The following is a 65962-nucleotide window of genomic DNA, read 5'->3' as shown; positions in this document are numbered from 1 at the left end:
GAGGAAGTTACAGTGATAGGGAGGTGTGTAGGAACTGGAGGAGGTTACAGAGATAGGGAGGGTGTAGGGTATTGAGGAGGTTACAAAGATAGGGAGGGGTGTAGGGGCTGGAGGAGGTTACAGAGATGGGGAGGGGTGTAGGGGCTGGAGGAGGTTACAGAGATAGGGAGGGGCGTAGGGGCTGGAGGAGGTTACAGAGATAGGGAGGGGTGTAGAGGCTGGAGGAGGTTACAGAGATAGGGAGGGGTGCAGGGGCTGGAGGAGGTTACAGGGATAGGGAGGGGTGTAGGGGCTGGAGGAGGTTACAGAGATAGGGAAGGGGGCAATTAGGAACAAGAACCCTGGCTAATTCTCATCACCTTTGCCCAAGGTTGCTGTGGCCAATTGTCTTGCCCTAGCTGTGACCACAGTCTGAAAATGAATGCTGGCTTCCTTTAACTGAGCAATACACAGGCTATATATAACCTGCACCTTTAGAGCTATCAGTGAGGCAGCCATTTTAATTAGAAAAGAACGCCACAAGTGCTAAATAAAGCCACATAGATTAATCTAACCTAAATTCTTGGCCCTCCCTTCCTCCAGATACCCCATTTTGCACTCTCTTCCTCCAAGGGGTTAAATATTAGCATGCACAGAGGATTGGCTGGCTGGCAGACAATGGAGAGTATAAATGGGCCTTTTTCTGATTGGCAGGGTGTGACACGTAGAGTCAACATTTTACAAGTTACATCAATGACTTAAATGAGGGGAGCAAAGGCAGGATAACGAAATCTGCAGATGACACAAAGGTCGGAAAGTATGTTGTGAAGTGGACATAAGGGGTTTGTGGATGGATATAGATGAGTCGAGTGACTGGGCGGATGGGGTATAATGTGGGAAAATGTGAAGTTGTTCACTTTGGCAGGAAGAATAAAAAAAGCATAGTGTTACTTAAATGGAGAAGGACTGCAGAATTCCCTGGTGCAGAGGGACCTGGGTGTTCGAGTGCACGAGTCACAGAAAGTTAGTGCACAGGTACTACAAGTAATTAAGGCGGCTAATGGAATGTTATCCTTTATTACGAGAGGAATTGAACATTAAAGTAAGGATGTTATGCTTCAGTTATACAGGGCACTGATGAGATCACATCTCAAATACTGTGTGCAGTTTTGGTCTCCTTATTTAAGGAAGGATGTAAATGCGTTGGAGGTGGTTTAGAAGAGGTTTACTAGATTGATACCTGGAATGAACAGGCTGTCTTATGAGGAAAGGTTGGACAGACTGGGCTTGTTTCCACTGGAGTTTAGAAGAGTGAGGGTGACTTGATTGAAGTATATAAGATCCTGAATGGTCTTGACAAGGTGAACGTGGAAAGGATGTTTCCTCTTGTTGGGGAGTCCAGTACTAGGGGCCACCGTTTTAAAATTAGGGGTCTCTCTTTTAGGACAGAGGTGAGGAGAATTTTTTTCTCTCTTTGGAACTCTCTGCCTCAGGTGGGGTTATTGAATATTTTTAAGGTAAGTAAATTCTTGTTAGACAAGGGAATCAAACGCTATTGGGCGTAGATGAGAATGAGGAATTTGAAACACAAACAGATGAGCCATGATCTTATTGAATGGCTGAGCATGCTCGAGATGTTGAAAGGCCGACTTCTGCACCTATTTCTTATTTTCGGATGTAGAAACCCCATCTTGTTCCCTCTTCCTCCAGATACCCCATCTTCCACTCTCTTCCTCCAGACACCCCATCTTCCACTCTCTTCCTCCAGACACCCCATCTTGTTCTCTCTTCCTCCAGACACCCCATCTTGTTCTCTCTGCCTCCAGACACCCCATCTTGCTCTCTCTTCCTCAGATATCCCATCTTTCACTCTCTTCCTCCAGACACCCCATCTTCCACTCTCTTCCTCCAGACAGCCCATCTTCCACTCTCTTCCTCCAGACACCCCATCTTCCACTCTCTTCCTCCAGACACCCCATCTTCCACTCTCTTCCTCCAGACACCCCATCTTGCTCTCTCTTCCTCCAGACACCCCATCTTCCTGTCTTTTCCTCCAGACACCCCATCTTCCACTCTCTTCCTCCAGACAGCCCATCTTCCACTCTCTTCCTCCAGACACCCCATCTTCCACTCTCTTCCTCCAGACACCCCATCTTCCACTCTCTTCCTCCAGACACCCCATCTTGCTCTCTCTTCCTCCAGACACCCCATCTTCCTGTCTTTTCCTCCAGACACCCCATCTTCCACTCTCTTCCTCAGATACCCCATCTTCCTGTCTCTTCCTCCAGACACCCCATCTTCCACTCTCTTCCTCCAGATACCCCATCTTCCACTCTCTTCCTGCAGACACCCCATCTTCCACTCTCTTCCTCCAGACACCCCATCTTCCACTCTCTTCCTCCAGACACCCCATCTTCCACTCTCTTCCTCCAGATACCACATCTTCCACTCTCTTCCTCCAGACACCCCATCTTCCACTCTCTTCCTCCAGATACCACATCTTCCACTCTCTTCCTCCAGATACCCCATCTTCCACTCTCTTCCTCAGATACCCCATCTTCCACTCTCTTCCTCCAGACACCCCATCTTGTTCTCTATTCCTCAAGATACCCCAACTTCCACTCTCTTCCTCCAGACACCCCATCTTCCACTCTCTTCCTCCAGATACCCCATCTTCCACTCTCTTCCTCCAGACACCCCATCTTCCACTCTCTTCCTCCAGATACCCCATCTTCCACTCTCTTCCTCCAGATACCCCATCTTCCACTCTCTTCCTCCAGACACCCCATCTTGTTCTCTCTTCCTCCAGATACCCCATCTTCCACTCTCTTCCTCCAGATACCCCATCTTCCACTCTCTTCCTCCAGACACCCCATCTTCCTGTCTATTCCTCCAGACACCCCATCTTCCACTCTCTTCCTCCAGACACCCCATCTTCCTGTCTCTTCCTCCAGACACCCCATCTTCCACTCGCTTCCTCCAGATACCCCATCTTCCTGTCTCTTCCTCCAGACACCCCATCTTGTTCTCTCTTCCTCCAGACACCCCATCTTGTTCTCTCTTCCTCCAGATACCCCATCTTCCACTCTCTTCCTCCAGACACCCCATCTTGTTCTCTCTTCCTCCAGACACCCCATCTTCCACTCTCTTCCTCCAGACACCCCATCTTCCACTCTCTTCCTCCATTACCCCATCTTCCACTCTCTTCCTCCAGACACCCCATCTTCCACTCTCTTCCTCCAGATACCCCATCTTCCACTCTCTTCCTCCAGACACCCCTTCTTCCACTCTCTTCCTCCAGACACCCCATCTTCCACTCTCTTCCTCTAACACCCCATCTTCCTGTCTCTTCCTCCAGACACCCCATCTTCCACTCGCTTCCTCCAAATACCCCATCTTCCTGTCTCTTCCTCCAGACACCCCATCTTCCTATCTCTTCCTCCAGACACCCCATCTTGTTCTCTCTTCCTCCAGATACCCCATCTTCCACTCTCTTCCTCCAGACACCCCATCTTCCACTCTCTTCCTCCAGATACCCCATCTTCCTGTCTCTTCCTCCAGACATCCCATCTTCCACTCGCTTCCTCCAGATACCCCATCTTCCTGTCTCTTCCTCCAGACACCCCATCTCACTGTCTCTTCCTCCAGACACCCCATCTTGTTCTCTCTTCCTCCAGACACCCCATCTTCCACTCTCTTCCTCCAGACACCCCATTTTCCACTCTCTTCCTCCATATACCCCATCTTCCACTCTCTTCCTCCAGATACCCCATCTTCCACTCTCTTCCTCCAGACACCCCATCTTCCACTCTCTTCCTCCAGATACCCCATCTTCCACTCTCTTCCTCCAGACACCCCATCTTCCACTCTCTTCCTCCAGACACCCCATCTTCCACTCTCTTCCTCCAGACACGCCATCTTCCACTCTCTTCCTCCAGATAACCCATCTTCCACTCTCTTCCTCCAGACACCTCATCTTCCACTCTCTTCCTCCAGATACCCCATCTTCCACTCTCTTCCTCCAGACACCCCATCTTCCACTCTCTTCTTCCAGATACCCCATCTTCCACTCTCTTCCTCCAGACACCCCATCTTTCACTCTCTTCGTCAGATACCCCATCTTCCACTCTCTTCCTCCAGATACCCCATCTTGTTCTCTCTTCCTCCAGATACCCCATCTTCCACTCTCTTCCTCAGACACCCCATCTTTCACTCTCTTCCTCAGATACCCCATCTTCCACTCTCTTCCTCCAGATACCCCATCTTGTTCTCTCTTCCTCCAGATACCCCATCTTCCACTCTCTTCCTCCAGACACCCCATCTTCCACTCTCTTCCTCCAGACACCCCATCTTCCACTCTCTTCCTCCAGATACCCCATCTTCCACTCTCTTCCTCCAGACACCCCATCTTCCACTCTCTTCCTCCAGACACCCCATCTTCCACTCTCTTCCTCCAGATACCCCATCTTCCACTCTCTTCCTCCAGACACCCCATCTTTCACTCTCTTCCTCAGATACCCCATCTTCCACTCTCTTCCTCCGGATACCCCATCTTGTTCTCTCTTCCTCTCGACACCCCACCTTCCTCTCTCTTCCTCCAGATACCCCATCTTCGTCTCTCTTCTTCCAGGTACCCCAGCTTGCTCTCTCATCCACCAGACACCCCATCTTCCTGTCTCTTCCTCCATTACCCCATCTTCCACTCTCATCCTCCAGACATCCCATCTTCCTGTCTCTTCCTCCATTACCCCATCTTCAACTCTCTTCCTCCAGACACCCCATCTTCCTGTCTCTTCCTCCAGACACCCCATCTTCCTGTCTCTTCCTCCATTACCCCATCTTCCACTCTCTTCCTCCAGACACCCCATCTTCCTGTCTCTTCCTCCATTACCCCATCTTCCACTCTCTTCCTCCAGACACCCCATCTTCCTGTCTCTTCCTCCAGACACCCCATCTTCCTGTCACTTCCTCCATTACCCCATCTTCCACTCTCTTCCTCCAGACACCCTATCTTCCTGTCTCTTCCTCCAGACACCCCATCTTCCTGTCTCTTCCTCCATTACCCCATCTTCCACTCTCTTCCTCCAGACACCCCATCTTCCTGTCTCTTCCTCCATTACCCCATCTTCCACTCTCATCCTCCAGACACCCCATCTTGCTCTCTCTTCCTCCATTACCCCATCTTACACTCTCGTCCATATACCCCATGTTACACTCCATCCTCCTGCCTGCATCCTCGCTACATTGAAGCCAAGGCTCCTTGCATCATCTGAAATAGGGCTTATCTTCTCCACAAATACAGATTTGCATTTCTTTCGCACCATTCACAATCTCACGAGAACCCGAAGCCCTTTACAGCCAGTGAAGTACATTTTAAAGTATGCTCACTTTTATAATGTAGGAAGCGCAACAGCCAATTGATGCACAGCAAAATCCCACAAAGAGCAACCTGATAATGAGCAGGTCACATTTTTAATAATGTTGGTTGAGGGATAACTATTTGGCCCAGAACACTGGAGAGAACTCCTCCCATGCTCTTCTTCCAAGAGTGTTATCTTTTACATCCACCTAAGAAGGCAGACAGGGCCTCAGATAAACATCTCATCTGGAAGATGGCAGCTCTGACAGTGCGGCACTCCTTCAGTACTGACCCTCCAACAGTGCGGCGCTCCCTCACTACTGACCCTCCAACAGTGCGGCACTCCCTCAGTACTGACCCTCCGACAGTGCGGCACTCCCTCAGTACTGACCCTCCGATAGTGCGGCGCTCCCTTAGTACTGACCCTCCAACAGTGTGGTGCTCCCCCAGTACTGACCCTCCGACAGTGCGGCGCTCCCTCAGTACTGACCCTCCAACGGTGTGGCGCTCCCTCAGTACTGACCCTCCGACAGTGCAGCGCTCCCTCAGAATTGACCCTCCGACAGTGCGGCACATCCTCAGTACTGACCCTCCGACAATGCGGCACTCCCTCAGTACCGACCCTCCGACAATGCGGCACTCCCTCAGTACCGACCCTCCGACAGTGCAGCATTCCCTCAGTACTGTCCCTCTGACAGTGCGGCACTCCCTCAGTACTGACCCTCCAACAGTGCAGCACTCCCTCAGTACTGACCCTCTGACAGTGCGGCACTCCCTCAGTACTGACCCTCCGACAGTGCGGCGCTCCCTCAGTACTGACCCTCCGACAGTGCGGCACTCCCTCAGTACTGACCCTCCGACAGTGCGGCGCTCCCTCAGTACTGACCCTCCGACAGTGCGGCACTCCCTCAGTACTGACCCTCCGACAGTGCGGCGCTCCCTCAGTACTGACCCTCCGACAGTGCGGCACTCCCTCAGTACTGACCCTCCGACAGTGCGGCCCTCCCTCAGTACTGACCCTCCGACAGTGCGGCACTCCCTCAGTACTGACCCTCCGACAGTGCGGCACTCCCTCAGTACCGGCACTGTGAGCGTCAGCCTGGATTTTGTGCTCCAGTCTCTGGAGTGGGAGCTTGAACCCATGACCCTCTGAATCGGGTGAGCGACAGAGCCAATCGACTGAGCCACAGCCGACATCTTATCAGACTCTGCGGGGGTCCCCTCTCAGTCACCTCCTTTCAAGGTCCAAAAGTCTAAGGCTGGCAACGTTCAGCCACAGAACGTGACTTTCCACCCATTTGCTTTAACCAAGGGCTGAGATTCCCCAATCCTCCGGCATAGCTCGATCCTCTGAGCCCTCCTGGCCTGAATTATTAAAAAAAAATACACACTGAATCACCGAGAATGGTCAGTGAACATCAGGTCCAACCTGTGCAGCTGCAAATTCCAGCATGGGGCTGATTCCAGACACTGGGAAGACCCTTCACTCTTTCATGCATAAGTAGCATTGCCATGGCAACGGCCCTTCTGCCTCAAAGAATTTGTGCTCTCAGAGCACGCACATTTCATAAAATTCAAACACGAACGTACAGTGAAGGACAGAGATGAGATTGCTTACCTCGCCTGCCTGCTGGATCTTGCCGCTTTCGCCTCCCCGCTGACAACCTGGGCTGCCATCTGATGCCCGCCTGCTCCACAGCGTCTGGAGTTCCTGCTTTCTTCCCCCCTCCCTCTGCCTGCTGAGGGGATGTCACCTCGAACACCAAACCCACCCACCATCGCCTCCCCCCACCCACCCCCCATCACCCTCTCCACACAGCCCCTGTCTGTCAAAAATTGACGCCCACAGGCCTCAGGCCTGACTGCAAGGCTTCAATCTACTCCAGGCTCGGACGCTGTACCTGGGAGGATCCGCAGGTCCTTTTACCGCCTGTCACCGGTTTCGAAGATTGCTTTTTTTTTAGATTCACGGGCATCCCTCTCGGCCCTCGAGGAAGGCGGTCGCCATCGAGGCTGCCCTCGACGGTGCTGTTGACAGAACCGCCTGCCTTTCGGCGCCATTTTAAAGGGCCGGTTAGGAGCCAGCCTGGGACTGGAATCTACCCACAGGGCGCCCGGGGGTGGGGCAGGCCTCTCAATGCTGAAGAGCGGTTGCTTTCTCCCCGCAGTCGCACGCAGCGATTCGAGCAAAGCGCCACCCCTCACCCCGCCCACCCGCCTTCTCAAGGGGGCGGGCGACAAATGCTGGGCCCAGCCAGCGGCGCCCACGCCCCCGGGAATGCGTTAAAACAAAGATCAACCCTCGACGAGAAGGTTCAAGAGCAAAATATGTACCAGGAAATAAATTTCTGGATGGTGGGTCTGCAAGTAGGGAGAGTGTGGGCGGTTTGGTTTTTGTTTAAAAAGGGAAGAGAAGGTCTTTCCTGACGTAGAAGGAATTAAAGAATTAACAAACTTATCTTCGTCGAAGATTTAGGTAAAATGGTCAGAGAGTCTAACAAAGTGTAGAGTCTTAGGAACAGCGATTCGAAGATTTATAGAATCCGGCAGCACAGGAAGGAGGATATTTGGCCTATTGTGCCTGTACCGCCTCATGGTAAGAGCTATCCAGTGAGTCCCACTCTCCCTGCTCTTTCCCCTACAGCCCTTCAAATCTTGGCCAGCATCGAGCGGTCCGATTCTCACAGGGGAGACTGCACAGCCTGGGGCACCAGGCCTCTGATTCACATCTGGAGCAGGCAAGCTAAGAGCAGTAGGAAACCAGGGTGGGGGGGGGAAAGAATACTGGATCCATAGCCATTTTACACAGCTCACCTGGGCCCCGCCCCCGGCTTTCATCCACAAACCACACTGTAGAATTCACCATCCGATGGGGAGGGAGATGTTCTGACAGCAGAAAGGCCAGCAAGCAAGGTACGAGTCCAAAGAGAACCGGTCTCTGCATCATAAAGAGGATTAGAGATTTACTTTCACACGGCTGTGACCTGCTCGAGGAGAATTAGTGCTGGGACCATGAGGCTCCCTGGTAATATAGTTCACGGTGCTGGGAAGATCTCTGCCAATGCCGGGGTTGCTCTCAGTCTCTGCACAACGGCGTGTCGGCTCAGATTCAGCAGGTAACGCTCTCACTTCAGAGTCCGACGGTCACAGGTTCGAGACTCACTCCGGAGACTCATCCTAGCGCTGAGGGAGGACTACACTACCAGAGGCACTGTCATTAAAAGGAGACATCAAACCAAAGCCTCTTGTGCCCTTGCCCTTACATACAGACTCGTACTAGCTGGGGGGGTGGGGGTTACAGCCCCACAGGTGACTGGCTGCATTCCGTGGTCATTCTTCCCTTCGAAGCTCACAGAGCATTGGCAGGCTGTTTGACTGTGAGAGGCATCACACGCCTGCGCACACTCGGGATTGGATCCAGGAGCCCTGCCTCCTCTTTTGAAACTCTTGATAACCCAGCGATGCTGAGGCTAACTGTAGGAACAACAACAACAATGCGCATCTACACAGCAACCCCCCCCACCCCCCCAAGTCTTACATCCCAAGGTGCTTCACAGGAACATTATCACACAGAATCTGACCCCGAGCCACATAAGGAGATATTAGGGACAGGCAGCCAAAAGCTCGGTCAAAGAGGTTGGTTTTGAGGAACGTCTTAAAGGAGGAGAGGGAGTTTGGGGGGGTGGTTGGGGGGGGGGGGAATTTCAAAGATTAGGCCCTGGCAGTTGAAGGCACGGGAATGGGAATATTTTACAACTGGTTGTCCAATACAGTTGGAGTGATTCTAGGATTACCACCATTAAAGATGGGCACAGCTCTCTGGAGTGGGCCAGTTCTTTGGAACATGGGCACCACTGCACAACGTATCAGTAAAAGACTCCATAGGCCTCCCCCAGGCTCTGCCCGGTTGAGCCTCTTTGCCTCTGTTTCCAAGGTGCTGGCGGAAGGGGGAGGCTGAGTGAACGTCCGACGATACCAGACACCGGTGCTCTTTCTCAAGAGGGTTAAGATGCCAGTGTATAAATGGATTCAGCTGTCCCTGCTCTGTCACATCAACATTAAGCTGCTCATTGACCCACAAAGTGCTGAGCAAAAGGAACCAGCAACCAGGCATGCCATTGCTAATGTGCAATATTAATACACCATTAATTTTAGGAATCATTGGTAACCAGCTATCAATGTAGACGATGTGTTGTGCAAAGTGTCTGGCTTCCGATTATGCTTTATTGCATATCGTCTGCCTTCTTTCTCCTTCCTTATCTCTTCCCTTGCTCCCGTTTCCTTCTCCCTGTTTCTCTCACTGGGATTCCTTCTCCTGTTTGCTGGTCGGCCTGTCTCTCTCTCTCCTCCTCTCTCCCGCAGAGTGTCATGTTATACTGAAGGGCAGCAGGCGTTCCAGCTGTTCTGCCGCCGAGGCCCGGTTAGTTCTCGGGAGTGGAAGGGGTGGGGCGGGGGAGCAGGAGCTGCCTCCAATTCGACCTCCTCCCCCGCCCCCAGCCGGACATTCCCAACCGAGGGTCCCAGAGGTGTTAATGAGACAGCTCGATCCCGGATGAGCCTGAAGTTGGGGCCTGAACACCAAGGGGCTTACAGCTGGTGGATCGTTCACACTTTGCAGGTCTGGGCAGAGTTCCTGCGGACGCTGGACCCAAGGGAAGCCATTTGGTTGTTACTGTGACGGTTTTTCCCACCCAGGACAGAGAGCTAAGGAGGGGCAGTCTCGCGACATCACCAGGTAGGCAGCCAGCGTTACCTACGGGAGCTAACATACACTTCTCCCCAACATCCAGGGGGAATTCAGCAGCTTACACTCCTCCTCTCCAGATAATGGAATTGGAAGAGAGCTGACGGAGACCATTCAGCCCCTTGTACCTGTGCCAGCTCTTTGAAACAGCTATCCGATTAGTCTCATTCCTGCCCATACACTGTCCCCCCAACAGCCCTGCCAATTCCTCCTAACAAAATGTCTATCCAGCGCATGGCTTGTTGCCAATGTTTAGGCCTGGGTCACAATCGTCTCAGTAACCTGGAGGGGCTGCTGTGGGTTTAATAGAGGGGTTGGGGCGTGAAGGGGGATGGGATGGCAAACTGTGAGAGATTGGATTGAACATGGGATGTGGGAGGAGATTAAATGGGCGGGTAGAGTCCGTATAGGGGAGCGTGTACATGGGCCGTGGAAGGAGATTAAAGGAGTGGGTAGAGGCCGTTTGGCCCAGTGGGTGGCATCCCTACCTCCAGGTCTGAGTCCCACTCCAGCATTTGATGGCCAAGGATGCGTTTGTAATGCAGCCAACCAGGTCGAATATCAACCTGTAGAACCTTCCAATGTGCCTATGGCGTGCGGTAAGAGCAGGAGAGTGTCTCGGTCAGCCATGACTTGATGTGGAGTTATAGCCCTGTTGACAGGCTGCTGATCTTTTCTCAGTAAAACGAGCCATGGAAACAGACATGAGCCTGTAGTTTGTCTGCCTCGTGTGCCACTAGAGGCCTGGGAAGGTTCTGAGTCTAAGAGGCTGCGTTTGGGTAGATGGCACCTGGTTTGTGGGAGGAATGGGGTTAATGTGAGAAATGACCCTTACGCCACCCTGTGCTTTCTTATGCTCAGATGGGAGAGATATCACCCAGTGGAAATGCCCAGCTGTGCGTCAAAGGTCTGACCTGCATGTGGCCAAGTCTTGCACTGATCCTCCTGGTATTCCTGGGTGCTTGTGCACAGCAATGTCCCTCACCCTGTGACTGTCGGATGTTAAATGGAACTGTTGTCTGCCGTGGGAGGGAGCTCACTGCCGTACCTGAAGGAGTTCCCTTGGAGACCAAGGGGCTGGACCTCAGCAGGAACCTCCTGGCCTCTGTCAGGCTGGGCCAATTCCGTGAACTCTCAGAGCTGGAGAGCCTGGACCTCAGCAGCAACCTCATCGCCAACATTGAACCCGGGGCTCTGGGTGGCTTGCCGCGCTTGCGCACGCTGCGGCTGAGGGACAACCGCCTGAAGACCGTCTGGCCGGGTGCGTTTGGAGCGATGGCCAACCTCACCACGCTGGACATCCGCGGGAATCCTTTGGTCATCCTGCTGGACGAGACCTTCGGAGCGCTGCCCAGCCTCCGCCAGCTGGAGCTGGCGGGGGAGCTGGTTTATGTGGCGCCCCGGGCCTTTGCTGGTTTGAGCAGCCTGCAGCGCCTCACCCTGGGGATGACCAATTCCAGCGGCGTCCCCACTGCCGCACTGTCTCACCTCAGCAACCTGACAGTGCTGAGATTCCATGGGTTAAACATTGCCACGCTCCAGGACAATTCCTTCCAGCGCTTATACAACCTCCGGGTCCTGGAGATCGAGCGATGGCCGAGGCTCAGCACTCTGAACCCGGACTCCTTCCACGGCCTCAACCTAACTTCACTCTCCATCACCAGGTGCAACCTCACCTCAGTCCCCTACGACTCTGTCAGGCACATGGTGTATCTCCAGGCTTTAGATCTGTCCTACAACCCCATCGCAGCGATCCAAGGGAACTTACTGGGGGAGTTAGTCCGCCTCCGGGAGCTGCGTCTGGTCGGTGGGGAGCTCTCTGTGATTGAACCTTCCGCCTTTCGGGGTCTGAGCCGCCTCCAGACGCTCAATGTCTCTGGCAACCGGCTGGAGACCTTGCAGGAGTCGGCCTTCCACTCCGTCGGGAGCTTGGCTACCCTCCGGCTGGATGCCAACCCGCTGGCCTGCGACTGCAGGCTCCTGTGGATCATTGCAAGGAGGGCACGGCTGAACTTCGAGGGCCAGGAGCCTGTTTGCGCAGGCCCCGATCCAGCCCAGGGCAAGGCCTTCAAGGACTTTGGGGCCATCGTCCTGCCCGGCTACTTCACCTGCAGCAGAGCCAGGATCCTGAGCAAGATGGCACAGCTGGCCACGGTGGGCGAAGGGGAGACAGCGAGCTTCCAGTGCCAAGCTGAAGGGGACCCGACCCCCGCCATCCAGTGGTCCACCCCTCGGCGACGGGTCCTGAGCAGCGGGCAACGCGGCAGGCTCAGGGTGCGCAGCAACGGCTGCCTGGAGATCTGGTATGCACAGACGCAGGATAGTGGCACTTACCAGTGCACTGCCAGTAATGCAGCGGGCAGCGACACCACCAGCGCTGTCCTCCAGGTCCGAAGCGTCATGCCAAACGTGACCCTTGACCTTCCCACTCGGCAGCCGGAGGTCGACGCCAGTCACGGCTCTGTCCTGGATGAAAAGACCCTGTCGATTGTCATCACCATCGGTTCAGTGTCCTTCCTAAGCGTGGTTGCCCTTTGCTTCATGCTGCTCCTCTTCTGGAGCAAGGTGAGGGGGCCCATCAAACGCACCAGCGAGGTCGAGGTGCCGTTTCAATCGAGTGGCACAGATGCGCAGTCAGAAGCCATCAAGTACACCACAAAAATGTTCTGAGGAAGGGGGAAGTATTGCTGCAGGACTAGGCCCCCCAACAGTGGGTTGAGGGGCTTTTGCACGGCTTAAGTTGTTAAGGAAGGAGCTGGAGGTCTTAGGCTCTGTATCCCTGCCTGTGCTGGATTGGCTGATCTTACCCGGGGACACGCTAAGGTGGCATGACCATTGGCCTTTGGGGTTGTGTGAGCAGTGCCCAGGGGTTGGGAAAGCAGCCAGGGTTCCCACTCCTGCTTGCCATCCGATGCTAGCAGATGTGTCCTCTCATCACTGGCTCTTTGGCTGCGGTGCCCTGCATGTCGAATGACCTGGCCGCTCTACTGTCCGGACTCACAGGCAAAGCTTGGCAATTTGAGAAGTACATGAGCGGCAAAAAAGCGGCCGTGGAATCTGAACTCCCCTTCGCACCCTGCTCCCCACACCCCCACCCCACTTCCCCACCCCCACTCCCAATGTAAGTCCGGAAGAGGAATACTTCAAAAGCTCAGTACAAGCCTGCCAACCATTGCCCGTTTTGAAGGCGCAACTGGCTGTTCGTTTGCCAGCAATTGGGACTTTGGCCAACAGCAAACACCAGCACCATGAGATTGGTGTGACCTTGCCCTGTAATAGTCATTCAAACAGGAACATGCTGACTGTCAGGAACAGCACTGTCATAGGGCGAGATGAAGAGAGGTGGGAGGAGGCTCATGTGGAGTTGGCACCAGTTCCACCCTGTTTCTGTGCTCCAGACTCGCTACATAGTGGGTTCGACATGGAATCAAAGACCTTGGGACATATCTCTCAATGGGTTGCCTGCTGAGTGTCTAATTGGCTGCTTTGGTTTGAAGTGTTTCTATGTTAGGTGACAGCCCGTGTACTGAGAGACCAGAATGTCTTGTGGTTCAAACAAGGCCGAGCCAGGCACTGTCCTTCAACTTGTTTTACATATAGGTTAAGGGGAATGGGTTGGCCATCTAGCTGTTGCATAATAGAGAAGGTCACGCCCTGATATAAGAATCACATCATTAAATTCGCCTCATAAAGAGAGAGTCTCTCCTCATAAAGAGGACATCATTCCATCAAAGGCCCTTTTAAAAGAGGGGATCTGACTCTCAGTCATCCCTCTCAAACAGGATCTAACAATTTGACCCCCTTTTTAAAGGGCCAGGCTCACTATTACGATCTCCTTTAAAGGTGACCCACTGTCAAGGACCCTTTTTAACACAAGGGATTCAAAATCTTGGACTCCCTTCGGGGACTCACGATCAGCAACTCACTGAGGCTCCTTCGACAGCACCTTCCAAACCCACAATCTCTACCACCTAGGAGGACAAGGGCAGCAGACACATGGGGAACACCACCACCTGCAAGTTCCCCTCCAAGCCCCTCACCATCCAGACTTGGAAATATATCGTTGTCCTTTCACTGTGGCTGGGTCAAAATCCTGGAACTCCCTCCCTAACAGCACGGTGGGTGTACCTACACCACAGGGACTGCAGCGGCTCAAGAAGGCAGCTCACCCACCACCACCTTCTCAAGGGGCAGTTAGGGAAGGGCAATAAATGCTGGGCCCAGCCAGCGACACCCACATCCCATGAATGAATTTTTAAAAAGACCCATTGTGGAGAGGGTATCTTACTGTCAGGAGCCATTTTAAATCCCAAGCAACTTTGAACCTTGATCATTTATCGTCTCTGTCTTCAGTATTTTTATTTTGAGAAGGTAGATTATGTGAAGGGACAGGTGGGATAGCACGAGGTCAGGGGCTGTTTTGAGCTGTGGGTTTAAAGTCAAAACAAAAACAGAAACAGAAATACCTGGAAAAACTCAGCAGGTCTGGCAGCATCGGCGGAGGAGGGCACAGTTGACGTTTCAAGTCCTCATGACCCTTCAACAGAACGCCCTGACAGGCTGAGTAAGCCATCGCCTTGCAGTTCCTCTCACAATGCCATGGTGATGTAAAGAAAGATAATGCTATCAGTCAGAGAGAGGGAGCTCCCTCTCTTGGTTCGCAGGGTAACTGGATCTCCCACAGTAGCACTGAGCATAGTGCCCGGGAGCTTCCCCCATGCCGTTCCCATCACTTTGCTGTTCTCCACCGACGCTGTCCTCAATGTGCTTTGCAAAAAACCAGTAGAGTAAAGGGCAGCCCAGCAAATGGTGAGGCAGATCACAGCCTAACAGCTCCATCCACCCTTCACTCCTTTCTCAGGATCGAATTCTTCATGATATAGTTCGGAGATGGGGGTGGGGGTAGGGGGGGGTTATCTCCATGCCCCTGCCTGTTCCACATTGATTATGTTAAGGAGAAGAGTGACCTTTCGTTAGATCGGCCCTGTCTCTGAATTCCTGTCCCTGGCACGCCCCCCCACCATGTTTTGTACCCAGGCCCTTGCTCAACACTTCCTCTCAGCATTAAGACCTTGACAGTTGGTGGGGGTTTGGAGGGGGGTGGGGAGGGGGGGGGGGGGGGGGGGGGGGGGGTTCGGGGTGGGGGAGGCAGAATTCAGGAACCTCAACAACCCCACACCCACCCCCAACTCTGGCACATCGCTCACTGGTGGCCTGCCCCTTACCCGTCCCCATGATAAAGGGTAGCAGAGAACCATGTCCAACTGGCACAACCTTTGCACGTGGACACGCTGATACTGATGTGATGGTAGTTTCACACATCCTGGGGTCAGTGATCGTAGCCCTGGTGGGCAGGGTGAGAAAGGAGGTCCAGAGACACTCCTCCAGGGTCTCTGTCAGGATGGGAGCTATTTTTAATGGTGCCCTGGGCAATACTCCTAACTTCCCTTCCCTCACATGCCTGCCCTCCTTGGAGTGGGTGAGGGGGTGCCCTGTCCTTCAGGCCTCCAGGACAGAGTCTAACATGGATTAGGCCATAGTCAACACCTGCAGACACACCGGGGAAGATGGTAATCAGACAGAAACAATTATAGACACTGGCTTTAAACCCACACCAAATTACAACCCAAGCAGAGGACAAAAATCACTCTATCAGTGGTGAGCAGTGGGGGTGAGGTAGTGGAGAAGACCCATAGAGCTGTCCCTGGCATGATAGCTGTGCTTTTGCACACACACACATATGGGGGGTCTACAATCCCCAGGGAGTCCCAGGAACGAGCTTCTGCCTTCCATCCACTGTCGGGTGTATACGCCTGGGTTCAAATGGTGCGTTACCTTGGCTAGGAAGATTTTTACCAGCAGTGTTCCACTCAGAATTTTATGGGATTAGCTATTAAGCAAATGAATTTTTATTCTCAATATAAAGTACTTTGCACAGTTTCATAGAGAGCAGTGTTTTCCTGCGGAACAACATTCAGCTAACGGCTCTGTGGATATATGCACAGCCCCTTCCCAGTCAGGGCTGAGGTGGCTGATCTCAGTGAGCCCGGGCAGTGAGGTACTCGACTATTCGCATGTGGAAGGCATCATGGCTGAGCCTCACATGCATCAGGGCTAGGAGGAGGAGCAGGGGGCAAGGCTGACTTTGCTTCTGCTTTCTAAGCCACGACTGCTGCTCCAGCAGAGGTCAGTGAATCATGGTACAGACCAGTGATTGGACCTGGGTCCTTCTCGTGCCTATGGCTCTGAGCCACGCTGGGTAGTTGCATTGACTCACCAGGGCGCTTATCAGGCAGAGGCAATTGTCTCCTGTTACGAAATCCAAATACCTCAGAACTGAAGGTTAATGGGGCACAGGCCAACCCCTGGTTGTGAGTCTCAGGCCATGGCAGGAGGGCAGGACTGGGAGGTCCTCTTCAGCTGATGGCCCTGCTGACACACGCACAGCATGAGCTCCTGGGTGACTTCAGTGCATATATATAATCTGTGAATCCATAATCTGTGGCCATCTCCAGCAGATGAAGAGATGTTGAGAGGGGGCGGAAATTGGAGAGGGATCAACATGTCTGCTTGCCAAGAGTGTTCTTGATGCTGATCGGCAGCATGCTGTGCAACCTGTTCATGAACATTCATCCGGAAGAATAATCCCATTCCAACAAACTAATGCTTATAGATACTGTGCGAGCAGGAGATGGTGTTGCCAAACTGGGGGCACAGGGTCAATCAATCGAGGGGAGAGTGAATTAGAACACAGGAGCCTGTGTTTATATTACACTATTTAGAAATTTCACACGGGGCCACACTTCTGTTAATGAGGCCATGTTGTTGAAACAGTGTAGAGGGAGCTTTACTCTGTATCTAACCCCGTGCTGTACCTGTCCTGGGAGTGTTTGATGGGGACAGTGTAGAGCGAGCTTTACTCTGTATCTAACCCCGTGCTGTACCTGTCCTGGGAGTGTTTGATGGGGACAGTGTAGAGGGAGATTTACTCTGTATCTAACCCCGTGCTGTACCTGTCCTGGGAGTGTTTGATGGGGACAGTGTAGAGGGAGCTTTACTCTGTATCTACCCCCGTGCTGTACCTGTCCTGGGAGTGTTTGATGGGGACAGTGTAGAGGGAGCTTTACACTGTATCTAACCCCACAACCTTCCTGTCAAATCTTAATGTTCGGAACATTTAAAAATCTCAGCGACCCACACAAAGGGATACATACCCTTTGTCAAAGACCGAATGGAGAGGTGGGAGTCATGTGACATGAACCTCCCCCTGGTGGAACCAGTTATATTGCCTTACTGTACTGAAAACTCAGTCTGCCATCTTACCATCAACAAGTAGCAGCATAGAAGAGGGGCTCTGCACAGATTGAATACCAGACCCCCTCTACACTGTTTCTACTGGAACTTCTATACCATCGCCTACAAGACTGATTCATCTCTGTATGCCTATCTCCTCATGTGAAGTCAACTCTACTGGAAAAGTGAATTATACAGCATCAGTTTTCAACCTGCAGACCTCCATGAAGGATACCTCATTGGACTTTGATTCTGGACTCTGGACTCACGTGAAACAATAATTCTTTTCCCTGTGGTCTTTGCCTGTTAAATCTTTCTTTTCTCTATCCCTCTTTTACTGTATGAGTGAAAAGGAGGCAGTATTGCTACCCTCCTCCTGCGCGTGAGTGTGTGCAAATAAACTAACCCTTTGAATTCATACCACCTTGAGTTTGCTGCGGGGTTATTAATAAAAATTGGATCACACCAAAATTGAGGGGCTGGGAAATACGCCACTGCTTACAAAGAGGGAAATAAAAATCAAAACACCTTTCTGTTTGGGCACGGGTAGGCAGAGGAGAAATCAGGGCTGTTTAAATTAACCCCCCTCCAGAATGTAACATTACAGCACTTCAGACAGTCCTTCATCAGCTGCAAAGTGCTTCAGGACATTCTGAGGTTGTGAATGTAGAAGAGCAAGTTTTGTTTCTCTAGGTGGGGTGGGCTGAAGTGGCCTTGTGGGGGGCACAGGAGTAGGTGAGAAGTGGTCTCTGCCAACAGATTGACTGACCCAATTCACTGATCCATCCAGTGACGTGTAGCTCACCCCGCATCCCTCAGAAACCCGAACCAGCGTTTGGGGAGGGGGGGGAAAAGCGGGGTCCGACCAATGTAGTAACCCCTGTTTCGAATTGAGTGGACGCGTTTAGCTGCCATCAGAGAGTGAAGGACACGTGAAAATTCACAGTGCCCGGGCTGCCACCTGTAACGAGGAGGGGTGGGGGCAACATGCCACTCGCAAGCGACCGGTCTTCACGTCCGGTCAAGTGAGTGACTGTGGGCTATCCCACCATGACAGGCATCCCACCTGTCCCTGTCCTGACCTCAGCGGACAATAATGGGGAGCGGAAACCCTGACGCAGGGAAGCCAGGGTCAACTGTTGGTTCTCCTGCACCCACCCACCCACCCAACCCCCAATACAACGACTGACCACCTTGCAGCCCTTCAAGAGGGCATTTCTGAAAACCCACAAAATGGTGGAAAGTGGGTTCTGGGCTGACCGCCAAGTAACCCAGCCCTCAACGGCCGGCCCTGACAGAGGCTCCTGCATGGGGTACCCATCTCGCCTCTGCCAGAGGAGCTAGGTGGGCGCAAGGAGTGGGTGACGAGGGTAAAGCCAATGAGGCAAGTGCCTAAAAAAAGGGCCTTAGCTGGTCATGAGTAAGTACATCGCGTAACTTAAAAAAAGCTCAGAACATAATGTCAACATAAAACGCAACATTCTCCAATCAGCCAGGGGCTAGAGGGCTGGAAGTGGAAAGGGCAGTTTCCCAGGCGTTTGAGTTATTGATAAGGGAAGAGCATTGGGCAGCTTTCTCTCTCTCTCTCTCTCTTTCTCTCTGGGGCAGGTTTCTCTCTCTCTCTCTCTCTACCTCTCTCTCTCTCTCTGGGGCAGGTTTCTCTCTCTCTCTACCTCTCCCCTGCCCCACCCCAGGCAAGAGAGAGAGAGAGAGAAAGAGAGGAGCAAATGTGGCAACAGCCCAGCCTCTTGAGCAGGGTCTTCAGGCTGCCCTTCTGCAACACCAGACGCAGTGGCACGCTGATAAAGGGTGTGTGTGGGAGAGAGGGAGGAGAGATCTCGGTGCTTTCCAGTTTCATGTGCAGACAAGCCGAGGTAGGAGCTCAGAGATGCTGAAAGTAGCGCTTTTGACGTTAGCTCACCTCCTGCTCCTGGATGCGGTGGAGAAGACGCCGAGGCTGAAATTTAAACTGAAAGGTACATCCTTAAAATCGGAATTTAGAGCTGGGCTGGGGTTATTTTTTTTTATATATATATAAAGAAAAGCCCTAAACGCGCGTTTGTATCCGATTCACAATTCTCCTTGGCTCTGCTGGTGAACTGGATGTTATCTTATCAGAATATGCTTTTTTATTTTTCCTTAAAAATAATGGTTTCTGCCCTGGGATCTTGCTGTGCCTGCAATGCACCAATTTCTGGTCCTCAATGCGACACCATTGCACCCCGGCTGGTGGGTGGGTGGGAGTTGATCTGGTTTTAAATTTAATGACTTTGTGCCTGTGATATTTCTGGGGGGGGGTGGGGGGAAAGTTGCTGGGATTTTTTTTTTGGGTTGTGAATAGATCCTTTTTTTTTTGTACAAATGAGGGAGGTTTTGAGTGAGGTGTGGATGCCAGGTTGTCTGTTTATGGTTCATTGCTGTTCTCTCTCTCTCTCTCTCTCTCTCCCTCCCCCCCACCCCCCCCCCAACCCATCCAGATCTGCCCCTGGTGAAGTTTGATCCTCCGCAGAAGTTTACAGTTCATTTCCACGACCAGAGGTCGAATTCGCTCTACATTGGGGCCACCGACAGTGTGCTGCTCCTCACCTTCAGTGAATTCAACGTCTCTCAGACACTGGTACTACTTGCCTGACCCTCCCTCCTCCTGCTGTTGCCTCTCTCTGCCCAGCACCTGAGTGGGGTGGTCAGGTCAGGTCGGGTCAGGGTCGATGGGTGGCCGCGCACTTGTGTAGTAGGGTCCACACTGGCTGACTGGAGGCTGTAGAGTGGCTGAAGATAACTGGTTTCTTCAGTGTGGCAGATAGAAATCCCTTGATCCATGCTGGGGAGGGGATATCTCTCCGTCTCAGACCCAACTTTAGGAGGGAGTCTTGCCTAATAAGATGGAGGGTGTCTCCCAGGAGGAGGGGAGATCAGTATTGAGTGCTTTCAACTATTGCCTGGGGAGGAGGAGGAGGAGGAGGGGATCGAAGAGGGGAGGGGGGGGAGATGAGGGTCAGGGAACGGAGGGGTGGAGTGGAGGAAGGGAATGGAAGGGAGGAGTGGGGAAAGGAATGGGAGGGGCGGGAAGACAAGAGATAGGAAGTAGTGTTGGGATGGGAATGGATGGAGTTGGGAGGGGGGAGAGGAGGAATGGCTAAGAGGAAGGGAGATGGGTGGAGGGAGGAGACAGGGAGGGGGAGAAGAGAGGGGAGGAAAAGCCCAGAAGGGGAAGGGAGAGAAGGGGAGCGGGAGGGGGTTGGGGGAGAGGAGGAATGGGGTGGGAGGAGGGAGCAGAGAGGGAGGGAGCTGAGTGACGGGAGGAGAAATGGGGTAGGGAGGCGAGGAGAGGGGTACAACACCAGGGAATGTGGGAATAGCATTTAAAAGAAAATATGTGCTACAAGTGAAATATTTAATGTAAAAATGTTTTCAATCAGATTCCATTATCTCTGGATGATAACACAAAGGATAGCTGTAAGAGCAAAGGAACCCTGAACCTGGTAAGACTGAGTGATTGATTCAATCTGCAACGTCACTCTGTAAATGAATGTTAGATATTTAAACATTCAGAATCTCTTGCTGCTACATCGCCCTGTATATTCCAGTCATGGTCACTGTCTATTCAATGAATCTGGCCCCACCCTAAAGCACTGCTGTAGACATCAGTAATACACGAACTGAGCTGATAATCTGGCTGCAGATGGTGATGCTGTTATTTTGTCTGGTGGGAGTGGATCTGGTTTGATTCACTGGGTTCTGCCTGTTCCACAGTTACAGGAGGAGACCCATTCAGCCCTTCCAGCTGATTCCACCATTGCCGGCCTGTACCTCTGCGATCCAGGTTTGATCCCGTGGACACAGTGATAGTTCATGTGATTCAGATGCTCTAACTTGATGTTTGGCCGATCCTATTTAGAATTACACAGTATTAGAAGCCCAGAAACAGTCCATTCAGCCCACCAGCTCTGTGCTGGTGTTTATGCGCCACACAAACCTCCTCCCACTCCACTTACCTCTGCTTACCTCACCCGCCCATTCCATCCTCCCTCAGGTAAGCATCAAGTCTCCCCTTGAATACAGCCTGTGGTAGCACATCTCACATTCTCATCACTCTCGTGGTAAAGAAATTCCTCCTAAATTCTTTCTTTGTTCCGTCTATCTTATATTTATGTCCCCTTGTTCTGGACTCAGCCACAGGTGGAAATGGTTTCTCCACTACACCCTATTGAGCCTCTTCATCATTTGAAAGACCTCGATCAGGTGTCCTCCAGTCTGCTGTACTTCCCTGAGAGAGAGCCCCAGCTGACTCGATCCTTTCCGATAGTCGCACCCTCTCAATTGTGGTGTTATTGTTATAAATCTTTCCTGTACCTTCTCCAAGTAATTCAATATCCTTTTTATAATAGAGAGACCAGTGTTGTAACACACCTTTAAGGATAGCAGCATGGCATCACTAGAAGGGAAGTGCATCATGCAATCCAGTTTGTTTCACTTTTGCTTTTGAGCAGAGGACACACACACACACACACACACACACCAGCTCTGCTGCTAATGTCTTCAAGCTTTCTACCTATGCATATCTGTTCATACGTACCTAGTCTAAATAAATGAACCCACAATGCGAATCCCCAATTCTTTATGAGTGATTGGTGCCTTTTTATATCATGATAACATGACAAGGTGATCAGCAGTGGTCAAACAGCCTGGCAGTAAGATTAAGTACAGGCAGGACATGGTGAACAGCCTTAGATCATGCTACATGGCATGAGATGATCCTCGACGAGACCACAACTACACCCAGTACTCGAGTGTGGTCTAACCAAGGGTCGATATAAATTTAACATGACCTCCTTACTCTTGTAACCTATTTCTCCAGGAATGAATTTCAACACTTCCTTATGGCCTTATCATGTTTTACCTTGGACTCTTTTCATGAGTCGGTGGTAGCACTCTCACCTCTGGATCTGAAAGTTATAGGCTCAAGCACCATGTCCGAGACTCGAACACAAACTGGAGGCTGGCACTCCCAGTGCAGTATTGAGGGGGTGCTGCACTGTGGAAGGTGCTGTCTTTTGGATGAGACATTAAACTGAGTCCCAGTCTGCCCTTGGTTGACAATGGCAATGCAATCTGAAGAATGCATTCTCAACAACCGCACAAGGCAGCCCCGTGCGAGTTCAGCATGAAAAGCTCTGCAAAGGTGAGACGACTCTTGACGAGCTTTGGGTTAAACTGATAGCCTGCTCCGACTGAGGCCTTGTGTCCGGGGAAGAGCGCTCGATCTCTGAGGAGGGGGCTTGTTCAGATCCTAAAACATTTTTTGGCAGGGTAGGTGAAGCGCTCTTATTGAGGCTGTCGGTCATTGTGCTAACGCTCAGCACTTGCTCCCCTTTTGCAGGACTTCTGTAAGAACGTGATCACTGTGATACAGAGGCTGAACAGCAGCACCATTATCCTCTGCGGAACCCACGCTGGAAGCCCCACCTGCTGGTTTTTGGTAAAGAGCAGCTGTTACTTTTGTAAAGTTAATACTAACCTGTTGCTGTTTAGTCAGCGGTAATCCCCAGTTTCCCATTTCACATACACTGTCTGTGACCATCCGCAAAGCGGATCTGCTTGCCCTATAGCCACTTCTCTCAATCTCTGCTTTTCAACAGAACAGAACTCAGCTAGCCAGCGACAAGGACGGACACAAGCTGATGAAGGACGGGAAGGGGATCTCGCCCCCATCACCATTTCAACGTCCCGTCACCATCGCCGTTGGTCAGTATGCAAGTGAAAGGGGATTTCAAGGCCGTTCCTCTGTGGGCAAACGCACCACCCGGTGTGGCCTCACAGACCACAAGGCTCTCCCAGTCCATCGCTGGGCTGTGCTGAGTTCACTAATCTCAGGGGTAGATACCATGGCTCAGTGGGTATCGGACTCCTCGCTGGGTCAGAAGGTCATGGATTCAAGTCCTCTCCAACTGCTAATTTTGGTCAATAGGGATTGTGCACAATGGGAGTGAATGGGAAGGGGTTTGGGTCCATTGTGATGTGTACAATGGGAGTGAATGGGATGGGGTTTGGGTCCATTGGGATTGTGTAGAATGGGAAGGGGTTTGGGTCCATTGGGATTGTGTACAATGGGAGTCAATGGGATGGGGTTTGGGTCCATTGGGATTGTGTATAATGGGAGTCAATGGGATGGGGTTTGGGTCCATTGGGATTGTGTACAATGGGAGTCAATGGGATGGGATTTGGGTCCATTGGGATTGTGTATAATGGGAGTGAATGGGAAGGGGTTTGGGTCCATTGGGATTGTGTAGAATGGGAAGGGGTTTGAGTCCACTGGGATTGTGTACAATGGGAGTCAATGGGATGGGGTTTGGGTCCATTGGGATTGTGTACAATGGGAGTCAATTGGATTGGGGTTGGGTCCATTGGGATTGTGTACAATGGGAGTGAATGGGAAGAGGTTTGGGTCCATTGGGATTGTGTACAATGGAAGTGAATGGGAAGGAGGTTTGGATCCATTGGGATTGTGTACAGTGGGAGTGAATGGGAAGGGCTTTGATCCATTGGGATTGTGTACAGTGGGAGTGAATGGGAAGGGGTTTGAGTCCATTGGGATTGTGTACAGTGGGATTGAATGGGAAGGGAGTTGAGTCCATTGGGATTGTGTACAATGGGAGTGAATGGGAAGGGGTTTGGGTCCATTGGGATTGTGCACAATGGGAGTGAATGGGAAAGGATTTGGGTCCATTGGGATTGTGTACAATGGGAGTGAATGGGAAGGGGTTTGGGTCCATTTGGATTGTGTACAGTGGGGGTAAATGGGAAAGGTTTGGGTCCATTGGGATTGTGTACAATGGGAGTGAATGGGAAGGGATTTGGGTCCATTGGGATTGTGTACACTGGGAGTGAATGGGAAAGGGTTTGGGTCCATTGAGATTGTGTACAATGGGAGTGAATGGGAAGGGGTTTGGATCCATTGGGATTGTGTAAAAAGCAGCGCACAGTGATGTGTTATTGAATCAGTACTGTATCTGTGCTTTAACCCAGCGTATCCCTGCTCTGTATCTGTGCTCTAACCCAGCGTATGACCTGCTCTGTATCTGTGCTCTAACCCAGCGTATCCCTGCTCTGTATCTGTGCTCTAACCCAGCGTATCCCTGCACTGAATCTGTGCTTTAACCCAGCGTATCCCTGCTCTGTATCTGTGCTCTAACCCAGCGTATCCCTGCTCTGTATCTGTGCTCTAACCCAGCGTATCCCTGCACTGAATCTGTGCTTTAACCCAGCGTATCCCTGCTCTGTATCTGTGCTCTAACCCAGCGTATCGCTGCTCTGTATCTGTGCTCTAACCCAGCGTAACCCTGCTCTGTATCTGTGCTCTAACCCAACGTATCCCTGCTCTGTATCTGTGCTCTAACCCCAACGTATCCCTGCTCTGTATCTGTGCTCGATCCCAGCGTATCCCTGCTCTGTATCTGTGCTCTAACCCAACGTATCCCTGCTCTGTATGTGTGCTCGATCCCAGCGTATCCCTGCTCTGTATCTGTGCTCTAACCCAACGTATCCCTGCACTGTATCTGATCTCTAACCCAGCGTATCCCTGCTCTGTATCTGTGCTCTAACCCAGCGTATCCCTGCTCTGTATCTGTGCTCTAACCCAGCGTATCCCTGCTCTGTATCTGTGCTCTAACCCAGCGTATCCCTGCTCTGTATCTGTGCTCTAACCCAGCGTATCCCTGCTCTGTATCTGTGCTCTAACCCAGCGTATCCCTGCTCTGTATCTGTGCTTATCCCAGCGTATCCCTGCTCTGTATCTGTGCTCTTACCCAGCGTATCCCTGCTCTGTATCTGTGCTCTAACCCAACGTATCCCTGCTCTGTATCTGTGCTCTAACCCAGCGTATCCCTGCTCTGTATCTGTGCTCTAACCCAGCGTATCCCTGCTCTGTATCTGTGCTCTAACCCAGCGTATCCCTGCTCTGTATCTGTGCTCTAACCCAGCGTGTCCCTGCTCTGTATCTGTGCTCTAACCCAGCGTAACCCTACTCTGTATCTGTGCTTTAACCCAGTGTATCCCTGCTCTGTATCTGTGCTCTAACCCAGCGTATCCCTGCTCTGTATCTGTGCTCTAACCCAACATATCCCTGCTCTGTATCTGTGCTCTAACCGAGCATATCCCTGCTCTGTACCTGTGCTCTAACCCAGCGTATCCCTGCTCTGTACCTGTGCTTTAACCCAGCGTATCCCTGCTCTGTATCTGTGCTCTAACCCAGCGTATCCCTGCTCTGTATCTGTGCTCTAACCCAACGTATCCCTGCTCTGTATCTGTGCTCTAACCCAACGTATCCCTGCTCTGTATCTGTGCTCTAACCCAGCGTTTCCCTGCTGTGTATCTGTGCTCTAACCCAGTGTATCCCTGTTCTGTATCTGTGCTATAACCCAACGTATCCCTGCTCTGTATCTGTGCTCTAACCCAGCGTATCCCTGCTCTGTATCTGTGCTCTAACCCAGCGTATCCCTGCTCTGTATCTGTGCTCTAACCCAGCGTATCCCTGCTCTGTATCTGTGCTCTAACCCAGCGTATCCCTGCTCTGTATCTGTGCTCTAACCCAGCGTATCCCTGCTCTGTATCTGTGCTCTAACCCATCGTGTCCCTGCACTGTATGTACTCTAACCCAGTGTATCCCTGCTCTGTTTCTGTGCTCTAACCCAGTGTATCCCTGCTCTGTATCTGTGCTCTAACCCAGTGTATCCCTGCTCTGTATCTGTGCTTTAACCCAGCCTATCCCTGCTCTGTATCTGTGCTCTAACCCAGCGTATCCCTGCTCTGTATCTTTGCTCTAACCCAGCGTATCCCTGCTCTGTATCTGTGTTCTAACCCAGCGTATCCCTGCTCTGTATCTGTGCTTTAACCCAGCATATCCCTGCACTGTATCTGTGCTCTAACCCAGCGTATCCCTGCTCTGTATCTGTGCTCTAACCCAGCGTATCCCTGCTCTGTATCTGTGCTCTAACCCAGCGTATCCCTGCTCTGTATGTGCTCTAACCCAGCGTATCCCTGCTCTGTATCTGTGCTCTAACCCAGCGTATCCCTGCTCTGGATCTGTGCTCTAACCCAGCGTATCCCTGCTCTGTATCTGTGCTCTAACCCAGCGTATCCCTGCTCTGTATCTGTGCTTTAACCCAGCGTATCCCTGCTCTGTATCTGTGCTCTAACCCAGCGTATCCCTGCTCTGTATCCGTGCTTTAACCCAGCATATCCCTGCTCTGTATCTGTGCTCTAACCCCAACGTATCCCTGCTCTGTATCTGTGCTCTAACCCAGCGTATCCCTGCTCTGTATCTGTGCTCTAACCCAACGTATCCCTGCTCTGTATCTGTGCTCTAACCCAGCGTATCCCTGCTCTGTACCTGTGCTCTAGTCCAGCGTATCCCTGCTCTGTATCTGTGCTCTAACCCAGCGTATCCCTGCTCTGTATCTGTGCTCTAACCCAGCGTATCCCTGCTCTGTACCTGTGCTCTAACCCAGCGTATCCTTGCTCTGTATCTGTGCTCTAACCCAGCGTATCCCTGCACTGTATCTGTGCTCAATCCCAGCGTATCCCTGCTCTGTATCTGTGCTCTAACCCAGCGTATCCCTGCTCTGTATCTGTGCTCAATCCCAGCGTATCCCTGCTCTGTATCTGTGCTTTAACCCAGCGTATCCCTGCTCTGTATCTGTGCTCAATCCCAGCATATCCCTGCTCTGTATCTGTGCTCTAACCCAGCTTATCCCTGCACTGTATCTGTGCTCTAACCCAGCGTATCCCTGCTCTGTCTCTGTGCTTTAACCCAGCGTATCCCTGCTCTGTATCTGTGCTTTAACCCAGCGTATCCCTGCTCTGTATCTGTGCTCTAACCCAGCGTAGCCCTGCTCTGTATCTGTGCTCTAACCCAGCATATCCCTGCTCTGTATCTGTGCTCTAACCCAGCGTATCCCTGCTCTGTATCTGTGCTCTAACCCAGCGTATCCCTGCTCTGTATCTGTGCTCTAACCCAGCGTATCCCTGCTCTGTGTCTGTGCTTTAACCCAGCGTATCCCTGCTCTGTATCTGTGCTCTAACCCAGCGTATCCCCGCTCTGTATCTGTGCTCTAACCCAGCGTATCCCTGCTCAGTATCTGTGCTCTAACCCAACGTATCCCTGCTCTGTATCTGTGCTTTAACCCAGCGTATCCCTGCACTGTATCTGTGCTCTAACCCAGCGTATCCCTGCTCTGTATCTGTGCTTTAACCCTGCCTATCCCCGCTCTGTATCTGTGCTCTAACCCAACGTATCCCTGCACTGTATATGTGCTCAATCCCAATGTATCCCTGCTCTGTATCTGTGCTCTAACCCAGCGTATCCCTGCTCTGTATCTGTGCTTTAACCCTGCCTATCCCCGCTCTGTATCTGTGCTCTAACCCAACATATCCCTGCTCTGTATCTGTGCTCTAACCCAGAGTATCCCTGCTCTGTATCTGTGCTCTAACCCAGCGTATCCCTGCTCTGTATCTGTGCTCTAACCCAGCGTATCCCTGCTCTGTATCTGTACTTTTACCCAGCGTATCCCTGCTCTGTATCTGTGCTCTAACCCAGCGTATCCCTGCTCTGTATCTGTGCTCTAACCCAGCGTATCCCTGCTCTGTATCTGTGCTCTAACCCAGCGTATCCCTGCACTGTATCTGCTTTAACCCAGCGTATCCCTGCTCTGTATCTGTGCTCTAACCCAGCGTATCCCTGCTCTGTATCTGTGCTCTTACCCAGCGTATCCCTGCTCTGTATCTGTGCTGTAACCCAGCGTATCCCTGCTCTGTATCTGTGCTCTAACCCAGCGTATCCCTGCTCTGTATCTGTGCTCTAACCCAGCGTATCCCTGCTCTGTATCTGTGCTTTAACCCAGCATACCCCTGCTCTGTATCTGTGCTCTAACCCAGCGTATCCCTGCTCTGTATCTGTGCTTTAACCCAGCGTATCCCTGCTCTGTATCTGTGCTTTAACCCAGCGTATCCCTGCTCTGTATCTGTGCTTTAACCCAGCGTATCCCTGCTCTGTATCTGTGCTCTAACCCAGCGTATCCCTGCTCTGTATCTGTGCTCTAACCCAGTGTATCCCTGCTCTGTATCTGTGCTCTAACCCAGCGTATCCCTGCTCTGTATCTGTGCTCTAACCCAGCGTATCCCTGCTCTGTATCTGTGCTCTAACCCAGCGTAGCCCTGCTCTGTATCTGTGCTCTAACCCAGCGTATCCCTGCTCTGTATCTGCTTTAACCCAGCGTATCCCTGCACTGTATCTGTGCTCTAACCCAGCGTATCCCTGCTCTGTATCTGTGCTCTAACCCAGCGTATCCCTGCTCTGTATCTGTGCTCTAACCCAGTGTATCCCTGCTCTGTATCTGTGCTCTAACCCAGCGTATCCCTGCACTGTATCTGTGCTCTAACCCAGCGTATCCCTGCTCTGTATCTGTGCTCTAACCCAGTGTATCCCTGCTCTGTATCTGTGCTTTAACCCTGCCTATCCCCGCTCTGTATCTGTGCTCTAACCCAACCTATCCCTGCTCTGTATCTGTGCTCTAACCCAACGTATCCCTGCTCTGTATCTGTGCTCTAACCCAACGTATCCCTGCTCTGTATCTGTGCTTTAACCCAGCGTATACCTGCACTGTATCTGTGCTCTAACCCAGCGTATCCCTGCTCTGTATCTGTGCTTTAACCCTGCCTATCCCCGCTCTGTATCTGTGCTCTAACCCAACGTATCCCTGCACTGTATATGTGCTCAATCCCAACGTATCCCTGCTCTGTATCTGTGCTCTAACCCAGCGTATCCCTGCTCTGTATCTGTGCTTTAACCCTGCCTATCCTCGCTCTGTATCTGTGCTCTAACCCAACATATCCCTGCTCTGTATCTGTGCTCTAACCCAGCGTAGCCCTGCTCTGTATCTGTGCTCTAACCCAGCGTATCCCTGCTCTGTATCTGTGCTCTAACCCAGCGTATCCCTGCTCTGTATCTGTGCTCATTCCCAGCGTATCCCTGCTCTGTATCTGTGCTCTAACCCAGCGTATCCCTGCTCTGTATCTGTGCTCTAACCCAGTGTATCCCTGCTCTGTATCTGTGCTCTAACCCAGCGTATCCCTGCTCTGTATCTGTACTTTTACCCAGCGTATCCCTGCTCTGTATCTGTGCTCTAACCCAGCGTATCCCTGCTCTGTATCTGTGCTCTAACCCAGCATATCCCTGCTCTGTATCTGTGCTCTAACCCAGCGTATCCCTGCACTGTATCTGCTTTAACCCAGCGTATCCCTGCTCTGTATCTGTGCTCTAACCCAGCGTATCCCTGCTCTGTATCTGTGCTCTTACCCAGCGTATCCCTGCTCTGTATCTGTGCTCTAACCCAGCGTATCCCTGCTCTGTATCTGTGCTCTAACCCAGCGTATCCCTGCTCTGTATCTGTGCTCTAACCCAGCGTATCCCTGCTCTGTATCTGTGCTTTAACCCAGCGTATCCCTGCTCTGTATCTGTGCTCTAACCCAGCGTATCCCTGCTCTGTATCTGTGCTCTAACCCAGTGTATCCCTGCTCTGTATCTGTGCTCTAACCCAGCGTATCCCTGCTCTGTATCTGTGCTCTAACCCAGCGTATCCCTGCTCTGTATCTGTGCTCTAACCCAGCGTAGCCCTGCTCTGTATCTGTGCTCGATCCCAGCGTATCCCTGCTCTGTATCTGTGCTCGATCCCAGCGTATCCCTGCTCTGTATCTGTGCTCTAACCCAGCGTATCCCTGCTCTGTATGTGTGCTCGATCCCAGCGTATCCCTGCTCTGTATCTGTGCTCTAACCCAGCGTATCCCTGCTCTGTATATGTGCTCGATCCCAGCGTATCCCTGCTCTGTATCTGTGCTCTAACCCAACGTATCCCTGCTCTGCATCTGTGCTCGATCCCAGCGTATCCCTGCTCTGTATCTGTGCTCTAACCCAGCGTATCCCTGCTCTGTATCTGCTTTAACCCAGCGTATCCCTGCTCTGTATCTGTGCTCTAACCCAGCGTATCCCTGCTCTGTATCTGTGCTCTAACCCCGCGTATCCCTGCTCTGTATCTGTGCTCTAACCCAGCGTATCCTTGCTCTGTACCTGTGCTCTAACCGAGCGTATCCCTGCTCTGTATCTTTACTTTTACCCAGCGTACCCCTGCTCTGTATCTGTGCTCTAACCCAGCGTATCCCTGCTCTGTATCTGTGCTCTAACCCCGCGTATCCCTGCTCTATATCTGTGCTCTAACCCAGCGTATCCTTGCTCTGTATCTGTGCTCTAACCGAGCGTATCCCTGCTCTGTATCTGTACTTTTACCCAGCGTACCCCTGCTCTGTATCTGTGCTCTAACCCAGCGTATCCCTGCTCTGTATCTGTGCTTTAACCCAGCGTATCCCTGCTCTGTATCTGTGCTTTAACCCAGCGTATCCCTGCTCTGTATCTGTGCTTTAACCCAGCGTATCCCTGCTCTGTATCTGTGCTCTAACCCAGCGTATCCCTGCTCTGTATCTGTGCTCTAACCCAGTGTATCCCTGCTCTGTATCTGTGCTTTAACCCAGCGTATCCCTGCTCTGTATCTGTGCTCTAACCCAGCGTATCCCTGCTCTGTATCTGTGCTCTAACCCAGTGTATCCCTGCTCTGTATCTGTGCTCTAACCCAGCGTATCCCTGCTCTGTATCTGTGCTCTAACCCAGCGTATCCCTGCTCTGTATCTGTGCTCTAACCCAGCGTAGCCCTGCTCTGTATCTGTGCTCTAACCCAGTGTATCCCTGCTCTGTATCTGTGCTCTAACCCAACGTATCCCTGCTCTGTATCTGTGCTCGATCCCAGCGTATCCCTGCTCTGTATCTGTGCTCTAACCCAGCGTATCCCTGCTCTGTATCTGCTTTAACCCAGCGTATCCCTGCACTGTATCTGTGCTCTAACCCAGCGTATCCCTGCTCTGTATCTGTGCTCTAACCCAGCGTATCCCTGCTCTGTATCTGTGCTCTAACCCAGCGTATCCCTGCTCTGTATCTGTGCACTAACCCAGCGTACCCCTGCTCTGTATCTGTGCTCTAACCCAACGTATCCCTGCTCTGTATCTGTGCTCTAACCCAGCGTATCCCTGCTCTGTATCTGTTCTCGATCCCATCGTATGTCTTCATTGAGGCTTCTGTGCTCTGACCCCATGTGTGTCAAAGTGACAGGCTGCCTATACCCAATTGCTAATTAATTGGGTGACAGTGGAGGCCCAGTTGGGCTTATTGACAACTGTTACTCAATTCCACTTCTCTCTTGGCTGCAGAGGGAAATGTGTACTCCGCGATTACTGACACCAGCCTTGGCGGTGGTGCAATTCATCGCAGTTATGGAAGGTTAAAGAACTTGAGGACTGAAGACAAATGGCTTCAGAGTAAGTGTCACACACCAGAGAGAGTTTGCAATGATGCGGTGAGTAACTCCGCTGCCTATACTAACATGTGGTGTTGCATTATCCTAAAAGAGAACAGATTGAAAGGTAGGTTTTGAGGTGGACGGTGTGAGCTGGGGCTCAGTGGGGAGAACTCTCTTGGCTTTTGGTTTGAGGCCTGTTCTGGGCACTTGAGCACAAAATCCCGGCTGAGACTCCCAGTGCCAGCTGCGAGGGAGACTCTGCTGACAGGCGGAGGTGCCATCTTTTAGGTGAGAGGTCAATTGAAGGCCCCGTCTGCTTCCTCAGAACACTCTCTCATTGCCGTGTCTTCTCTAATGGAGGCAGGTCCGCTGTGCATTTCCAGCACTTTGTGTTAAAGTGTAATTGTCTGTAATCAATCAACAGCCTCAACTGTGGATTTCAATAAGCTTCTTCCATCTTAGATCCGAGGTTCGTGGGGTCAGCGTGGATCAAACTGAAGGACAGCAGCAAGGATGAGATTTACTTTTTCTTCAGTGAGACTGACGGCAGTGTTGCTCTGAATGGGGAGCCCTTCAAGTCCCGCATTGGGCGTGTGTGTAAGGTAAGACTCCGTATAAAACCGTCAAATCAGTGCCTAGTAAGAGCTTTTACTATGAGCTCAGCTCAGGCCTCTGTCCATTGGAAACTCCATCATCGCAGCCAGAGACCTCTGTCCATTACAAACTCCAACAACACAGCCAGAGACCTCTGTCCATTACAAACTCCAACATCACAGCCAGAGACATCTGTCCATTACAAACTCCAACAACACAGCCAGAGACCTCTGTCCATTACAAACTCCAACAACACAGCCAGAGACCTCTGTCCATTACAAACTCCAACATCACAGCCAGAGACCTCTGTCCATTACAAACTCCAACATCACAGCCAGAGACATCTGTCCATTACAAACTCCAACAACACAGCCAGAGACCTCTGTCCATTACAAACTCCAACAACACAGCCAGAGACATCTGTCCATTACAAACTCCATCATCGCAGCCAGAGACCTCTGTCCATTACAAACTCCATCATCACAGCCAGAGACCTCTGTCCATTACAAACTCCAACAACACAGCCAGAGACATCTGTCCATTACAAACTCCAACATCACAGCCAGAGACCTCTGTCCATTACAAACTCCAACATCACAGCCAGAGACCTCTGTCCATTACAAACTCCAATAACACAGCCAGAGACATCTGTCCATTACAAACTCCAACAACACAGCCAGAGACCTCTGTCCATTACAAACTCCAACAACACAGCCAGAGACCTCTGTCCACTACAAACTCCAACAACACAGCCAGAGACCTCTGTCCATTACTAACTCTAACAACACAGCCAGAGACCTCTGTCCATTACAAACTCTAACAACACAGCCAGAGACCTCTGTCCATTACAAACTCTAACAACACAGCCAGAGACCTCGGTCCATTACAAACTCCAATAACACAGCCAGAGACCTCTGTCCATTACAAACTCCAACAACATAGCCAGTGACCTCCGTCCATTACAAACTCCAACAACATAGCCAGAGACCTCTGTCCATTACAAACTTCATCATCACAGCCAGAGACCTCTGACCATTACAAACTCCGTCATCACTGTCAGGGGCCTCTGTCCATTACAAACTCCAACAACACAGCCAGAGACCTCTGTCCATTACAAACTCTAACAACACAGCCAGAGACCTCTGTCCATTACAAACTCCAACAACATAGCCAGTGACCTCTGTCCATTACAAACTTCATCATCACAGCCAGAGACCTCTGTCCATTACAAACTCCATCATCACTGTCAGGGGCCTCTGTCCATTACAAACTCCAACAACACAGCCAGAGACCTCTGTCCATTACAAACTCCAACAACAGTGTTACAACCAGTCCCCAGGCAAGGTCCCCCAACTCAGACCATTTCCACATTCTGAGATATAACTCAACAGGAGATGGTTTCTGCTGAGATTTGGTAATCGGTCTCCATTGTCTCCACAACCACAGGAGATTAAAGTTCAGTCCTGTCCATTGCATCTCTTCCTTTCAAGTGTTTCTGTCTGAATTAAGCCTTGACACCTTTTTAGGTGCGACATTCCATGTTCTCTCTGGGCTCATCGGTCAAGTATAATCCACATAGGAATTTTCCAGAAAGTGGTTACTTTACATTCTCAGCCAGCTTTTGCTTGTATGTCTTTTTATAAAAAAAAAAATGTCTTCCTTTAAAAAGCTCAATGTGTCGGTAAATAATTTGGGGCTGTGATTTGCTGTTGTGACAATGGCCAGGGGCCTCCAACCATTACCAACTCCATCAACACAGCCAGGGACCTCTGTCCATTACCATCTCCATCATCACAGTCAGGGGCCTCTGTCCACTACAAACTCCAACAAAACAGCCAGGGACCTCTGGTCCATTACAAACCCACATCAACACAGCCAGGGGTCTCTGGTCCATTACAAACTCACATCAGTACAGCCAAGAGCCTCTGGTCCATTACAAACTCACATCAACACAGCCAGAAGCCTCTGGTCCATTACAAACTCACATCAACACAGCCAGAAGCCTCTGGTCCATTACAAACTCACATCAACACAGCCAGAAGCCTCTGGTCCATTACAAACTTGATCAACACAGTCAGGGGCCTCTATCTACTACAAACTCCAACAACACTGTCAGGGACCTCTGTCCATTACCAACCCCATTAATACAGCCAGGGCCCTCTGTCCATTACAAACTCAGTCAACATAGGCAGGGACCTCTGTCTATTACAAACTTGGTCAATGCAGTCAGAGGTCTCTGTCCATTACAAACTTGATCAACACAGCCAGAGGTCTGTCCATACAAATTCAGTCAATGCAGCCAGGGCTCCTGTCCAATGTTGTCTTAGGTGCATTTCAAAAGTGGAGGTAAAGTCAAGGCATGACTCTCCCCAGCAGCCACCTGTGGTGAAATCTAGAGGATAAGCGGGGAAGAAGAATCAAAAGACTGGGGAGGATACAGGCCTGAAGAATGTCACTGAGGCAAGGAAGCAGATGGGCTTTCAAATTGACTCAAAAGGGCACAAACAGCCAGCAGAGCCTGGAGAAAACTGGGAAATTGGATTTAATAGGCTTTAAAAGAGTAGTTTCCAGTTTCTTGGATGCTGGGGCAATCGAGGGACATGCGGATAAGGCTGGGAAAATGGGGTTGAAGTGGAGCTGATCCATGATCTTATTGAACGGCGGAGCAGGCTCGAGGGGCCGAGTGGCCTAATGCCCGCTCTCTGCCTTTTAAAGACTTTCCATTCCAAAGGCAGCCCCTTTACCCTGCCCCCACCACAGTTTGTCTCCCAAAGAGATCGGTCATGCTGGAGAGTGAGTAACTCCCTCTACTTTCTGTTCGGTGTCCCCAGGTTGATGAGGGAGCAACAAAGGCTGCTCAGGACTCATGGACGACCTTCTTGAAGGCCCGACTGATCTGTGGCTTCCCAAAAGAATTGAGGTATTTCAACAAGATTGTCGATGCCTTTGTCCTCCGTGTGGAAGATGACCCCAGGAAGAGTATAGTGTACGGAATCTTCTCCAGCCTGTGGTGAGTGCAAACTCCAAGAGAAGAAGCAAAATCTAGATACTGTCGAGCCAGTTCTGCATGACTGACTATCCATTCTGTTTGTCTCGGCCATCACCTTTCCATTCCTGCAGCCCATCTTTCTCTTTCCTGTGATGTGGGTGTCACTGGCTAGGCCAACATTTATTGCCCATCCCTAATTGCCCCCTTGAGAAGGTGGCGGTGGTGAGCCGCCTTCTTGAACCGCTGCAGTCCCTGTGGTGTAGGTACACCCACCGCGCTGCTAGGGAGGGAGTTCCAGGATTTTGCCCCAGCGCCAGTAAAGAAACAGTGCACGTGTGTGACTTGGAGGAGGAACTTGGAGGTGACGGTGTTGCTACAATGCAAGCCATTTTGTGCATAGTGAGAGCCCACACACAGCAATGGCATGACTGGGCATTTAACCAATTTTCTCCCGGACTGGCCAACGTCCCTCCTTAAGTCGGCATTGCCAACTTCGCTGCGGCTCTCCAAATAATGCCATGGGATCTACCTGAGCCACCAGAACAGGCAGGAAGGATCATGAGTTAACATCATGCACCTGGCAGTGCATCAACCCAGTTAATGGCCTCCAGTGGAATTTGAACGCCAACCTTCTGAACAGCGGCCAGAATGGTACCAACTGAGTTGGACTGAGAGAAGAGTGTAAGCTAAGAGCTATTTGCCCGATGAAGATGGTGTTGTGAACAGTGGGCACACTATAACCAAGCTCTGCCTATTTACTCACTCCAACACACTAACTCCTTCAGTGCCTGTTTTGCTCTGCAATTAACACCCAATTAATGAACTTTCACTCTCAGAAACTGCTCAACATGATGCAATGTCGCATACAGGTCACAGTCCAAAATTCACACTATAGTAAAAATGTCTTGGTACTAATTACAAACATACAAATTAGGGGCAGGAGGAGGCCATTCGGCCTCTCGAGCCTGCTCCACCATTCAATAAGATCGTGGCTGATCTGATCGTAACCTCAACCCCACGTTCCCGCCTACCCCCAAACCTTTCACTCCCTTGCTTATCAAAAATCTATCTCGCTCTGCCTTAAAAATATTCAAAAGATTCTGCTTCCACCACCTTTTGAGGAAGAGAGTTCCAAAGACTCATGACCCTCAGAGAAAAAATTTCTCCTCGTCTCCGTCTTAAATGGGCGACCCCTTATTTTTAAACAGTGACCCTTGGTTCCAGATTCTCCCACAAGAGGAAACACCCTCTCCACATCCACCCTGTCCCCGTCAGAATCTTATATGTTTCAATCAAGTCACCTCTTACTCCACTAAACTCCAGTGGATACAAGCCTAGTCTGTCCAATCTTTTCTCACAAGACAACCCGCCCATTCCAGGTACTAGCCTATTAAATCTCTGATCTGCTTGAAACTCATTTACATCCTTCTCCTTAAATAAGGAGACCAATACTGTACACAGTGCTCCAGATGTGGTCTGATGACCTCTCCAGATGTGTAACTGAAGCATAACTTCTCTACTTTTGTGTTCAATTCCCCTCACAATGAGCAATAGTAGTCGGTGAGCTTTCCTAATTATTTGCTGTCATTTTCAAGCCTCCATGAGCCTCAAACCAGTCAGCCATATCGATGCCTAAGCCCCTAACAGGTTGCCTGATGTAAACAAAGTGGGGCATGGTAGGACAAGATGAGATCACTGTACTGACTTACTGCTGTTCTGTTTCCTGCAGGAACTGCACTGCAGTCTGTGCCTATTCGCAAGTGGATATAGACCGGGCGTTTAAAACCTCCAAGCTGAAAGGTTTCACTGGCAACCTGCCGATGAATCCAAGGCCAGGAACGGTATGACAGAGTGTGGCGTGAAATTGAGTTTGTCCTAGCTCCCCTGTGGCTCGGGGCAATGGTCGTGAGGGACGTACTGGGTGACTCAGGAGGAGAGGGGGAGGCGGGAAATGGTCAGGGTTCCTGCTTCTCATCACAAGTGGGTCCTACTGAAAAAGAGCATGCGTATGTTGTGGGAGAGCTTCAGGTGCAATGTCCCTGCTGCGGTCAAAGAGCTCATCAGCACACATCGAGTATATACCCGGAGTGAGTTACAGACTGGAATCTAATCGAGGGGTATTGGGGGGTTTATATATAGAATAACAGATACCCAGGAGTGAGTTACAGCCTGGAACGAATCGAGGGGTTCAGGGTGGTTTATATATAGAATAACAGATACCCGGGAGTGAGTTACAGACTGGAATCTAATCGAGGGGTTTGGGGTGGTTTATATATAGAATAACAGATACCCGGAAGTGAGTTACAGACTGGAATCTAATCAAGGGGTTCAGGGTGGTTTATATATAGAATAACAGATACCCGGGAGTGAGTTACAGACTGGAATCTAATCGAGGGGTTCAGGGTGGTTTATATAGAGAATAACAGATACCCGGGAGTGAGTTACAGGCAGGAATCTAATTGAGGGGTTCGGGTGGTTTATATATAGAATAACAGACCCGGGAGTGAGTTACAGACTGGAATCTAATCAAGGAGTTGGGGGTGGTTTATATATAGAATAACAGATACCCAGGAGTGAGTTACAGCCTGGAACGAATCGAGGGGTTCAGGGTGGTTTATATATAGAATAACAGATATTCAGGAGTGAGTAACAGACTGGAATCTAATCGAGGGGTTTATATACAGAATAACAGATACCCGGGAGTGAGTTACAGACTGGAATCTAATCAAGTAGTTCGGGTGGTTTATATATAGAATAACAGATACCCGGGAGTGAGTTACAGACTGGAATCTAATCAAGGGGTTTGGGATGGTTTATATATAGAATAACAGATACTCGGGGGTGAGTTACAGACTGGAATGTAATCGAGGGGTTCGGGTGGTTTATATATAGAATAACAGACACCCGGGAGTGAGTTACAGACTGGAATCTAATCGAGGGGTTTGGGTGGTTTATATATAGAATAACAGACACCCGGGAGTGAGTTATAGGCTGCAACCTAATAGAGATGTTGGGGTGGGGTGTTATTACAGTATAATAGATATCACAGGGTTTGCATCACCTACAGTACAGGCAGGTAAAGAAAATATTTGTGTGGATATAAAAGGTAAAATTGTCTGGGATGATCATCAGAAAACATTATTATCATTTCCCTTGATTCAGAATTATTGGCACACACTGCACAGCCAGCAGTGTACCCCAGAGTCTCACTACTATCTGGGAAATGAGGAACTGTTCAATGTCCGGTCTCTTTGCTAGCCTTACACAGTTTAAATCTGCCATTCCTGGTCCTCCCTAATCCATTGAACAGCAATAATCTATCAATAGATTAACCAGTTTAAATACGTTTTACGAAATTAGCATGTTTTAAGCTTCTTTGCGGGCAATATTTGATTTGCACACCTGATTTATTTCCACAGTGTATCAGAGGCAGCGTGCCCAAGAATGTCCTGGCAGTGATCAGGAACCACCCGGAGATTGAGGAGCCTATTTACCCCATCAAGGAACACCCTCTCTACTTCATAAAGCACAGCAACTACACCAGGGTCACCGCTGACAGAGTCAAGGGTGCCAACCACAACTTCTACCTGGTCTTGTTTCTCGGCATGGGTATGTGCAGTGATATTGTCACTGACAAACATGCAGTGACTGGGAGCAGGTGGGAGGGTGACCTGTACACTAACCTGTCCCAGGTGGGGAACAGGCTGGAACCTCTATACATTTCACCCAGACGGGCTAATCAGCTCTCTGGGTGGGATATATGTTTTTTTTTTGTTAGGTGGGTATCTGTGGGTGGGTCAGACTTGTCATAAAATCACAGAATCGTGGGATGCGCAGCAGGAGACCATTCGGCCCATCGTGTCTGCACCAGATCTCCGAATGAGCGTTCCACTCCGTGCCATTTTCCTGCCTTCTCCCCATAACCCTGCACATTCTTCCTTTCCAGATAACGGTCTAGTTCCCTTTCGAGTGCCTCGATTGAACGTGCCTCCACCGCACTCTCGGGCAGGGCATTCCGGCTGTGTGTTTTCTGATTTTCCGTCAAGTGTGGAAAGCAAATTATCAGGCTGCTGGAAAGTCTCAGCGACCCCCCACCCCCCAACCCATTTCCACCTTTCCCAGCCTGAATCATCAGCTTCCAAACCACAACGTATCAGGCCCTTTGACTCACTGGTCTCCTGCCTACTTTCTGATGTCCCAATCTTCCAGCCTTCGCCTAGAGCCTCTTCAATTAAAATTTTGCCAATACGTAAAGTTGAGTAACGCTGAAGTAACGCCAGAAGTTCCCCCCTCGTCGGGTGAGCTCGGGGATCGCGAGCGGCCGCGCTGAGCGCTGCCTGTGCGGGTAGCGGGAGGTGGGAGAGCCAGGCCTGGCGCGCAGCTCAATCTCCCCGAGGCACGGAGCTACCTCAGGGGGACTGAAGAACTTAATATAAAGACAGTAAAAAAAAATGGACAAAACACGTCCCCCTCCTGTGATTCTGTCACGCGAGATGGGACACGTTTTTAATTCCAGATTAAAGTTTTTAAATTAAAGCGTATTAGCTTTAGGAAACCTCATCCCCGCTCGTGGGTGAGTTTCCTAAAAAATGTATAGGCCGCTTGGCCTTTTTGCCCCCCCCCCCCCCCCCCCCCCCCCCGGCCTCCCTTAGGACGGGCAGCGTTAATTTCGAGTTAATTTCAAGCAACGGCCTTAAAAGGCCTTTTAATTATCGGCGGGCACACAGCCGACCCTGGCACCCGCCTGCCGAATGAAACGTCGCGATGACGGCGGGACCCAAGCCCGATTTCATCGCCCGTCACTTCACGCTCGGGCGCGTCGGGCACGCTCAGCGCCATATTCTGGCCGAGCTGTCAAAGCTTCTCGTCCGGCACTCACCGGGAGCACCAAATCCAATGGGAACAGCAGCCCTACACTTGCTCACCAGCTGAGGTGGTAATTGCTTTCTTCATTTCTCTTTTTAAAGGAAACGGGAAGATCCATAAAGTTTTGCACAGCAACGGGAAGGCCTTCATTATTTCTGAGCTCAGCCCCTTTAAGAACGAAGCTCCCATCTCCGCCATGACCCTGGACTCCAGCACGGTAATACTCAGATCAGCATGTCCCTCTAATCCCTCGGCGGGTGAGATGGCACTGAGCCAGGCGGGCCGGGCAGTGCCCAGTGAAGTCAGCTGTGCTCGGGGGGGGGGAGGGTGGATGCCGTAGGCCACTCGGCCAAGCTAGGCTAGGGAAGACTGGCACTGCTGGTTGCCTCCAGCCTAGTCCGGCAGGGACAGCGAGCGCTTGTGTTGCAGGATTGAGTCCGTCCCAAGGCTCGGCCATGCTCGTTGGGGGTCAAACGCCCTGCCGGACCGCTGTCTAAATTCACTGAAAGGACAGCCTGTGGAACACACGGCCAGTGCCTTCAGCAGGGACAGGGAAATGGGAGATCTCCTGCATTACTAACTTGGGTATGTGCACACTCCCTGTCCAACTTCCTGTCACCCTTCATTCTAACATTTAACGCTGAAGCTACACCTCTCCGAGATCGCTGCGCTCCTCCAATTCCGGCCTCTCGCCCATCCCCCGATTCCCATCGCTCCACCATTGGCGGCCATACCTTCAGCTGCCTGGGGGGGCCCTGTGCTCTGGAATTCCCTCCCTGAACCTCTCCGCCTCTCTCTCTCCTCCTTTAAGACGCTCCTTAAAACTGGCATCTTTGACTAGGCAGTTGGTCATCTTTCCCCATATCTTCTGATATGTTGAATTTTGTCTGATTTGTGCTCTCGCGAGGCACCAGGCTGCGTTTTACTATTTAAAGGTGCTATGTAAATGCAAGTTGTTGTTTTGCATCAGTTTAGAATGGAAGCCTCGCATGAGGCAGACACAGGATCTGGGCAACAGCAGCATTGTGGAGAAAGTTTCTAAAGTCTTTCTCCCAGGCGGGCACCCCTGCTACCGTACCTTACCCTCGCAATTCCTCATTCCTGAACTGGCATGCAAGAGTTTCGGGCAAGCTATTTGACCGCAAGGGCATCAGAGACGAACCCTATCCTGTCACCGCCCAGACAGACAGTCAGTGACTGGATGGCGATCTGGCAATCGGACATCAGCTGATTTGCCCCTCCCACCCAGGGCACGTTTGGGATGAGCACAGAATGGGAACCAAAGCTCTGATCATCTTGTTGCATGTGCCTCAGGACCACTATAGGTGGGGCGGAGGGAGAGGTATAATCCGGCAAGGGATTGGGTATTGTCAGAGGGGCCAGGGGAGGGCTGGGTAGCCTCACAAAGCTTGCGTTGGGACTGGTTTGAGATAAAGATGCATTTAATTCCGCCACAAGCAACCAGCACATTTGCAAAGCGACACAGAGAGAACCAGGACAAATGGGGAGTGCAATGTCTTTAATGTTGCTACGCGTAGCAACATTAAAGACATTGCATTCCCCATTTGTCCTGGTTCTCTCTGTGTCGCTTTGCAAATGTGCTGGTCACAGAACGTGCTGTTCTAGTAACATTGTGCACCGGGCACCAAAGTGCTAACTCTCTGAGTCATTCCATTCAGGGCCACCTGTTTGTTGGGACCCCGCTGGAGACTGTCCAACTCCCTCTCGCAGACTGCGAGGGGTACGGAAGCATCTGTCAGCCCTGTGTCGCTGCCAGAGACCCGTACTGTGGATGGGATCAAGACAATGGGAAATGTGTGTCCGTTTCTGAAGCTCTGAACAGTAGTGACAGGTAGGCCTCGATACACTTGGCTTCATTTGTGCACGGCTTTTGACCAGGCTCACGGGGCAGCTCTCATCGTCCCTGATACCCTGGGGACACGAGTTCAAACCCTACCATGGCACAGGGCGGAATTTAAATTAAATTAATAAATCTAGAATTGAAAGCTAGTCTCAGTAATGGTGATCGAGATACAATCCCAAAAAAAACCCATCTGGTTCACTAATGTCCTTTGGGAAAGGAAATCTAACGTCCTTATCTGGTCTGGCCTACATGTGACTCCAGATTCGCAGCAATGCGGTTGATTCTTCACCACTCACTCAGTTCACTGGCAATTAGGGATGAGCAACAACATTGGTCTAGCCAGAGAGGCCCACATCCCATGAAAGAATATATTTAAAATTGAGCAGTTTGAGAGGTACGTGCAGATTAACGGGAGCACGATTTTCAACTTGTAACCTAAGGTGCACGTTATACTTGGAACAAATGGCCCGTGTAGGTGAAATGCTTGGTGACAGCTGTACCTGTCCAGGGAGAGTTCATGGAGACAGTGTAGAGGGAGCTTTACTCTGTATCTAACCCCGTGCTGTACCTGTCCTGGGAGTGTTTGATGGGGACAGTGTAGAGGGAGCTTTACTCTGTATCTAACCCCGTGCTGTACCTGTCCTGGGAGTGTTTGATGGGGACAGTGTAGAGGGAGCTTTACTCTGTATCTAACCCCGTGCTGTACCTGTCCTGGGAGTGTTTGATGGGGACAGTGTAGAGGGAGCTTTACTCTGTATCTAACCCCGTGCTGTACCTGTCCTGGGAGTGTTTGATGGGGACAGTGTACAGGGAGCTTTACTCTGTATCCAATCCCATGCTGTACCTGTCTTGGGAGTGTTTGATAGGGTCTCACCAAGACTCTGTCAACAACACCATCCCAAACCACAGCCACTACCATCTGGAAGGACAAGGGCAGCAGATGCATGGGGAACAACACCACCACTGGAAGTTCCCCTCCAAGCCACTCACCATCCTGACTTGGAAGAGAGCTGAATGGGCCAACCATTTCCCCATTTGCCCACCAGAGACCATGCAGGATGTCCACCACACCATCCTGTCCACTGCAGATGGGGCAGGGGTGATCTTCTGGCAACTGAGCCACCTCTATGCTGTGCCCTGAAACCCTCAGTCATGTCTCGAACCAGAGAAGCATTGGAGATGTCATTCTCCGACACTCCATGAGTTTCAGTGGGATTACCATCGCTGAATCCCCCACTATCAACATCCTGGGGGTTACCATTGACCACAAACTGAACTGGACCAGCCATATAAATACTGTGGCTACAAGAGCAGGTCAGAGGCTAGAAACTCTGCTATGAGTAACTCATCTCCTGACTCCCCAAAGCCTGTCCACCATCTACAAGGCACAAGTCAGGAGTGTGATGGAATACTCCCCACTTGCCTGGAGGAGTCCAGCTCCCACAACACTCAAGAAGCTCAACACCATCCAGGACAAAGCAGCCCCACTTGATTGACACCCCATCCACAAACTCCCTCCACCACCGACGCACAGTGGCAGCAGTGTATACCATCTACAAGATGCACTGCAGGAATTCACCGAGGCTCCTTAGACAGCACCTTCCAAACCCATGACCACTACCACCTAGAGGAACAAGGGCAGCAGATACAAGGGGAACACCACCACCTGGAAGTTCCCCTCCGAGCCACTCACCATCCTGACTTGGAAATATATCGGCCGTTCCTTCACTGTCGCTGGGTCAAAATCCTGGAACTCCCTCCCTAACAGCGCTGTGGGTGTACCTACACCACAGGGACTGCAGCGGCTCAAGAAGGCAGCTCATCACAAGAAGGCAGCTCAAGGGCAATTAGGGATGGGCAACAAATGCTGGGCCCAGCCAGCGATGCCCCATCCCATGAAAGTAAAAAAAAATACTGGGGACCTGAAAAGTGGGAGTTATTTGTAGGCTCACTTCAGCGAATACAGAACTTCCCCCACCTCAAGAAAAAGGAAACCTAACCGGCAACCTGCTTGATATCCTGATTGCGTAAGAAGCCATCGGCAAATAGAAATGCGGTGTAATTGTTTCTCAGCTCTGAGCAGGTCACAAGGTCTGTTTACTGTTGTTTCGTTTTACCTTGCAGCATGATCCTTCAGAGTGTCGAACAGCTCAACGTCTCCCTTTGTGATGACGAACAAGGTATTTCCCACCTCCTTCAATGGACACTGACCCACACAACCTAACTTAACATCGGCCCAGCGCAAATAGCTGACCCTATCTTCCCCTTCCAACCATTTACCATGACTCAAGTGCCAACTGCAGCTGCCATACAGTGTCACAGGCACCCTCTGGAACCTTCCCCACCTGGCTATTTTTTCCAAGATTCCACGGGCTATTCAACTGTCAGGGGCATCGCAATCTAGTCTGAATCTGTCTGTCTCTACCTGCCCTTTCTAGTTGGACTGCAATCTGCAAAGCAGCCCTGGCTGATTCTCTCCCTCGCTAAGCCAGATTGTACAGGGATCATCTGCTACCCCGCAAGCTGCTATGATTAGCTTGCAATACTGCGGCGAGAAACTCACCTCCCATCTCCCCAAAGCCTGTCCACCATCTACAAGGCACAAGTCAGGAGTGTGATGGAATACCCTCCGCTTGCCTGGATGAGTGCAGCTCCCAACAACACTCTAGAAGCTCGACACCATCCGCCTGATTGGCACACACAAACATTCACTCCCTCCACCAGGAGACAGTGGGAGGGGCGGGTGGCAGGGATGGCATGGTGTGAGGGGTGTCACTTTTTTTTGCTGTTGGAGTTTAATCTTTATTAATTATGTGTTTCCATTTTAGGCTGTAAATTCACAGTATATAACATAATTTGTATGAAAGTTTCTGGGGGAAGGGGAAACAATCCAGTTCTTGAGTTAGGAATGTACTGAATTTATGTACCTTGTATTATTCTTCTCTGAAAAGTTCAGATCAGTAATTCAATCTCCTGTACATCTTTCCTAAACTACTGGTAGATGTCTGATTGGCAAATCCTGGGGATAGTGTCATTAGCATAAAAGGAGCAGATGCCATGTATATTGTGGCTTGGCACCAGAGAGTCAGAATGGTAAGGTCGTATTAGCTACAGAGTTGAACTGTTTTGTAAATGTAGTAATTTCTTTGCAACCACTTTTCTAACGTCAGTTGATTGCTCTGTGATTAATTATCCTTAGAGAATCAGCATTGAGCTTCCAATTTCACCATTGCTACAGTCACTCTGCCTACTGCATGCAGGTGTAATGAATGAAAGGCAAAACCTACATTTATGCAGCACCTTTCACAATGTCCCAAATCACTTTACAGCCAATTAAGTACTTTTCAGTTGTAATCACTGGTACAACGTAGGCAATTTTATCAAATGGAGCAGGAGGCTCAAGGGGCCGAATGGCCTACACCTGCTCCTAATACACATGTTTGTATGCAATTCTATGAGATGATCTGGGCTAGATGGCCTTTGTCATCCATAATTATCTTTTGGTTAGAGAATGGAATCATGACTGGAGTTCTGTTTATTTTGTTGCTAATGAAAGTTTACTGTGAGTGGGGTTTCTGGGGTGAGATTGCCAGGACAGGGGTGTGTAATGGGCTCAGAGTGAATCAGTAACCTGTTTTACACTTCACATGATTCTCTAGAGTCTTTTCCATTGACTTCAATCTTGTTTTTTTTGTCTACCTACCTAGTATCCCAGTCTATCTTGGTGTTCTTTGTGAGTTTTTTGAGATATTGAAATATTGTGATAAAGTTGTGTTGCATAGTAGATATTGAAAATAGATTGCAGTGAGAAGCAGCAATCAACAGAGTCTTCAGACATTTTGATCAAGAAAACACAGATACAACTGTGAACCATTCAGTCTTCATCCTCTGGCCTCTTAAAAGTCACGTTGCAGAGAGACACCTGAGGGCTCCAATGCTTCTCACTGACAATGAAGACCTGTGTTCTTCAACCATTCCACTTTGTTGCTAAAGAATCATTTGATCTTTCTACTCTGTGAGATTATTGATAAAATAAAATCCAATGACACCCCTTGTATGAAATGAAATAATATCATGTACCCAGGCAAGAGAAAACCTTCTTCTACTTTTACAGAATGGAAAAGAATTTGTGCAGTTTATCTGGGTTGCAAGTACTGAATCCTTTCCCCAAATATGAATTTACTGTCACGGTTTCCATATGGTGCAATATGCAGAACATGTTAATGAGTGCTGAGGCAATCACTAAAATCAGTGTTAACATCTGTACAGTGTTATACATAACTAATGGGATATTCTCAATACTGCACAATGCTGTTAAACTAAAATTTGTACTCTCTGGTTTGTTTAATAATCAAGGTGGGATCACCAAAAGGGTGCATAAACTAAGACTGCATTATATCGTTGATGTTCTTAATATTAATGACCCCAAGCTGCACATATATCAGATTTTTGTAACCAGATGTTAACAATGGGTGTCATCATTTTACTAGGACCTTTCTGTGATTGGTGAATCTTGAGAGAGGGAAAAATATCTCACGTGATTGAGAGAGGGTGGGGGCAGGGGAATAAGGGGCCCAGAAAGCGGAAAAGCACCGGGGCCCATGATTCCACTCCCTGGCCCTGCCAAAATATTAGTGTTTGAGGGATGGGGTTGAAGGATCCTCTTTTAATGTGTTGGAAAGTATTTCAATTAATTTCTCCGTTTTTCCCCCCCCCCTCCCTCTCCTCAGATGTTCAGTCATTTGACAAGCGGTCTGAAGTGTTAACCGTGGATTCAGGTGTCTACCTCTACTTGCCTTGTCCGGTGAAGTCATACCACGCAGTGTACTCATGGAGCTACAACCAGAAGGATCAGTATAACTGCACCATCAGGGATGGCTCCTGCTCTCTGTTCTTCAACCAGCAGCTCCCGACGAGCGGGGGGCTCTTTGAGTGCCTAGCCAGTGAGGATGGACTGAAGGAGGTTGTGGCTGTCTATACCGTCAGGGTGAATGCTGGAAGCTCACCAGCAGTGGCGTCCACCGCTGTCATTTTTGGCCTTGTTGCTGTTTTCCTCCTGATGTGAGGGGATCGGGGTGGGGTTTCTGGAGGCACGCATGGAGTACACGAATTTTATACTGAATGCCAACTCTTGAGTGCTGGGGAAAAGCTGGTATCTTAACAGAAACATGATTTATTTATGAATTGAATGGCTTGCCATCTCTCCCACCTCTTGTTCCTCCTCAACGCCCATCTACAATTAGTGACTAGCCACAGGGCACGTATGGGTTCCTGCTCAATGGAGGATTACTGGCCAGCAGGGGTTCTCATCCTGCTTCCGTCAGTTCCGGTAATAAGAATTCGGCCACCAGTGGTCACCCCAATGCTGATACTCTGTTTTCTAACTGGTGTTAGTGTTGGGAAAGGGGAGAATCCCTGGTGAAATAATTCTGAATTCAGTTTGAAGCACACTGCAACCGAGTGTTAACAGAATGCCAGTAAATCGGCATTATAACACTACATCGGACAGTGTCGAGGGAGCTTTACTCTGTATCTAACCCCATGCTGTACCTGTCCTGGGAGTGTTTGATGGGGACAGTGTAGAGGGAGCTTTACTCTGTATCTAACCCCGTGCTGTACCTGTCCTGGGAGTGTTTGATGGGGACAGTGTCGAGGGAGCTTTACTCTGTATCTAACCCCGTGCTGTACCTGCCCTGGGAGTGTTTGATGGGGACAGTGTAGAGGGAGCTTTACTCTGTATCTAACCCCGTGCTGTACCTGTCCTGGGAGTGTTTGATGGGGACAGTGTAGAGGGAGATTTACCCTGTATCTAGCCCCATGCTGTACCTGTCCTGGGAGTGTTTGATGGGGACAGTGTAGAGGGAGCTTTACTCTGTATCTAACCCCGTGCTGTACCTGTCCTGGGAGTGTTTGATGGGGACAGCGTAGAGGGAGCTTTACTCTGTATCTAGCTCCGTGCTGTGCCTGTCCTGGGAGTGTTTGATGGGGACAGTGTAGAGGGAGCTTTACTCTGTATCTAACCCCCTGCTGTACCTGTCCTGGGAGTGTTTGGGACAGTGTAGAGGGAGTTTTACCATCGAGCTCACCAATTTGCATTTAACCCCAATGGCTATTAGGGCAAAGTTTTAATCAACATATGCTGCCTTCTACAAAGAGGAGAGCGGTATGAATCGGGTGTGAGGTCTCCCCGGACCAGAAGTGCGACAGTTTAAGAAAACTGAATATAATTAATTCGGTCCTCTCACAAGAGCCCCTCCTGCTGGCCCATTTGGTAGGTGCACTGCTTCTTGGGGGCCAATCAGACCAAGAGAGCCCCGTTCTGTGCTGCGTTAGCTCGTTTCAGTCAGGCTGCTAGAACAAGTCTCACCAGGCCAGGCCTCTCTGACTGACCCTCCACTTGTGGTTAGCCCGCCCAACACCCCATCCCTCAGCCAAGACTATCCCTGTACCTGTCAAACTACAGGCCACGTGGAGGGGGTAAAGAGAGAAATACGTCGCCTCAGGCTGAGAGACATGTGTCCCTGACGTGGAACGAGACTGATTCTGGCACGGGGAGCTCCTTGTGGCACTGGGCTCACCAGGGACTGTAAAGTTAACTCTTAAACCACCAAGCACTCGGTGCTCACTGACTGACTCCTCTAGTCGCACCAGCCTAGTGACCAAACACTATCGTCTCCCCATTTGTACAGGCAATGCTCATTCAGCATTCTAAAGTTACCCATATGATACCTGTGTGCTATCCATGAGCTTTTCTGTTTTTAAATTATTCCTCTTGTTGGCTCAGACTGCCCAGACAAATTTCTCGTAAGGCTCAAAAGAACGAGAGGGCCAGAAGTTCATATTTTGGACAAATGGTCAGCGGGTAACAGCATGTCTCTTTAAGCAGAGGGAGAACGAATGACCAAATAGAACTATTTTGCTTTGTCCCCGAGGTGCCCTCGTTTTGGGTACATATCAGTTCAGATGTAGAATGCGACCTGTTTTTATGGAGTGCCTGTGTGAATCCACGCACATTTTCCACTCTTAAAAACAGGGAGTTAAGGACTAGACGCTTCTGAGGACAGAACATTCCCGCATGGTGCTGCTGAACCTTTTGGAGGTGGCTTCGCTTTTCTACTAACAATGATCTGCTGCCAGAGCCTCAACTCCTTTTTCAAAAGAAAAAAAGGTCAATGGCCGTCTGTTATTCATCTCCGGAGTGTCTTGCGTTTCAATGGCATCCGTGAGGCTGTAAAGCGCCCCCAAGTTGGATTAACTTGGCAGCGGAATTGGAGGAAACTCGACAAATGCTGGGCCAGAACAGGTTCATTCTCGAGTGTGATGCTCTTCACAGTCGAATTGCCTGTTCACGCTTGCCGTCTCGACTCGCACTTGAGTCACTTGGGGCAACTGTGGAATCAAGTGAGGTGGAGGGGGTAAAGAAGGAAGCATGCTAGCTCCCGATAAAAGGCTGGCAGTGGAAGGGGAACTGCCAAGTGTATGAGGAGCTTTGCTGCTCTCTCAGAACACTAGACGCCCCCCATCCCCCTCAGAAATATGGAGAAAGACACACTCCGCCTGATGTGTGCGCATCGGGTTCCAGCTCCCTCCCTACAAGCAGACGGACCAAGGGCTGGATAACTGTGTGGTGGCTGGCACAGACACGATGGGCTGAACGGCCTCCTACCTACGCCATACGATTGCCATGAGACGTAGCCACCGGCGTTAATCCTCGAGCACCTCACAGCCGAGGACTCACTTCACTCTTAAAGCAGTGACGTCGGTCTTTGTGCGACTGGGGTGGGGGCCAGGGCGTTTTAAAACTGCATTTCCCATTTAAGACGCTTTGCACTGAATTGAATGTTACAGTCCAGGTCCAATAAAGGACTCTTTTTGAATGGTATCAGTCTAATTTTGTAAGCATATTTTAGCGCCGTGACTGTTTGCAATCAGAATATTTGGTCAACTATAAATGAATCTTTTAATAAAGGATTGAATGTTAAAGGGGGGTCTGCTTTTTGTTCAATCATGTATATCTGTGTCGGCGTATGTGTACGTTTGTGTGTTGGGTAGCTGTGCATACACAGGATTGGGTTTTACATCTTGTTTCTTCCCCCTGAGGGAGCTTTCATTGGGATACCAGGTTTGGGAAGTGCTGGGAGCTTGATTAACATGTCCATACGGTCAGGCCGAACCTTTATATGGACCTGGAACATGAACTCTGTTTCTCCCACCCAGCCTGCTGGGTATTTCCAGCACTCTCTGGCTTTTATTCCCGATTTCCAGCATCCACGGTGGTCTGCTTTATTTTTTTTTATATATATATATAAAGTTGCAGTTAGGCCTCACTTGTAGAGCATTGCAAACCAGTTGAGGTCGCCACACTTTTAGGAAGGCTTTGAGGCTCCTTCAGAGGGCGCAGAGGAGATTTATCAATGCTTCCAGGGACGAGGGGGATTTTTAGAGACAGGGTTAGGCTGGAGAATCTGGGGTTGTTCTCCTTGCAGCAAAGGGGGCGGAGGGGAGATCTGATAGAGATGTACAAGATTTATGACAAGTGTAGATCAGGTAGACGCAGGAAAAGCTGTTTCCATTAGCTGATGGTCAAGGACGAGGGACACAGATTTAAAGTTTAGGGCAAGAGATACTTGGGGGTGGGGTGGAATGTGAGGAAGAACTCTTCTTATGCAGCAAGTGTACCTGCTGCCTATGAGGGTGGTAGAAGTGGAGATGAATAATTTTGAAAGGAATTGGATGGGACCTTGAAGGAAATAAACTTGCAGGGCCTCTGGGGATCGAGCGGGGTGTGGGGGAGGGGAATGGGGCTGACTGGACGAATCTACAGAGAGCCGGCATAGACACGATGGCCTCTTTCTGTGCTGTAATGACTCTATACAGCCTCTCAGTCATGAAGCTTCATAGCTGAGCCCAACTCTCAGCTTAATTGAAATCCACCCAATGGGAAACAGTTCAAACTCTTGTCTTATGTGTCAGACTATGAAGACTACTTACAGAAAGAGCCTGGTAGCCCTTACAGACTCACGCTTGCACCTTTACAGGTGTGGTAGCTGAGAGATTTGAGATAGGTATAGAATCATACAATGAATGAAGGTTGTATGGGTTGATGGAGCACTATAGTGTACACGTAATGTTTGAGAGGGCTGAATGGACTCACCATTTCCCCGTTTGCCCACCAGAGACCATGCAGGATGTCCACCACACCATCCTGTCCACTGCAGATGGGGCAGGGGTGATCTTCTGGCAACTGAGCCACCTCTATGCTGTGCCCTGAAACCCTCAGTTATGTCTCGAACCAGAGAAGCATTGGAGATGTCAGTCTCCCACACTCCATGAGCTTCAGTAGGATTACCATCGCTGAATCCCCCACTATCAACATCCTGGGGGTTACCATTGACCAGAAACTGAACTGGACCAGCCATATAAATGCTGTGGCTACAAGAGCAGGTCAGAGGCTGGGAATCCTGCGGAGAGTAACTCACCTCCTGACTCCCCAAAGCCTGTCCACCATCTACAAGGCACAAGACAGGAGTGTGATAGAATACTCCCCACTTGCCTGGATGAGTGCAGCTCCCACAACACTCAAGAAGCTCGACACCATCCAGGACAAAGCAGCCCCGCTTGATCGGCACCACATCCACAAACATTCACTCCCTCCACCACCGACGCACAGTGGCAGCAGTGTGTGTACCATCTACAAGATGCACTGCAGGAATTCACCAAGGCTCCTTAGACAGCACCTTCCAAACCCACCACCTCTACCATCTAGAAGGACAAGGGCAGCAGACACATGGGAACACCACCACCTGGAGGTTCCCCTCCGAGCCACTCACCATCCTGACTTGGAAATATATCGGCCGTTCCTTCACTGTCGCTGGGTCAAAATCCTGGAACTCCCTCCCTAACAGCGCTGTGGATGTACCTACACCACAGGGACTGCAGCGGCTCAAGAAGGCAGCTCACCCACCACCTTCTCAAGGAGGCAATTAGGGATGGGCAATAAAAATATGGTAGCCAGCAACACCCACATCCCATGAAAGAATAAAAACAACCCCAAACTTTACTGCTAATCCCCCCTCCCCTCCGCCCCCGCAAATATCCTGTCCCATTTGTTCATCCACCATCCACGTTCCTTGCCGATCTGCATTGCATCTCAGTTCCCCACAAGGGCTCAAGCTTAAAAGTCTCATCCTGATCCCCAACTTTGGGTGAAAACGCTCCCGGGAAAGTGACCTGGGGCATTTTACTAGGCTTAAAGGCACCATGTAAATGGGCATGCCATAGCTATACGTGGATAGAGGCGTGCTTTGGAGGCTGGCGGAATGGTCACAGCATGGAAGGTGGCCATTTGGCCCATCGTCTTCCTGCCGGCTCACTGCCAGAGCGGCACGCCAATGGTTCCGCCAGAAAAATTCCTGCTCCCCGGCGGCTTTTTCGGTTGACCCCCTCCAGGCAGTTCCTGCTCAAATTTAGGTGGGGTAAATGGCTCTTGCCCTGTGTGTGTCTTTTATTGCAAACAAAAAAAAACAACCGATCGGCTGCTATGTAAATGCAAGTTGTTGTTGTTGCGGTGGTGCTACCCGACCCGCCCCCCACCGAAGACGCATGTGCAGCCGGCTAACCGTCGCACCTCACCGCGTGCCTCTCCCTCGCGCGGGAACGGGTCACATGGCTCGGGCCAGCGCGCGGCCTGGCAGAGTGAAAGGGGGGGGGGGCGGGGAAGAGTGTCGTGAGCCACCTGCGCATGCGCACTACGCGGTCAAGCGCCTACCTGTCCAATCGCAGCCGCCCCAAACGAGGAGAGCTTGCAGGCCTTCTCTTCTGCGCACGCGCGCTGATGGCCTTCTGCCTCGCCCCGCCCCACTCCCCCATTGCCACGCAGGCTCTTTGGACGCCGAGTGTCGTCAGCACGCCACCATGAAACAATTATCCTGGGAATTGCCGGCCAGGTCGAGCGGTGAACGGAGAGGGTACAAGTAAGGGGAGGGGGAATAAGAACTGGTTATTAGTTCCCGTGGCGGACTCATGGCTGCTGTCTTTCAGAGGGAAACTACAACTCCCAGGGTGCATCGGGTTGTGTCCCTGATGTCCTTGCGCTGATTGGTCAGAATTCAAGCACACCCTCCCAACTCCCCCCGTTTAGGAACTCGGTCGCTTCCCCCCGGGAGGTATCCCGGATGCCCCATGAGCTCAGCGCACTGATTGGTCAGAATGCAAGGCTGGACTCGTCTCTCCCTACTGATTGGTTAGAATCCAAAGGCTTCTCGCCGCTGATTGGCCGTAATGGCGCCCTGCCCCGAACATTGTCCCGGATGTGATTACGCCACTCCCCGGCCTTGTGCCGATTGGTCAGGATTGAAGCTGGACCCGCCTTTGTTGATCGGACGGCACCTCCCTGCGACCTATACCGGATGCCATGTGGGCGGTGAGCGTTGATTGGCCGCGACGTGAGCCGGGGCCCCGCCTCTTCCCGCTGGTTGGGTGGCGGGCGGCGCTACGGGGAGGGGGAGTCGGCGGCTGCTGCAGATCCGGACAGAGTGAGTCGGGGAGGAGAGCAAGCGGGAGGGGGAAGGAAGGAGGGGGGCGGGGCACAGTGGGGAGGGGACGGGGAAGCAGGGTCGAGCGGGCAGAGGGATCGTGTTGGGGGGGCGGAGAGAGAGAGGGGTTGAGGGGGTCCAAAGGGGCTTGGAAGGCGAGAGGGGTCGGGGGGCAGATGGTCAGGGGGGAGAGGCCGGAGGGGGTACAAGGGGCAGAAGGGATGTGGAAGAGAGAAAGCAGGAGAGGGGGTGGGGGCACAAGGATGTGGGGCAGAGGGGGTGGGGGCACAAGGATGTGGGGCAGAGGGGGTGGGGGCACAAGGATGTGGGGCAGAGGGGCAAAGCGACTCGGGGTGCAGTGGGGGAGAGGGGGGGTCGGGGTGCAGAGGGGGAGAGGGGGGGTCGGGGTGCAGGGGGGAGAGGGGGGGTCGGGGTGCAGGGGGGGAGAGGGGGGGTCGGGGTGCAGGGGGGGAGAGGGGGGGTCGGGGTGCAGGGGGGGAGAGGGGGGGTCGGGGTGCAGGGGGGGGAGAGGGGGGGTCGGGGTGCAGAGGGGGGGTCGGGGTGCAGGGGGGGGAGAGGGGGGGTCGGGGTGCAGGGGGGGAGAGGGGGGGTCGGGGTGCAGGGGGGGGAGAGGGGGGGTCGGGGTGCAGGGGGGGAGAGGGGGGGTCGGGGTGCAGGGGGGGAGAGGGGGGGTCGGGGTGCAGGGGGGGAGAGGGGGGGTCGGGGTGCAGGGGGGGAGAGGGGGGGTCGGGGTGCAGGGGGGGAGAGGGGGGGTCGGGGTGCAGGGGGGGAGAGGGGGGGTCGCGGTGCAGGGGGGAGAGGGGGGGTCGGGGTGCAGGGAGGAGAGGGGGCTGATGTGCAAGCTGGGAGGGGGCATGAGGGGCAAAGGGGAATGGGTTAGATGTGCCGGGGGGAGGGGGGCAAAATGGGACAGGGTGGGGACGCAGAGGGGTTAGGGAGAGGCACAGGGGGAAGGGCAAGGGTTAATTGCAACGGTCAGTGGCCGATGGCGTGAGCTGCCATGCATGAAGAGGGGCAAAGGGGGTGGTGTGCAAGGAGGGAAGAGGGGTAAAGGGGTGGGTGAAATGGGGAAGAGGGGCAAAGTGATGGGTTGTAAGCGGGTGAGGGGGTGGTGGTGAGGGATGCAGGGGAGAGGGGACGACGGTGCAATGCAGGAGGGGTGGCAATAGCGGAGGGGAGAGGAGGGGGGAAATGGGGGAGGAGGTTAGAGGACAGGGTGGTGACAACGGGGAGGCGGGACATGAGGGGCAAGATTGGGGGGCAGTGGTTGAGGGACGAGGGGGCAGAGGGAGAATGGGTGTAATGAGGAGGAGCGGCAATGGGGAGAAGTGCTGGGGCAATGAAGATGGTGTTTAGATATTAAGGGGGGAGTGGTGGGGAAGCGGTGGGAGTTGAGAGAGAGAGGATGTGGGCGAAGTGGGGTGGGAGAGAGAGAGTGGCTTCGAAGCAATGGGGGGAGGAACTGTGTCAGGAAGGATCCAGGGAACAGACGGTGATGCCTGGGTGGGATCGGGAAACGTCGAGGTATTGGGATGAGGGACAGGAAGAGCAGCGTCTTGAAAGCTCCAATTGTCCCCCAGCATTTTCATGTGAAACACTTTCATCAGACCAGCCTCAGGAGGCCGGGGGTGGGGGGAGGGGGGGGCAGTGGTGGTGGTGGTGACACATCACTGGAATCCGAGCGGTGTACCTCTGTTTCTCTGGGGGCACAGTCTCTGCATTCCGCAGCGTCGATTGTCGTGGCTCCCTTTCTCACGTGGATTTATTTTCCCACAGGAGGGTCCCGGGCTAGACGGCACGTGGGAAAGATGTCAGGGGGAAGTGCCTGGCGTAGCCTCACAGCAACACAGAAGGCAATGCTGATGGTTGGGATCCCAGCCAGTGCCGTTGCCGTGTATATATTGTACAGGAGGTACCGGGAGAAGCGAGGTAAGGATGGAGCGCGCCCAGTGCGCCTCGATTACTGCGTGCGTCCCTTTCCCAGTTTCCTGCCTCGGAGTTGGACAGGCACCTCCAGCGGAGCAGCAGATGCAAATTCTTCGAGGCTTAGGGACCAAAAAAAGAAGCCGTTCCGCCCATCCTACCTGTGCTAGCTCTTTGAAAGAGCTGTCCAATTAGTCCCTCCGCCCTTTTTCCCCCACTGCCCTGCAAATCTTTCCCCTTCAGGTATTTATCCGATTTCTCCCCCTTTTTGAAAGTTCCTATTGAATGTGCTTCTGCCGCCCTTTCAGGCAGCGCCTTCTAGGTCACAGCCCTGACTGACTGCAAATGGCCTGTCTCTCTCCATTCGCGTGCGGTATTTTGAGGGTAGCCTGTGCCCTGCCCTGACTGGGTCTTGTGTTTTCTGATGTTAGATGAGCACTGTGTGCTGGTTGGCGACGATCAGATTGCAATGGACATGAAAGTCCCTCGAGATGCTGTGAAGATCATCATCGGGCGGCAGGGTTCCACCATTAAACAGGTGAGCATTGAATTCATGAGTTCCCCCCCAGCACTGGTGAGGCGACGGCCTAGTGGTAACTAGTAATCCAGAGAGCCAGCTCTAATGCCCTGGGGGCGTGGACTCAAATCCCACCATGGCAGCTGAGCTCCATTATTAAAGCTGGTGACCATGAAACTATCATCCAATTGTCGTAAAAACCCATCTGGGTCACTAATGCCCCTTTAGGGAAGGGAATTTGCTGTCCTTACCTGGTCTGGCCCTACATGTGACTCCAGACCCACAGCCATGTGAAACAAAACAAAAACAGAATTACCTGGAAAAACTCAGCAAGTCTGGCAGCATCGGCGGAGAAGAAATCAGTTAACGTTTCGAGCCTCCATGGCCCTTCGGCAGAACTGCAGCATAGTTTCAACAAGGGAGAAATATAAATTGGCTTAAGGTGGGGGGGGTGGAAGAGACACATTGAGGGTGTGGTGTGAGCAGATAATCCAAAGATGTCACAGACAAAAGGGTCAAAGAGGTGTTGAAGGTGGTGGTCTTTGAGAAAAGTGCTAATTAAGAATGGAAAACAGGATATTCAAAGTACAGCTCTAGTTGGGGTGGGGTGGAAAGACTAAAGGTTTTAGTTTTAGATTTAAAAATAATGGAAATAGGTGGGGAAAGAAGAATCTATATAAATTATTGAAAAAAACGGGTGGGGGGGGAAAAGAAACGGGGTGGGGATGGGGGGAGGGGGAGTTTAAGATCTGAAGTTGTTGAATTCAATATTCAGCCCAGAGGGCTGTAAAGTGCCTAGTCGGAAGATGAGGTGCTGTTCCTCCAGTTTGCGTTGGGCTTCACTGGAACAATGCAGCAAGCCAAGGACAGACATGTTGGCAAGAGAACAGGGTGGAGTGTTAAAATGGCAAGCGACAGGGAGGTTTGGGTCTTTCTTGCGGACAGACCGCAGGTGTTCCGCAAAACGGTCGCCCAGTTTGCGTTTGGTCTCTCCAATGTAGAGGAGACCGCATTGGGAACAACGAATGCAGTAGACTAAGTTAGGGGAAATGCAAGTGAAATGCTGCTTCACTTGAAAGGAGTGTTTGGGCCCTTGGACGGTGAGGAGAGAGGAAGTGAAGAGGCAGGTGTTGCATCTTCTGCGTGGGCATGGGGAGGTGCCATAAGTGGGGGTTGAGGAGTAGGGGGTGATGGAGGAGTGGACCAGGGTGTCCCGGAGGGAACGATCCCTACGGAATGCCGTCAAGGGGGGTGAAGGGAAGATGTGTTTGGTGGTGGCATCATGCTGGAGTTGGCGGAAATGGCGGAGGATGATCCTTTGAATGCGGAGGCTGGTGGGGTGATAAGTGAGGACAAGGGGGACCCTATCATGTTTCTGGGAAGGAGGAGAAGGCGTGAGGGAGGATGCGCGGGATATGGGCCGGACACGGTTGAGGGCCCTGTCAATGACCGTGGATGGAAAACCTGGTTAAGGAAGAAGGAGGACATGTCAGAGGAGCTGTTTTTGAAGGTAGCGTCATCAGAACAGATGCGACGGAGGCGAAGGAACTGAGAGAATGGGATGGAGTCTTTACAGGAAGCGGGGTGTGAGGAGCTGTAGTCGAGGTAGCTGTGGGAGTCGGTAGGCTTGTAATGGATATTGGTGGACAGTCTATCATCAGAAATTGAGACAGAGAGGTCAAGGAAGGGAAGAGAAGTGTCAGAGATGGACCATGTGAAGCTGATGGGTGGAGATTGGAAGCAAAATTAATAAATTTTTCCAGGTCCCGACGAGAGCATGAAGCAGCACCGAAGTAATCATCGATGTACCGGAGAAAGAGTTGTGGGAGGGGGCCGGAGTAGGACTGGAACAAGGAATGTTCCACATACCCCATAAAGAGACAGGCATAGCTGGGGCCCATGCGGGTACCCATAGCCACACCTTTTATTTGGAGGAAGTGAGAGGAGTTAAAGGAGAAATTGTTCAGTGTGAGAACAAGTTCAGCCAGACGGAGGAGAGTAGTGGTGGATGGGGATTGTTGGGGCCTCTGTTCAAGGAAGAAGCTAGGGGCCCTCAGACCATCCTGGTGGGGGATGGAGGTGTAGAGGGATTGGACATCCATGGTGAAGAGGAAGCGGTTGGGGCCAGGGAACTGGAAATTGTTGATGTGACGTAAGGTGTCAGAGGAATCACGGATGTAGGTGGGAAGGGACTGGACAAGGGGAGAGAGAAGGGAGTCAAGATAACGAGAAATGAGTTCCGTGGGGCAGGAACAGGCTGACACGATCGGTCTGCCAGGACAGTTCTGTTTGTGGATTTTGGGTAGGAGGTAGAAGCGGGCCGTCCGAGGTTGGGCGACTATCAAGTTGGAAGCTGTGGGAGGAAGATCTCCAGAGGAGATGAGGTCAGTGACGGTCCTGGAAACAATGGCTTGATGTTCTGTGGTGGGGTCATGGTCCAGGGAGAGGTAGGAGGAAACGTCTGCGAGTTGACGCTCAGCCTCCGCGAGGTAGAGGTCAATGCGCCAGACAACAACAGTACCACCCTTGTCAGCGGGTTTGATGACAATGTTGGGGTTGGACCTGAGAGAACGGAGTGCAGTGAGTTCAGAGAGAGACAGGTTAGAATGGGTGAGAGGGGCAGAGAAATTGAGACGACTGATGTCACGCCGACAGTTCTCAATGAAAAGATCAAGAGAAGGTAAGAATCCAGAGGGAGGGGTCCAAGTGGAGGGAGAATATTGGAGGTGGGTAAAAGGATCCGTTGAACGGGGAGAGGACTCCTGCCCAAAGAAGTGAGCACGGAGACGAAGACGGCGGAAGAAGAGTTCAGCATCATGCCGAGCCCGAAATTCATTGAGATGAGGGCGTAAGGGTATGAAACTAAGTCCTTTGCTGAGCACTGAACGTTCAGCATCGGAGAGGGGAAGGTCGGGGGGTATAGTGAATACGCGGCTGGGGCTGGGATTGGAAGATGGGGTGAGGACGGAGGGACAAGCAGGGGTGGAGGGTCCCAGATGGGTGTTGGAGTCAATGAGTTGCTGGAGCTTGCGTTCCTTAGCACTTGAGAGAAAGAGAAAAAGTTTCTTGTTGAGGCGACGGATGAGGCGAAGAATAAAATGAAACTGGGGGCACGGGCAGCTTTGAAGAAGGGTGCGGCGGTGCTGCTGGAGGGAGAGGTCGAGTGTGTTCATATGGCGGCGCATGGCACTGAGTGTGGATCTCAGAATGCGACGGGAACAGCAGTCCGAGAAACGTTTTATGTCCCGGAGATACCTGTAATCCTGGGTGGGTTCGAAACGAGGGATGGAATTTCAGTTGAAATCCACGTGGGGTGAGTCGGAGACGGAGACAGTCACGCAGAAGATGCAACACCTGCCCCTTCACTTCCTCTCTCCTCACCGTCCAAGGGCCCAAACACTCCTTTCAAGTGAAGCAGCATTTCACTTGCATTTCCCCTAACTTAGTCTACTGCATTCGTTGCTCCCAATGCGGTCTCCTCTACATTGGAGAGACCAAACGCAAACTGGGCGACCGTTTTGCGGAACACCTGCGGTCTGTCCGCAAGAAAGACCCAAACCTCCATGTCGCTTGCCATTTTAACACTCCACCCTGTTCTCTTGCCAACATGTCTGTCCTTGGCTTGCTGCATTGTTCCAGTGAAGCCCAACGCAAACTGGAGGAACAGCACCTCATCTTCCGACTAGGCACTTTACAGCCCTCTGGGCTGAATATTGAATTCAACAACTTCAGATCTTAAACTCCCCCTCCCCCCATCCCCACCCCGTTTCTTTTCCCCCCCCCCACCCGTTTTTTTCAATAATTTATATAGATTCTTCTTTCCCCACCTATTTCCATTATTTTTAAATCTAAAACTAAAACCTTTAGTCTTTCCACCCCACCCCCACTAGAGCTGTACTTTGAATATCCTGTTTTCCATTCTTAATTAGCACTTTTCTCAGACAAAGACCACCACCTTCAACACCTCTTTGACCCTTTTGTCTGTGACATCTTTGGATTATCTGCTCACACCACACCCTCAATGTGTCTCTTCCACCCCCCCCACCTTAAACCAATTTATATTTCTCCCTTGTTGAAACTATGCTGCAGTTCTGCCGAAGGGCCATGGAGGCTCGAAACGTTAACTGATTTCTTCTCCGCTGATGCTGCCAGACTTGCTGAGTTTTTCCAGGTAATTCTGTTTTTGTTTTGTTTTGGATTTCCAGCATCCGCAGTAGCTTTTAGCTTTTTGTTTTTACCACAGCCATGTGGTTGACTCTTAACTGTCCCTCTGAGCAAGGGTAATTGGGGATGGGCAATAAATGCTGGCCTGGCCAGTGGTGCCCTCATCCTATGAATGAATTTTTTTAAAAAACACTTCAAAAAGCATTTGGTTGGCTGTAAAGTGCCTGGTGGCTGTGAAAGGCGCTGTCCGTTTTGAATAAAAGAGAAGCATATTATCTATATGGTGAGAGATTGCAGGGCTCTGAGATCCCAAGGGATCTGGGTGTCCTAGTGCATGAACCACGAAAGGTTAGTTTGCAGGTACAGCAGGTAATTAGGAAAGCTAATAGAATGTAATCATTTATTGGGAGGGGAATTGAATACAAAAGTAGGGAGGTTATGCTTCAGTTGTACAGGGCATTGGTGAGACCGCATCTGGAGTATTGTGTACAGTATTGGTCACCTTATTTAAGGAAGGATGTAAATGCGTTAGAAGCAGTTCAGAGAAGGTTCACCAGGCTAATACCTGGAATGGGCGGGTTATCTTATGAGGAAAGGTTGGACAGGCTGGGTTTGTATCCACTGGAGTTTAGAAGAGTAAGAGGCGACTTGATTGAAACATATAAGATCCTGAGGGGTCTTGACAGGGTGGATGTGGAGAGGATGTTTCCTCTTGTGGGAGAATCTAGAACTAGGGGGGGGTCACTGTTTAAAAATAAGGGGGTCGCCCATTTAGGGCAGAGATGAGAAGAAATTTTTCTGAGGGTCGTGAGTCTTTGGAACTCTCTTCCTGAAAAGGCGGTGGAAGCAGAGTCTTCGAATATTTTTAAGGCAGAGGTAGATAGAGTCTTGATGAACAAGGGGGTGAAAGGTTATCGGGGGTGGGCGGGAATGTGGACTTGAGGTTACAATCAGATCAGCCACGATCTTATGGAATGGTGAAGCAGGCTCGAGTGGCCTACTCCTGCTCCTAGTTTGTATGTTTGTATATAAATGCAAGCGTCTTTACTAACCTGCATGGCTGGTTATAGCGCTGTGTGTGCCTATGCTACTAAATGTCTCTGTTCCTTTACCCCGTTCAGACTTAGTTTCCAAGCTAGACAAGACTCTCTCCCCACCTTATTCTTCCCACCAAAAGGCACCAGCAGACTATCCTATTGTAAAGTTTTTTTTTTGCCTAGTACGCGCACATTCTTCATGCTGCTAATGTTGCTGGAGTAGAAACCTGGAGGTTCAAAACTAATGCTGTGGAGACATGAAACAAAAATTGCTGGAAAAACTCAGCAGGTCTGACAGCTACTGTGAAGAGGAAGACAGGGTTAACGGTTCCAGTCCGTATGACTGTGTGGAGACATGGTTCAAATCCCACCACAGCGCGGAAATTTAAATTCACTTTAATTCGTAAATCTGGAATAAAATGGTTGTGCCATTAATAGTTATCATGAAACTACGGGATTGTCATTAAAAACAAAACCCATCTGGTGCACTAAATCTCCTTTAGGGAAGGAAATCTGCCATCCTTACCCAGTCTGACCTCCGTTGGACTCCAGACCCACAGCAATGTGGTCGACTCTTAACTTTGCAAGTTATGCCAGCGTGCATCTGAACTGGCGAACTATATTCTCGTTAGATTTTTTTTGGCACAAAAAGGGTGGAAAAGCGCAGTTGTAGTAGAAGATCAGCCACGACCTTGTTGAATGGTGGAGCAGACTCTGGTTCGAGGGGCCGAATGGCCACCCCCTGCTCCAATAGTGTTCTTGTGCCAAGTGAGGGCTCCCCCACTCACCGCCGCCCCCACCTTCACTGGGATCCCTTTTTAACTTGTCTCAGACTTTCTCTCTCTCCCCCCCGCCCCCCCCTCTCCACACCCTAAGCTTCGGAAGGAGACGGGAGCCCGAATCGAAGTGGAGGCCAGCGAGGAGATGGGTGGCCTCGAGGGGACTGCCGAGCGACTGCTCACCATCATCGGGTCACCGGTGCAAGTGTGCAAGGCCAAGGTCGCCATTCACCAGCTCCTGGCCGAGAGTGTCAAGATCACCGAGGAACTGCGGGTTCCCCATCGAGCGGTGGGACGGATTATAGGTAATGCCCATCTCAAGGACTGGTTGGTTGGCTGGCAAGTGGACTCTGGTCAAGGCATTGTCATGGCGAACTCACCAGGGAGCTATTGCCCCCTCACGCTTCTGCTTAATACAATACCTGGACATGTTCCTTTTGGTTGCAGAGGGCAGGTCCCTGCGTAAGAACATATGTAGCTACTAGCAAGCTGGGGCAACACCTTAACCAATCAGCACTCTCTTCTCATGCAGTATAAATTGTTGTTCCCTTTGAGATTTGGTATTCTTGCGAATTTGTCCTGATGGGTGCAAGACCAAAAGCTTAGACAGCGTGTCTCTTTTTTTCCAGCAATACTCGAGTCCTGCACGACCAAACATCTATTCCCTGCTTTTCTTCAAAAGTAACGTCCTTAAGTTACTTCCACCCGAGAGGGCAGATGGGACCTCGGTTTTAACAGTAGTGTGGCATCCCCTCTGCGCGGCAGTGCAGCGCTCCCTCGGCTAGCACCCGGAGTGGTGGATTTTGTGCTCGCTCCCTGGAGTGGGTCTTGAACCCAGGTCGTTCAGACTCTGAGGCGGGAGAGCTTCCCACTGAAGTCACGGCTGACCCCCTTAAAGTAATATTCTGGGTTCATCAGAAAGGAATACACATCGTCACTTTGCACTAGAGAGACTGGGAGAAGCTGGGATTTTGCTCCTTAGAGCAGAGATGGTTAAGGGGGAGATTGAATCGAGGCGTTCAGAATAATGAAGGGATTTGGACAGAGTGAATAAGGAGAAACTGTTTCCACTGGACAGGAGGGTCGGTAACCAGAGGGGGACACAGATTGAAGAGAATCGGGAAAAGAACCAGAGGGGGAGATGAGGAGAATTTATTTTTTAACTGAGCGAGTTGTTGTGATCTGGAAGGCGCTGCCTGAAAGGGCGGTGGAAGCAGATTCAATAGGTACTTTCAAAAGGGGGGGAATCCGATAAATACTTGAAGGGGTACTTGCAGAGCTGTGGGGTGAGGGTAGAGTGGGGACTCATTGGGGTAGAGCCAGTACAAGCAGGATGGGCTGAAGGCCCTCCTCCTGTGCTGTTTGATTCTATGTCTGAGGTGAAAAGTTTGAGCGGGCTGCTGTGAGCTGTAACGGTGTTTGTCTGGCCCCAGGCCGCGGAGGTGAGAGTATCCGGGAGATATGTCGAAGCACGGGAGCAAAGATTGTGTGCGAGGAGACTGGCAAGCTGCTTCTGGACATGAGCCGCTCGGTCAGGATCAGTGGCACGAGGCAAGAGGTGGCTTCAGCCAAAGTAAGTTTGTGCACCTACGTTTGTTTTTTTATTGGACACTAGTCGATGCCCTTCGGTGTTACTCTTGGGTGGCGAAGAGGCTGGTTTAAGAGTTGGGTTGAGGGGCAAGAGCCTGAGACCATTCATCTTAAACATTCACTCCCTCCACCACCGATGCTCAGTAGCAGCAGGGTGTGTGCCATCTACAAGATGCACTGCAGCAACTCACCAAGGCTCCTTTGACAGCACCTTCTAAACCCGTGACCTCTACCACCTAGAGGACAAGGGCAGCAGACACATGGGGAACACCACCACCGGCAAGTTCCCCTCCGAGCCACTCACCATCCTGACTTGGAAACATATCGGCCGTTCCTTCACTGTCGCTGGGTCAAAACCCTGGAACTCCCTAACAGCACTGTGGGTGTACCTACACCACATGGACTGGCGGGAAGTAGCGATGGGCAATAAATCCAGGGCTAGCCGCCCCGAGAATGAATGTGAAAAATTATTCCTAGACCCGGGTTAGAGGTGAACAGGGAGATTAAACCTGGGCCTTTGCGTTGAGTTGTTACCCTGGCTGTGATCAGTGAAGCAGGGATTGTTCCTGTTCTGTGAGAGAGCTGGGTGTCCGCTTTTTATTAAGGAAGAATTCCAGGATAGAACTTCCAAAAAAAAGCAATCGCAGCTTCTGTGCCATTGAAGTGTCTCGCTCTCACCCTCCCCGCAACCCCTCTCCCTCTCCCTCCCTCCCTCTCTCCCTCCCTTTCCCTCTCTCTCTCTACCTCCCTCCCGCTCTCGCTCTCCCTCGCTTCCTCTCATGCTGAATCAGCCTTTTTTTCTTTTACAGGCCCTGATCGTGGCCAAGGTGGGTGAGGAGGAGGCTTTCCGCCAGAAGCTGGCCTCCTCGGCTGCCAGGAGGAGGCAGCGCAAGCAGCCCATCGGCACACGGACGGAGCCACCATCGCCCGTCCACTCAGGAGAGGGGAGTGTGGCGTCGCCAGCAAGCGAGAGTGGAGACTGGGTGCTGGATGCCAGTGAAGGCGAGCTGGATCACAAGACGAACCCCAGCCTCGTCGTGGAACAGGAGGAGGAGGCAGCGTCTGAGAAAGATAGCGAGCTCAGAAACCACTCAGACCTGGTGTCCAAATTCGAGGGTAGGGACCAGCGATTTAGTGTCTCCCTAACTGCCCACCTAGTTAAAATGGCATCACCTCACCTCCAACTGGGGTGAAGTAGACACGTCCTGTGAAGCCAGCAAGGCCGAATAGCCTGTTTGTGGGATATGCAACCATAAAGAATAGTACAGCACAGAAGGAGGCCATTCAGCCCATTGAGCCTGCACTGGCTCTTTCGAAGATTAACCCAGTTAGTCCCAGTTTTTGTTTCCTCACCTCCCCCTCCCCCACAACATTCCTACAACATGTCCTCCTTTGCGTTTTCATTTTTGATCCAACGCTCTTTTTGAGGCTCCAATTGAACCTGCTTCCACCCTCCTATCGCACTCCACTTTCTAAACGCTTGTGTAAAACAAAAAACGCTTTTCCTCACGTTGCCTCTGCTTCATTAACCAGTCGCTCTTTCTGCCTTCTCTCCCTCGTCCTGCCTTGTGAAACCCTGCACTCTCCCTCTCTCTCCTTCCTTCCTTCCACCCCCTCCCCACCTCCATCGCCCGCAGTTCCCAGCCCCGATTTCAGCTTCCTCGCGGACGAGCATTTGGAAGTTTACATCTCGGCTTCCGAGAACCCAAGTCATTTCTGGATCCAGATCCTGGGCTCCAGGTGCCTTCAACTTGACAACCTGACCTACGAGATGTCTCGGTATTATAGCGTTTTCAGTGCGATGGTGAGTGCAGGTGGTAAAGGAAGAGTTGTGGGGGTGGGTGGGGGGTGCGGTAGCACAGGAAAAGTTTTCCCCCTCCTAGCGCCTGTCGTGAGACATCAGTGTTTTACAGCCTGTGTGGCACCCCCACTGAAGTGACAGCAACTTCCTTTCAACGTCCGTCACAGCTCGGTGGGTGGCTGCCTCTCTCTCTCTCTCTCGCCTCAAAGCCGTGGTTTCGAGCCTCGCCCTAGAACACACAATCCTCAGTACACCCCAGCCTCAGTACTGAGGGAGTGCCGCACTGTCGGAGGGGCCCGTCTTTCGTGGGACGTTAAACTGAGTCCCCCGTCTGCTCCCTCAGGCAGGGGTAAAAGATCCCACGGCCATTATTGGAAGAAGAGCAGGGTTGGGGGAAGAGTTCGTTCTGGTGTCCTGGGGCCGGTATTTACCCCTCGACCAACATCACTAAAAAAAAAACAGAGGCGGTCTGAGTCATTATCTCATCACTGTTTGTGGGAGCTTGCTGTGTG

The 65962-nt window shown here is 51.3% G+C and overlaps 2 protein-coding genes and 1 pseudogene across 2 annotated transcripts in view; all 3 read left to right on the top strand.

The window, feature by feature from the left end:
* Positions 1-10971: 10971 nt before the first annotated feature.
* LOC144672191 (leucine-rich repeat and immunoglobulin-like domain-containing nogo receptor-interacting protein 1 pseudogene) lies at positions 10972-12752 on the top strand (annotated as a pseudogene).
* Positions 12753-19255: 6503 nt separating this feature from the next.
* On the top strand, positions 19256-50064 carry LOC144672212 (semaphorin-7A-like). The gene is made up of 14 exons (XM_078534030.1): positions 19256-19351; positions 19853-19992; positions 20795-20857; positions 22756-22854; positions 23015-23120; positions 31683-31790; positions 32234-32373; positions 35197-35375; positions 37084-37195; positions 38774-38963; positions 40322-40437; positions 41900-42072; positions 44209-44264; positions 46815-50064. The coding sequence occupies exons 1-14, from the start codon at positions 19264-19266 to the stop codon at positions 47147-47149; spliced, it is 1905 nt and encodes a 634-aa protein (XP_078390156.1). The 5' UTR covers positions 19256-19263; the 3' UTR covers positions 47150-50064.
* A 5296-nt stretch (positions 50065-55360) lies between these two features.
* The window catches only part of tdrkh (tudor and KH domain containing), a 15523-nt gene continuing 4921 nt past the window's right edge, over positions 55361-65962 (top strand). Inside the window, exons 1-6 of the mRNA XM_078534150.1 lie at positions 55361-55568; positions 55994-56100; positions 62157-62364; positions 63493-63632; positions 64459-64765; positions 65287-65453. Of these exons, the coding sequence (XP_078390276.1) occupies positions 55448-55568; positions 55994-56100; positions 62157-62364; positions 63493-63632; positions 64459-64765; positions 65287-65453 (1050 nt within the window). The 5' untranslated portion in view covers positions 55361-55447. The remainder of the gene's footprint in view (positions 55569-55993; positions 56101-62156; positions 62365-63492; positions 63633-64458; positions 64766-65286; positions 65454-65962) is intronic.

Source organism: Cetorhinus maximus, chromosome 36 (assembly GCF_964194155.1).
Source record: "Cetorhinus maximus chromosome 36, sCetMax3.hap1.1, whole genome shotgun sequence".
NCBI lineage: Eukaryota > Metazoa > Chordata > Chondrichthyes > Lamniformes > Cetorhinidae > Cetorhinus > Cetorhinus maximus.
The sequence above is the reverse complement of the archived record's forward strand: the minus strand, read 5'-3'. Positions and strand labels throughout refer to the sequence as shown.

What these genes read in the sequence shown, in the direction of transcription:
- LOC144672212 (XM_078534030.1), top strand. Translation starts at nt 19,264, where the DNA reads ATGCTGAAAGTAGCGCTTTTGACGTTAGCTCACCTCCTGCTCCTGGAT. An exon ending in GCAAAGGAACCCTGAACCTG is followed by an intron (nt 20,858 to 22,755) that starts GTAAGACTGAGT and finishes CCCCTTTTGCAG; the next exon opens with GACTTCTGTAAGAACGTGAT. An exon ending in TGACCCTGGACTCCAGCACG is followed by an intron (nt 40,438 to 41,899) that starts GTAATACTCAGA and finishes CATTCCATTCAG; the next exon opens with GGCCACCTGTTTGTTGGGAC.